Genomic DNA, 71,306 nt, shown 5'->3' with positions numbered 1-71,306 from the left:
CATATACTTTGGACGTGTTATCAGGAGGCATCAGCCCCTGGAGAAGGACATCACAGTTGGAAAAGTAGAGCGCCAGCCAAAAAGAGGAAGACCCTCAATGAAATGGATTGACACAGCAGCTACAAAAATGGGCTCAAGCATAACAAAGATCACGAGAATGGCACAGGACTGGGTAGTGCTTTGTTCTGTTGTACATAGGGTCGCTATGAGTCAGAACTGACTCAACAGCACCTAGCAACAACAACAAAGGTAACCACTCTTGTGACTTTTTAGTCATAGACCAGTTTTGCCTGGTTTTGAACTTCATAAGGAGGAATCATACAGTTTGTCCTTTTTTGTGTTTAACTTTTTTTTTGTTAAACAATTGTTTGTGAGATTCATCCCTCTAGTTACAAGTAGCAACATTATTATCTTTGCTGTACAATATTTCACTGTGTAATTGTACTATAATTTATTATCCATCCTATTGTTTTCAGTTTGGGGCTATTATAAAAAATGCCATTAAGTGCATTTTTGTACATGTTTCTTGGTAAAAAAAAAAAAACTAATTTATGTTGTGTATGTGGCTAGAAATGAAACTGTTGGATCATAGGGTATGTACCCGTTCAACTTTAGGAATATTGCAAAACAGTTTTCTTAAGTGGTTGTACCAATTTATACTCCCACAAGAAGCTTATGAGAGTGTTGGTATTGTCTGTCTTTTTCATTTTAGTCATTCTGGTGGGTGTGTGGTTTTAACTTTGCATTTCCCTATCCCTAATGAGGATCCCAGAAAACCTGGTGGCATAGTGGTTAAGTACTACAGCTGCTAACCAAAAGGTTGGCAGTTCGAATCCACCAGGTGCTCCTTAGAAACTCTATGGGGGCAGTTCCACCCTGTCCTATGGGGTTGTTATGAGTCAGATTTGACTAGGCGGCAATGGGTGTTTCTTTTTTTTTTTTAATGAGTATCCCTGGTGGCATGGTATTTAAGAGCTTGGCTGCTAACCAAAAAGTCAGCAGTTTGAATCCATGAGCCACTCCTTGGAAACCTATGGGGCAGTTCTGTTCTGTTCTGTTCTGTTCTGTTCTGTTCTGTTCTGTTCTGTTCTGTTCTGTAGGGTCACTATGAGTTGGAATTGACTCGAGGGCAATGGATTTATCCCTAATGAGACAATGGGCTTGGCTTTTTGTTTATGTGTAATGAAGTCTAGCTCCTTTCATACATTTATTGGCCATTTGGATATTCTCTTTTGTGAAGTTCTGGTTCAGGCTTTTGTCCATTTTTCTCTTGGTGATCTCTGGTTTTCTTATTGATTTGTCAGAATTCTTGATATTTTCTGGATGAGTCCTTTCTGAGGTTGTGTTTAATAACAACTCATACAGGTAGTGGTTCCAATAATAGAGAGTGTAAGGTAGCTATTTCTTGATTGAAAGAGGAAAAGACCCTAAATTAAGAGATATTTCAAAGGAAGAAACAAATGATTTGGTACAGCTTGACCACAGAGGATGAAGGAGAAGGTAGAGAATCATGCTAAGGTTTCAAGTCAAGAACTCCAAAAACAAACAAACAAACAAACAAAACAAACAAAAAACTTGTTGGCATCGAGTTGATTCCAACCCAAGAACAAGATTCATTAATTCATTCAATAAATTTGGCCTGTGCAAGCCTAAACACCTTGTTAAGTCACGGAATTTTCATCTCTGAACTCTTGGTTAGCTCTTTCCACAGCTTTTTCTTAGTTGTTCCACATTTTGTTCATGTAGGTGTTCCTCACTATTAATAGTTAATATTTCCTGAACATTTACTATGTTCCAGAGACCAGTCCAAGCACTTCACACTGACTGTCAGCAACTCTATGAGGAGGGTACTATTATTATCCTCTTTTTATGGAACATTTATATAACTTAGCTAAGGGCTACCAAGTTAACAAGAAGCAGGGCTGGATTCAAATCTAGATAGACTAGACAGCCTGCGCTCCCAGTGGCTTCTTCCCTGCTACACCTTACACTGGACCTCATGTTAGCCAAGGGTCTTATCTTCTTTACTCACATTAAATGCCATCCTTATCAAACATGTAACCCAAAATGATCTTCAGCAGTGAACTTGAAGAAGAAACAGATTGCAGAGGATTAAAAAGAAAAGAGGTAGAGAGTAAAGACAATGGTTTTTGAGTCAGAAGACCTGAGTTCAAGTTCTAGCTTTTTCTTTATCACTCTGTGGCTTTGGTCAAGTCACAAACAAAATTCACTCCCCGCAGTTGTAAAGAGGAAATAAAATTACTTGCCTTCTCTACATTAGAGTCTGCAAGGATGAGAAGTCACATGGACGAGAGTTATTTCTTTCAGTACATATTCATTTTGTTTACTTAATTAAGAAAATAATTGTTAAATTCCTGCTGGATGCCAGGCACTGTGCTAGGAGCTTAGTAAATGGAATAGTCCAAAGATACTTATTGCAAAAGTCATTAAGTCACCTTTGTTTTTAATTCATTCAATTACCCAACTAGAACTTACTGTGGGCCTATGATGCCCCAGGGACTGTGCTAGGCAAAGCCTCTGCTCTTATGGAACAGGTGTTTATACTGAATGGACGAATGAATGAATTGGCAAATGAATAGCACCTTGTATACAGCTCTTTGTCCCTGCTCCATTTCCCAGGCAAACTTCACCCAGATATTTCCTCTTACATCCATGCATTAAAGCTGTACATTTTAATATACGATTCTACTTGTGTTTGGCTATATTATTTATTATAACTCCTCCCTTTTCCAGCCTGTCAAATTTTCCATGTACAATTTCCATCTGGTTCTTATATTTAATTCCTCCTACCTGTTCAAGAGTCCCTGAGTACTTCCATTTTCTCTATGTAGTTGTTAGGTGCCACCGAGCCTGTTCTGACTCATAGTGACCCTCTGTATAAGAGAACAAAACTGCTCAGTTCTTCATCATTCTCAGAATCATTGCTAGGCTTGAGCCCATTGTTGCAGCCACTATATCAGTCCATCTCATTGAGGGTCTTTCTCTGTTTTGCTGACCCTTTACCAAGCACGATGTCATTCTCCAGGGACTGGTCCCTCCTGATAACATGTCCAAAATACATGAGATGAAGTCTTACCATCCTGGCTTTTAAAGAAACATTCTGGCTATACTTCTTCCTAGACAGATTTGTTCTTTCTTCTGGAAGTATATTCAGTATTCTTTGCCAACAGCATAATTCTGGGCATTAATTCTTCTTTGGTCTTCCTTATTCATTGTCCAGCTTTTGCATGCACTGAGGTGATTGAAAATACCATGGCTTGAGTCAGGTGCTCTTTAGTCCTCAGAGTGGCATCTTTGCTTTTTAACATTTGAAAGAGGTCTTTTACAGCAGATTTGTCTAACACAATACGTCGTTTGATTTCTCGACTGCTGTATCCATAGGTGTTGATTGTGGATAAAAGTGAAATAAAATTCTTGACAATTTCAGTATTTTCTGCTTTTATCATGATGTTGCTTATTGGTCCAGTTTTGAGGATTTTTGTTTTCCTTATGTTGAAGCGTAATCCATACTGAAGGCTGTAGTCTTTGCTCTTCATCAGTAAATGCTTCAAGTCCTCTTCACTTTCTGCAACAAAGTTGTATCATCTGCATATCACAGGTTGTTAATGAGCCTTTCTCCAATTCTGATGCCAACTTCTTCTTCATATAGTCCAGCTTCTTGGATTATATGCCTGCATACAGACTGAATAAGTATAGTCAAAGGACACAACCCTGACCCACTCCTTTCCTGATATTAAATCACACAGTATCCCCTTCTGTTTAAACAACTGTCTCTTGGTCTATGTACAGGGTCCTCAGGAACACAATTAAGTGTTCTGGAATTCCCATTCTTTGCAATGTTTTCCAAAATTCGTTATGATCCACATAGTCCAATACCTTTGCATGGTCAATAAAACACAGGTAAACATCTTCCTGGTATTCTCTGCTTTCAGCCAAGATTCATTTGACATCTACAATCATACTGCTTGTTCCATATCATCTTTTGAATCTGGCTTGAATTTCTGGCAGTTCCCAGTCAATGTACTCCTGTAACCGTTTTTGAATTATCTTTAGTAAAATTTCAACTGTGTGTGATATTAATGATGTTATTTGATAATTTCTACATTCTGTTGGATCACCTTTCTTTGTAATGGGCACATATATAGATCCCTTCCAGTCGATTGGCCAGGTAGCTGTTTTCCAAATTTCTTGGCATAGACAAGTGAGCAGCTCCAGTGCTGCATCCTTTTGGAAAAACATCTCAATTGGTACCCGTCAATTCCTGGAATCATGTTTTTTGCCATTCCCTTCAGTGCAGCTTGGACTTCTTCTTTCAGTACCATTTGATCTTGATCATATGCTACCTCCTGAAATGGTTGAACATCGACCAATTCTTTTCAGTACAGTGACTGTGTATTCCTTCCATTTTCTTTTCATGCTTCCAGCGTCATTCAGTATTTTGCCCATAGAATCCTTCAATACTGCAACTCGAGGCTTGAATTTTTTCTTCAGTTCTTTCAGCTTGAGAAATGCTGAGTGTTTCTTCTCCTTTGGCTTCTAACTCCTGTCTTTGCACGTTTCATTATAATACTTTGTCTTCTCGAGCCACCCTTTGAAATCTTGTGTTAAGCTCTTCTGCTTCATCATTTCTTCTATTTGCTTTAGTTAATTGATGTTCAAAGAGCAAGTTTCAGAGTCTCTTCTGACATATATTTTGACCTTTTCTTTCTTTCCTGTCTTTTTAATGACCTTTTGCTTTCTTCATGTATGATGTCCTTGATGTCATCCTACAACTCATCTGGTCTTCAGTCATTAGTGTTCAATGCATCAAATCTATTCTTGAGATGGTGTTATGGATTGAATTGTATACCCCCAAAATATTTGTCAACTTGGCTACGCCATGATTGGTCATCACGTGTGGTCATCCACCATTTTGTGATCTGATGTGATTATCCTACGTGTTGTAAATCCTGACCTCTGTGATGTCAGTGAGGCAGGATTAGAAGCAGTTATGTTAATGAGGAAGCACTCAATCTACAGGATTAGGTTGCATCTTGAGTTAATCTCTTTTAAGATATAAAAGTGAGAATCAAGCAGAGAGGCAGAGGACCTCACGTGACCAATAAAGAAGTGCTGGGAGCACAGCACATCCTTTGGACCTGGAATCTCTGCACTGAGAAGCTCCTTGACTAGGGGAAGATTGATGACAAGGACTTTCCCTCAGAAATGACAGAGAGAAAAATCATTCCCCAAGGGCTGGCACCCTGAATTCAGACTCATAGCCTCCTAGACAGGGAAAGAATAAATTTCTGTTTGTTAAAGCCAACCACTTGTGGTATTTCTGTTACAGCAACACTAGATAATTAAGACAGAGTTGTCTCTAAATTCAGGTGGGATATACTCAAGGTTGTACTTTGGCTCTTGTGAACTTGTTTTAATTTTCTTTAGCTTCAACTTGAACTTGTGTGGGAGCAATTGATGGTCTGTTCTACAGTTGGTCCCTGGTGTTGTTCTGACTGATGATATTGAGCTTTCCCACTATCTATTTCCACAAGATGTAGTTGATTTGATTCTTGTGTATTAGATTCGGTGGGGTCCATGTGTATAGACCGACCTTCATCTGTCAGTTTGTTGTACTATGACAGCTTGTGTGTTGCTGTGATGCTGGAAGCTATGCCACTGGTATTTCAAACACCAGCAGGGTCTTTCAGGGTGAACAGGTTTCAGCAAAGCTTCCAGGCTAAGACAGACTAGGAAGAAGGACTTGAAAATCTACTTCTAAAAAAATTGACCAGTGAAACCTTATGAATAGCATTGAAACAATGTCTGATTTAGTGTTGGAAGACGAGCCCCTCAGCTTGGAAGACACTCAAAATACAACTGGGGAAGAGCTGCTTCCTTAAAGTAGAGTCTCCCTTAATGATGTGAATGGAGTTGAGTTTTCAGGATCTTCTTTGTTGATGTGGCATGACTCAAAATGAGAAGAAACAGCTTCAAATACCCATTAATAATTGAAAAGTGGAATATATGAAGTATGAATCTAGGAAAACTGGAAGTCATCCAAAATGAAATGGAATGCATAAAAATTGATACCCTAGGCATTAGTGAGCTGAAATGAATTGGTATTGGCCATTTTGAATCAGACAATCATATGGTCTACTCTGCCTGAAATGATAAATTGAAGAGGAATGGCATTGCATGCATTGTCAAAAAGAACATTTCAAGAGCTGTCTTGAAGTATAATGCTGTCATTGATGGACTGATATCTATACGCCTGCATGGAAGACCAGTTAATATGACTGTTATTCAAATTTACCCACCAACAACTAAGGCCAAAGATGAAGAAACTGAAGATTTTTTTAATCAACTTTTGCAGTCTAAAATTGGTCAAACATGCAATCAAGATGTATTGACGACTGCTGATGATTGGAATGCAAAAGTTCGGAACAAAGAAGGATAAGTAGTTGGAAAATACGGTTTTGGTGTTAGAAACAATGCTGGAGATTGCATGATATAATTTTGCAAAACTTACTTTCTCTAAAGTCATGTTAATTAATTAATACCAGGAAAACTTAAATTACTATTCCCTATACAATATTTAGGTAAATCCTATGTTTTTTTCTCAAAAGCAAGCCCACTGCAGATTAACCCTAAGGCCATTCCAACACAATTATTATGCTATCTATTATTGTATCTTTTTTGTTATTATTAAAAGTGGGTTCAAGAACACCTTCTTGGCAAAATATTCCAACAGCAACAAAATAGTTATTTTTTAAAACAGAATGAAATATTATTAGCTTAGTTCATTTGGTTGCAATAATTTGGAAGTCATAACCAAACTGCATCTCTTTTAAAACATAATGCCTTTCAAACTTGCCACTGGTTCAAAATGACATCTTGACCAACTAACCCAAGTTACCATGCACACACACACCCTTTGAATTAACACAGTGACAAAAGAGAGAAGGAGCATTTTCACAGAATTAACCTCTGTGATGTTTTAAAACCTAATCATCTTAGAATTGGACCTGTTTCGTCATTCCTGTTTTCAAAGATTTAACAGAGCTGTGAAAACGTAAGAAATGTCTAGTTTACCTGGTCCACAGTTTTCCCATCAGAGGTTGAGCAGGTCCGGTAAAACTTCACTAAGATACCTAGAATTTTGAATTTGAATTTTTAAAATTAGATTTTCAAACAATATTAAATAATTTTTAACCTATGCAAAATGCTTTTGAGAAAAATTAATAATCCTAACTTTGGAGAACTGGGATAAGTTATTCATTGATATTTGTTGATTGAATATATCTTTGGATCTCTGGTGGTATAAGCAGATGTGACCTATGATTCTTTATACTTGTGTACTAGTCAAAATAATATGGGACAAGAATGGAATAGCCCTTTAAATCAATGACAGTAGATGGCAGACATTAGGAAGCAAATGTCAAATTTTGCTGTATGCACAAAACTAGTGTGAAATTTGCATAAATATTGTTTTCTTCTGTCTTTAAAATTGATTTCACTAGTTGGCACTATTACAGAAGAAAATACACTTGCTTATGTTATGACACATTCCCATTGTTACAGTCTTCCTTTTAAGATGAGATACAGTATTGATTCGTAAGCCTTAGCCCTCAGGAAGAGGAGAAAGGTAGCTGTGGTTGACAAGTGTCTTTGTAGTCAGAGCATAGCAGGGATGGGTAGGGTGGAGTGGGCATTGTAGGAAGTGGTCCTGGGTCTCTTCAGGGTCAGCTTTGGACAGAACTGTGAAGTAAATAAAGTTTATCTTTGGAAACCTTAATCTCTGGGTTTTGTTCTTTGCCAGGTACTTCTACTTCCTCCTCTCCTCTGAGCCTGGCAAGAAGTCCTTGCTTCCCATGTTTTCAGAAGATGAGTATCCCAACAGTCTGTCCATGCCAATCTGGTACTCATGCACACCTAGGTGAAAGTGATGATTAACAACTTACCACCTTATTTCTCCCATAAAGTAAATAGGAATTAAATATAATACATAAGACCTCAGTGGAGAAAATATTGAAACACTGCGAAAGGGTATAAAAGATAATCTTAAGTGGTAGAGAGATGGTCAGTGGTCTTGGAAGGAATGAATTCACATTATAAAGATATTAATTCTCTCCAAATTAATCTGTAAATTAAATGAGAACTCAGTCGTTAAGCTCTGGCAGGACCATATTAAAATATTTACTCTTGTTTTCATTTTGTAGCATATTTATGGTAAGTCATCAAACAGGAGAGACAAATGTTGTCTTTCTTTTATCCATTCTGTAAATTTCTATTTGATTCTTCTGCCAGCAGGCCCATTAATTAGGGGCATGTGTATATAGATTAAAAAAAATTATTATTTTTAATAGGTCTATATTATCTATAAGTCAATTTCTAAATTTTGCAAATCATAGAATTCTAGAACTTGCTGGCAACTTAGGTCATCTAGTCTCATTACCCCATTATCTCAAGATGGCCAGTGACAGAACCAGGGCTCTGTGAATATTTATTCATCACCTTCTGTATGCCAGGCATTCTTCTAGATGCTATTGTACAGAGTTCTGGGCAAAAATGGCTGTATCTCATGTAATAGGAAATTGGGTAAGGAAAAGCTTTCTCATATTTATTCAAGATCATGGGCAGCCCCAAAGAAACATTTGGAATAAAATGTTTTTATTTACTCTCTCTAACCTTCCCTTTTGCATCTTTCTCCTAAGGGCACTTTCCCAAAAGCCGTGTCTTCATGCCATCCTAACCCTTCGCTGTGGCACCTCACCTGTACCATCTCACAAAATGCTCAAGATTCTACAGTTATTCGCTTTCCTTTCCCCAGTTTCTCATCACCCCCAATCTTAACTAGTTGTGAGCAGAAAAATCTGATTAAACTAAGTTTCCCTAATTCACATTACTTCCACAGCAATAGATGAATTGTGTTTTGAAAGCAGGTTGCTTAATTGCTGAAAAGTACCTTTAATGACAAATTGATGGTTGTAGAAAGAAAATGAGCAAGTTTTGTAAGTGAGGAGAAGATGATCTTGGCCAGCCCTGTCTGGACCCTGTCTATGCTCAGGGTCAGCTGCACTAAAGGGTTTGTAACTTTTTCCAGTTTCTCTGTCGTCACTTCAGAACTGAGAGACTTATCTAAAATTTGCTTCCCTTCCTGTCTAGTTTTTAGGTATCATTTAGTATTCAATGTATTTTTAATAATTTAAAGTCGAATTTTTTCCCTTATATTGCCAAATTCTCCTTTTCCAAAGCCCATATGTTTAATAAAAACATTTATAAGATTGCTTGGAAATATGATTTTGAAACTTAACTCTTATCTTGTTCAGAATAAACACACACAATTTCAAGATAAGCTCATATCTACTGCACCCAACATGTTATTTTATTACAAAGCATTTGCATGTTAAAAAAATGGTGACCAGATTGTTCAAAATTTGTATTTCTAAGCTTAAATTGCTATTGATTATAATTCAGTATATAAAATTTTAAGATGCACTTGTATCTACCATAATTGCTATGATTGCTTAAGGAACAGCCAAATGGGAAGAAATCAGTGGTTAGATTAGGCAACATCATTATTTTTAAAACTTAAGTCCAGGTTTAGGATTAAGCATGCTAAAATAGTTGAGATATAATTATTTTTTATAATGGAATTACCTCCAAGATGCCATTACATTAAAGCACAGGATATAGGACCTAGGTCCTTTCACTCGGATCACCTCTAATGAGATAAAAATCTAAGAAGCTGGTAGGAAAATGAGTCCATTACCAAAATGCTTACTCAGGTACTCCAGCAGATCAAACCTGGAATCTACTAAAACAAAGCAATTGTTTCTTTAAAAATCTGTAGGGTTTAGAAAATTTCTGGGATTTATCTGTGAAGGCACCCTCTGGGCTCTGACAGTGACGTCTTAGGGAAACACTCACCACGCAAGGTGGGAAGAATAGGAGGTGGTGTTTTGTGGGCTCCTATGGTGGTTAGGTAGTTCTCAGAAGACAATACTGGAAATTAGCTTATTGCTGATGTCATGATTTTCACGATAATAAAAAAGAAAAAATTAGTGTCCTCAGGGCTATAAAAGCAGCAGCTTTTACCCTTCACATCACAAGAGGAACCATCGTAACAGGTAAATGTTTCAAGCAAACTTGGTATAATTGGTTTGTTTGGCATGATACTTCTTGACTAATTTCTTTTCCCTCATGCTATCTCTGCCTCTTTTTCTCTTGATACCAGGTTCTCTTGCTGTGATCGTCAATTGCTGGAGTTTGAGTTGTGTACATGGCTACCCTGCAGAAATCTGTGAGCACTTCCCTTATGAGGACTTTGGCCGCTGGCTGCCTCCTGCTCATTGCCCTGTTGGTACAGGAAGGGGCAGCCGTGCCCATCAGTTCTCACTGCAGACTTGACAAGGCCAACTTCCAGCAGCCCTATATCACCAACCGCACCTTCATGCTGGCTAAGGAGGTACTTGTCTCAATCTTTCTTTCTCGTTTTATTTACTTGGAACCTAAATAGTTTGTACAATTTTCTTCAGAGCATTTCTTAGGCCTTCAAATTCCCAGCACTTGTACCTACTTGTACACCAGAGACAGTTTTTAAATGTCCCTTATCGACTCTTTCGAGCCCTGGTGGTACAGAAGTTAAGAGCTTGGCTGACAATCAAAAGGTTGGCAGATCAAATCCACTGCCAGCTTCTTGGAAACCCTATGGGGCAGTTCTAATCTGTCCTATAAGATTGCTATGAGTTGGCATTGACTAGATGGCAACAGGTTTTTCTTTATTATAGGCTCTTTGAAGAGCCAATTTTATCAGAGGACCTTTTTTTTTTTTGGCCTTTAGGATATATAACACTGAGTTTTACTCAAAGAGGAGCCATTTGGTAGCCCACGTAATGATTTCTTTTTTGCTTCTTTCCTTGGTACATTCTATTAAACTCATGCAGACATCGGAATTCTTTCTTTGGTCTTCATGGGATTGCTCTGGGGAGAGGGGCTGGGATACATCTCTACTTACAGACTTCTCTCTGTTTCCTCAGTGTCCAGCTACTTAGTCTTTCCTTCTTTTCCAGGCCAGTTTGGCAGATAACAACACTGATGTTCGTCTCATTGGGGAGAAACTGTTTCATGGAATCCATGTAAGCCTAGTCAAGAGGAGCTGGGCAGGGTGCCAGTCATGGTTACTTAAAGGGTGGTGATGATGGTTTGGGTCTTCTAGATTTCTGCCTTTTGTGACCCCTGCTGTTTATCTTTGGCTCTGCAGATGAGTGAGCGCTGCTATCTGATGAAGCAGGTGCTGAACTTCACCCTGGTAGAAGTGCTGCTTCCACAGTCTGATAGATTCCAGCCCTATATGCAGGAGGTGGTGTCCTTCCTGGACAGACTGAGCAACAAGCTAAGCCAATGTGTAAGTTCTCCTCTCAGCCCAAGTCCCTCCATTCCTAGCTGCTTTCCTTACTTCTCTCCTTCCATTTAAAGCCCCCTTCTCCACCTTAGCCCCCAATGTTCCCCTCCTCCTCTCCTGTCCCCTCTACTCCCATGATGTTGGCAGTAAGAGGTGCTTCAGCAACACCATTGCCAAAAGTTATTTGGAATAAGAGAGTGTTTGTTTGTTTGTGCTTTGAATCACATTTTTGAGTTTATGGTGGTGAACAGGGTCTAAAAATACAAGTACATGGAATCTTCACTTCTGCCTAGAAAATAGGAACTGGGGTTATGTGTGATGAGGAAAGTGTTGGGAGCTTTAAGGCAAAAAGCCTAGACGAGGAGATTGACTGAGTTGAAGTTGTTGGGGTTGGGGGGGGGCTGAAGGGGGGATGGGAAACAAAAAGAAAGTGAAAAAGAGGAATGTGAGAAGTTTTAATGTTCAGGGTGGGTGTGCAGAGACTGCTGCCCCTTTTGATGTCATGGGAAGTGACAGAGTTAGAGGTGTGTGAACTTGATTCATCTGAACAGGTAACACTCTGAGCAAAGTTTTGAGTGGAATGGGCCCCTAGTATTTGTCATAGAAGGGCTACTGTTCATGCATAATATTTACATACTTTTCTGGTCTGAGGGCACCTTTTTTGATGATGTACAATTTGGGTTTTATTCCTGAGAGAATTTGCATTAACCACAACTTTTTCCACAAACTTAAACCTCAGCAGGATTTCCTAAAGTTGAAGAGAGGTCCCATGTAAGGGAAGTCACTGGATTTTGGCGTCCAAGGGAATTCAAGAGCCTGGGAAATCCAGGTCACTGGTGAAATCTAGGTCACTGTGGGCAAAATTACTAGAAGCCCCAATACTGGGTGAATTTTAACATGCCTCAGATAGAGAGGCTGAGGTTCATTAAGCTTCAACATGACCACATTAAAATAGTTACTCTTGTTTTCATTTTGTAGCATATTCAAGGCAATGACCAGCACATCCAGAGAAACGTGCAAAAGCTGAAGGGCACAGTGAAAAAGGTACTACTGATAACTATTAATGCTAAGTGCTTAAATAGGAGAGGCAAATGTTTTTCTTTCTCTGTTCCACTTTGTGATTTCTGTTTGATTCTTCTACCAGCAGGGTGATTATTTAGGTGCATATGTATAGATATATATGTGTGTATACATCGATAAATCGATTTCTAAAGTTTTCAAACCATAGAATTCTAGAACTTGCTGGGAACTTAGGTCATCTAGTCTCATTACCTCATGGTCTCAAACAACCACTGACAGAGCTGGTGTAGAACACAGGTGTCCTGAACTCCAGACCAGCACTTTTCCCAGCAGCAATACATACTTAGTTTTAGTATTATTAATTCTTAGGGGAATTTCAGTTTCCTATTGACTCATGTAGTGTGAGAAAAACTTGTTTAGCAGTAGAAATGTACCTGAGGCAAATATATTTTGAAGTGGTTTATAAAATCATTAATTTGGTGATTTAGAATTTGGAGAAATAAACTTAGGAGAGCAATAACAAAAGAGCTGGACTTGCAGATAGGGAAAATTTCTGGAATGGTTGGTACTCACATTTAATTGTTCTAATATGATACCCAGTAGCTATGGATTTCTGTTTACAAAGTTTTAAATACATTGAAAACATTAGCAAAGATTTGTTTATTTTATTGAAAAGGAAATCTGAATTTGAAATCATTTTTCCTCCTCTTTCCTCCTCCTCTTTCTTTCTGGCTTCTTCCCTCCTTCCCTCAACAAATCTCTAATGAGCATCTATCTATCATGGGCCAGTGTAGGTTTCTATAGTGAATTATACTCTTGGGTGGTCTAGTTGGGGATAAGACTCAACATCAAAAGACTCAAGCTAACTGTTGTGACTCACTCAAAATCCAGAGGAATGGTTAAACCAGTTGCCTTCTAGTTGATATTGATTCATGGTGACCCTACATGTGTGTCAGAGTAGAACTATGTTCCATAGGGCTTTAGGTGGCTCCTTTTTCAGAAGCAGATCTCTGGGCCTTTCTTCCCAGATGCCTCTGGGTGGACATGAACTTCGAACCTTTTCATTTAAGTATGTTAACCATTTGCAACACTCAGGGACTCTGAGGAATGATAAGTAGCTGAGAAAGTGCACTTGTAAGCAGGTGCAATTAAACTTTCAGAATATACATGCTCTAGTTGATGGAATTTTCAGTAGCACACTTAACCTCATTTCCTTCTTTTTTTGATCTTGATATGTGTGTGTGTACATATATTTTAATTTCTTCCCAAGTCTAATTTCGTGAATGTAAATATTTGTCCCTTTGGTAATTGAAAGCTTTGCAGTTTTTCATTATGAAGAACAATTGTTATAGAACTGTTACTTAGATGCAGAGGGCTGAATATTAGCATGTCATACCGGAGAAGTGTTTTGTACCTTTTGGTTAAATACATTCCCGAGATCGGCATACTTTATTATCTTTATATAAGTGAAGTGAGAAAAATCTAGTAGTGATCTGTATGGGAAAACAGAGATTTTAAAAGCTTTAATCCATTTTACAGAGAATCAACTCCCATATTTGCCATGTGGAAGAGTGATTGTGCTTTTTTTCTGTAGAAAGCACATGCAAGAGAAAAAAAATTATTTAAAGAAAGCTCACCTGGTCTGGAGTGGGAGGGGCAGTCCTGGGAGGTATTAGTTCCCCATCACTGGAGACAACAGGGAGCCAGGCTGCAGCAGAGTGTATGAGAGCAGGGCTAGGTGAGCTTCAAAACTCTTCATGGTCTCGGGAGTTTGAGACAGAAAAAGTATCCTTTGGCACTATGTCAAAGGAAGCAGGGGAAAGTGGGGTGATGGAAGAAAGGAAGGATAGAAAGGAGAACAAAGAATAGAGGACACGGTGACTTATGATTTTTCTTGAAATAATCTAGAATAGATTTAATAGATGATTTTCAGTGGAGGATGCTTTGAGTTTGCATTTGGTTTCTCTGCCCCCTTGCATTTGAGAGCCTCATCTGCATACTACTCGAAAGGGGGAAAAAGGGGCTGGGTGTTAGGACCTGTATTTGACTTTCTATTAATTAAATCAACTGGAAAGGACTCATTTGGTATTTTTCCCATAAAAGTGAAACCTTTTTTGTTTGTTTGTCAAGAAGGTGAAGAACAAAAAAAGCTAAAGCTGGTAAATATGTGATTTTGTTTAGGCTGTTTGAGCTGAGTTGTTATAAATACTGGTCATAGACGGCTGTGGGACTACGACACAGGGCAAGGCACATGAATGGCATTCAGGACCCCCAAGTCCCAGCATAACTGATATGCTTGCTTTGGCAAGGAAAGGGGTGACCAAGCCTCTGGCCAGGTTTTAAACATCTTCATTCATGTGCAGTGCAGTTGTGATGATGCCTGCTGGTGCCTACTCAGTTCCAATAAACACAGTTTTAAGGTCTTTGGCAAGTCCTATGTTACTCTTGTTAAAAGAACATCCTCATCATAGCCTTTTTGAAAAAGCTAAATAAAGCTTGATTTGTGTCTCCAGCAACCTCACTCTGATTTGTTCCTCTATGGAAAACATGGTGGAAATGCTCAAACTTTTGTGTTCTTATTTCACAGCTTGGAGAGAGTGGAGAGATCAAAGCAATTGGAGAATTGGGTTTGCTGTTCATGGCCCTGAGGAATGCCTGTGTTTGACTAGAGCAAAGCTGGAAAATGAATACCTAACCCTTCTTGCCTGTTAGAAAGAACAATAAGATGATCTTTTTTTTTTTTTTCTTTCTTTTACCTAAAGGAAAATGGGAAGTCACACTTGACCATCATGGGTGGATTCCAAATGAACCCCTGCTTAGCTTAAAAAGGAAAAAATGTCCCTTGTGTATGTCTGACTAGAAAGTGGACCTTTTAAGCATAAATAGATTTATTGATAGCATTTTATTGCAACTGGTGTCTTACACAGAGAAAATATTGTATTTTTTAAGTAACTATCTATTCCCACAAAAAAGATTGCTTCCTGTTCCTTTGGGGGGCGGGGGGGAGAAAAGAACCCTTAAATAACTTTGTGCTTCCATATAACAAATACTTTGTATTTATTGATTTATTTATTGTTATAAGCATACATTTTATTTATATGAATTTATTTATAGAAGTGTATATTTCTAATTGATTTTAAGACTATTATTAATATTTATGATAATAATTATGTAATATGTGTATTTGACCTCAATAAATACTTTGATTTCCTAAATCTTTTGGCTTTCTGGTTTTTTCCCTTCAAAATTATCAGCATCATCATCATCTAATCATTCCCATTTACTAACTGGGCCAAGAACCGCATATAAATGACTTTTTTCTTCACTATAAGCCAATGAGGTGGGAATTCCTATTATTCCCATTTTGAAGATGAGAAAATTGAATCAGAGACACTTTGTTTAACCATATGTATTGACCTTTATTGAACCAGGTCTTTCTGATTTCAAGAGTTTTTGCTGTATTGCCTATACGGGTTTATTAAGTTGATTCAGCACGTAACTCTGAAACTGAAAAAGGTAAGTAAGAAACTGAAAAGCACCCATCTGCATTATTAGCAGTTTGTAGAAAAAAGAAAGGGGTGATATAATTCAGAAGAAATACATGCAGCCTGTATTGCCGTAGATGAGCTGCTTCAGTTCTAGTTAGCCTAATAGTGGGGGCATTCTCCATTGTTCCCTTAAGTCAGGCAATAAGATAATGGAGAGCTGTTGTTAAGAGCTATGGCTGGTAACCAAAATAGTTGGTAGTTGGAATCCACCAGCTCCTCCTTGGAAACCCTAGGGTGCAGTTCCACTCTGTCCAACAGGGTCCTATGAGGCGGAATCAACTCGATGGCCATGGGTTTGATTTTTTAATGTATTTTATGGGTCTTCTCTAATAGTGCAGCTTAGCACTGATAGAGAAGTCTTGTGGGTAGAAGATGGGCATGATATTGTGAAACACGTTGAGAGAGATAAAGTTGTACATCTTTAATATTTGTGCAGTGGTACAGAGTAGAGAGAGCAGAGGTAAAGATAAAGGTTGGACTAGTCTTACCCAGGAGAAGTGGGCAGATGAAGAGTGGCACTGAAGAGTGGTTCCTTGGGGGAAAGGGCTTCAAGAGATCGTGTAGGTCTTTTTATACACAGTGTAAGTCAGTGGTCAGCTGTCTAAAGTGTTTCCTTTTCCAAACAATCAGAAGCCACGGGTTTATTTTACAGGCTACTCCCCAGTTGTTCGTCCAGTTGCCAATCACCACTCACTGTAGGGTTTCAAAGACTGTTAAGTTTCTGTTTGTCAAGGGGTAGGTCAAGTCTGGTGGTGCGATAATCACACTGATGAGCACACATCACCTAAGATGCACTTTCACTGGTAGATAAAGTGGAGTTAATACCTCTGAATATGAGCCCCAAATGCTGAATGCTCAAAGTGATTACTTTTTAACACTTGAAAGAGATCTTGCAGCATATTTGCCCCATGCAATATGTCACCTGATTTCTTGACTGTTGCATCCATAGGTGTTGAATGTGGATCAAAGTAAAATGAAGTCCTTGCCAATTTCAAACTTTTCTGCCTTTATCATGATGTTGCTTATCGGTCCAGTTGTGAGAATTTTTCTTGTCTTTTTGTTGAGGTGTAATCCATACTGAAGGCTGTAGCCTGATCTTTCTTCAGTAAGTGTGTCAAGTTCTCTTTGCTTTCAGCAAGCAAGGTTGTACCATCTGCATATTACAAGTTGGTAATGAGTCTTCCTCCAATTCTGATGCTGCCTTCTTCTTCATATTGGCCAGTTTCTTGGATTATATGTTCAGCGTTCATCTTGAAAAGAAAAGATACAACGTGACCCACATATTTCTGATTTTAAACCACCCAATATCCCTTCTTCTGTTTGAAAAACTGTCTCTTGGCCTATGTATAAGGTCTTTATGAGCACAGTTAATTATTCTGAAATTCCCATTCTTCGAAATGTTTTCCATAATTCGTTATAATCCACACAATCCAATACCCTTTGCATAGTCATTAAAACACAGGTAAACATCTTCCTGGTATTCTCTGCTTTCAGCCAAAATCCATCTGACATCAGCAATGATATCCCTTGTTCCGTGTCTTCTTCTGAATGTGGCTTGAGTTTCTGGCAGTTCCCTGTCAATATATTTCTGCAATCATTTTTGAATTTTCTTCAGCAAAATCTTACTTGTATGTGATATTAATGATGTTGTTTGAAAGTTTCCACATTTTGTTGGATTGCTTTTCTTTGGAATGGGACACATATAGATCCCTTCCAGTAGATTGGTCAGGAAGCTCTTTTCAAAATTTCTTGGCATAGACAAGCGAGCACTTCCAGAGCTGCATCTGTTTGTTTAAACATCTCAATTGGTTTTCCTTCAATTTCTAGAGCTTTGTTTTTTGTCCTTCAGTGCAACTTGGATTTCTTCCTTCTGTACCATTGGTTCTTGACCATAAGCTACCCCCTGAAATGGTTAAATGTTGACCAGTTCTTTTTGGTACAGTGACTCTATATTTCTTCCAACTTCTTTTGATGCTTCCTCTGTTGTTCAGTATTTTACCCACAGAATTCTTCACCACTGCAATGTGAGGCTTGAACCTGAAAGGTTAAGAAATGATGAACGTGTCCTTCCCTTTGGGTTTTCTAACTCCAGTCTTTGCACATTCCACTATAATACTTTGTCTTTTTAAGGTAGTCTTAGAAATCTTCTGTTAAGCTCTCTTACTTCATCTGTATTTCCTTTTGCTTTAGCTTCTCTACTTTCAAGAGCAAGTTTCATAGTATCTTCTGATCTGCATTTTGGTTTTTTTTATTTCTTTCTCATGTTTTCAAGGATCTTTTTCTTTCTTCAGCTATGATTTCCTGGATGTCATCCCACAACTTTTCTGGTCTTCGATCAGTAGTGTTTCATGCATCAAATATTTCCTTGAGATTTTGTTATGGATTCAATTGTGTCCCCCAGAAATGTGTGTCAACTTGGCTAGGGCATGGTTCCCCATATTGGGTGGTCATCCACCATTTTGTGATCTGATGTGATTATCCTATGTGTTGTACATCCTGACCTCTACGATGTTAACGATGTAGGATTAGAGGCAGTTATGTTAATGAAGCAGGACTCAATCTACAGGATTAGGTTGTATATTGAGTCAATCTCTTCTGAGACATAAAAATGAGAATTGAGCAGACAGGCGGTAGAGCTCATGCTAGCAGAAAAAAGTGCCAGTAGCAGAGCACATCTTTTGGACCTAGAGTATCTGCACTAAGAAGCTCCTAGACTAGGGGAAGATTGATGATAAGGGCTTTCTCCCAGAAATGGCAGAGAGTGAAATTATTCCCTCAAGCTGAACCCTGAATTTGGACTTCTAGCCTCCTAGAGTGTGAAAGAATTAATTTCTGTTTGTTAAATCCATCAATTTGTGGTATTTCTGTTATAGTAGGACTAGATAACTAAGAATTGTCTCTAAATTAAGTGCAATATACTCACAATCATACTTTGGCTCTCATGGACTTGTTTTAATTTTCTTCAGCTGCAACTTGAACTTGCATGTGAGCAATTGATTGTCTGTTCCACAGTAGGCCCTATCCTTGTTCTGACAGATGATATTAAGCTTCTTCATTGTTTATTTCCACAGGTGTAGCTGATTTAATTCCTGTGTATTCCATCCAGTGGGATCCACGTGTATAGACCACCATACACATACAAGGAAGACTAATTAATATGAGTTTTATTCAAATTTATTCACCAACCATGCGAAAGATGAAGTAATTGAAGTTTTTTTTTTTTTACCAACTTCTGCAGTCTGAAATTGATCAAACATGCAATCAAGATGCATTGATAATTACTGGTAATTGGAATGCAGAAGTTGGGAACAAAGAAAAAGGGTAAGTAGCTGGAAAATATGACCTAGGTGATAGAAATGAAGCTGGAGATCACATAATAGAATTTTGCAAGACCTACTTTCTCTAAAGGCGTATTAATTAATATTCCAAAAAAAAACAAAAAACAAAAAAACCCAAAGCCAGTCCCATCAAGCTGATTCCAATTCATAGGGACCCTATAGGACAGAGTAGAACTGCCCCACTACACCACCAGGGTTTCCTAGTTAATATTAGCAAATTTTAAATTCCAATTCCCTTATCAATATTTAGGTATATTCTGTGATTTTTCTCAAAAGCAAGCCCAATTTGGATTAATCCTAAGGCCATTGTTACTCAATTATTATGCTATTACTGTATCTTTATTATTATTATTATTAAAAGTGGGTTCAAGAACCCCTTCTTCAAAAAATTTTTTTTAATTGTACTTTAGATGTAGGTGTACAAAGGAAACTAGTTTCTCATTAATCAATTAATATGGACGTTGTTTTGTGACATTGGTTGCCAACCTCATGACATGTCAACATTTTCACCCTCTTGACCCTGGGCTCTCCATTACCAGCTCTCCTGTCCTCTCCTGTCCTCTCGTCCCGTCCCTGGGCTGGTGTGCCCATTTAGTCTCATTTTTTTTTTTTTTTTTACTGGCCTGTATAATCTTTGGCTGAATGGTGAACCTCAGGAATGACATCATTACTGAGCTAAAAGGGTGTCTGGGGGTCATACTCCCCAGATTTCTCCAGTCTCTGTCAGATCAGTAAGTCTGGTATTTGTGCGTGTGTGTGTGAGTTAGAATTTTGTTCTACATTTTCCTCCAGCTGTCTCTGAGACCCTCTATTGTGATCCCTGTCAGAGCAGTCAGTGGTGGTAGCTGAGCATCCTCTAGTTGTGCTGAACTCAGTCTGGTGAAGGCTGTAGAACTTGTGGTCCGTTAGTCCCTTGGACTAATCGTCCCCCTTGAATGTTTGGTTTTCTTAATTCTCCCTTGCTCCAGAGGGGCTGAGACCAGTGGAGTACCTTAGGTGTCTGCTCAGAAGCTTTTAAGATCCCAGATGCCACTCGCCAAAGTAGAATGTAGCACATTTTCTTTATAAACTATGTTATGCCAGTTGAGCTAGATGTTCCCTGAAATCATGGTTCCCACAGCCCTCAGCCTAGTAATTTGGTCCCTCAGGGAATTTGGATGTGTTTATGGAGCTTCCACCACCTTGCCTTGGGCAAATTGTGCTGGCTCCCCCAGTATTGTGTACCATCTTACTCTTCACCAAATTTACCACTTATCTATTGTCTGTTCAGTGTTTTTCCCTTCCATCCCTCACCTCCCTCGAAACCATCAAAGTTTGTTTCTTTTTGTGTGTAAACCTTTTCATGGGTTTTTATGATAGTGGTCTCATACAATATTTGCCCTTTTGTGCTTGAGTTATTTCACTCAGCATAATGCCCTCCAGATTCATCCATGTCGTGAGATGCTTCTCAGGCCGATCATTGTTCTTTATCATTATGTAGCATTCCATTGTGTGTACGTACCATAATTTGTTTATGCATCCACCTGTTGTTGGGATCCTAGGTTGTTTCCATCTTGTTGCTACTGTGAACAATGCTGCAATGAACATAGGTGTGCACGTGTTTATTCACGTGAAGGCTCTTATTTCTCTAGGATTATTCTCAGGAGTGGGATTGCTGTATCATATCATATTTTTATTTCTAGCATTTTAAGGAAGAGCCATATTGTTTTCCATAATGGTTATATCACCACGCCTTCCTGCCAGAAGTGTGTAAGAGTTGCAATCTCGCTGCAGCCCCTTCAACATTTGTTATTTTCTGTTTTTTTGATTCATGCCAATAAGGTTGGGGTGAGATGATATTCCAAAGTCTTAGGCTGGGTTCTTTAGAGAAGAAAAACCAGTAAAGCATATATATATATATATATATATATATATATATATGTAGAGATTTATATCAAAGAAACAGTTCATGTGATTGTAGAGTCTGGAACGTCCCAAGTCTGTGAATCAAGGTAGAGGCTTCTCCTGATTCATGTAACCACATGGGCTGGAGAACCCAAGATTGGCAGGTCAGAGAGCAGGGCCCTTGCTCACAGGCTGTGAAGATCAATGAACCTCAGGATAGGCAGGTAAACTGCTAGCTCAAGAACTGGAGGTCAAATGAAAAAGAGGCAGCTGCAGGATCCAGAGAGGGCAAAAGCCAGAATGCCCACTTATATTTGGATGCAGGCTACATAGCAAGGAAACTCCCTTTCAGCTGATTGACTGCTCACAGCAGATCCCATCATGGGGGTGATCTCAACCAAACACTAAGATTCATGGCCCAGCCAAGTTGACACATAATCTTAATCTTTCCCATCACATTCATTGTGGTTTTGATTTACATTTCTCTAATGGCTGGTGATTGCACACATTTCCTCATGTATCTGTTAGCCACTTGAATGTCTTCTTTGGTGAAGTATCTATTCATATCCTTTGCTTGTTTTTTAATTGGATTATTTGACTTTCTGTTGTAGAGGTGTTGGATTTTCCTGTAGATTTTAGAGAATAGACTTTTGTCAATTTTTTTTTTCCCCTAGTCTGTAGGCTCTTGTTTTCCTCTTTTGGTGAATTCGTTTGATGAACATAAGTGTTTAAATTTTTAGAAGATCCCAGTTATCTAGCATATGTTGTGGTGTTTGTGTATTTTTAGTTATGGTTTATATCCTGTTAATGCCTTGTATTAGGGTATCTAGCATTGATCCTAATTTTCTTCTATGATATTTACAATTTTTGGTTTTGTATTTAGGTTTTTGATTCATTTTGAATCAGTTTTTGTGTGTGGTGTGAGGTATAGGTCCCGTTTCATTTTTTTGGAGATGGACATCCTATTTTGCCTGTACCATTTGTTTCAAAGAGTGTTTTACCCCCATTTAATGGACTTTGTGTCTTTGTCAAAGATCAGGTGACCGTAGGTGGATGCATTTACATCTGTGTTCACAATCCTGTTCTATTGGTCAATGCCTGTCATTATTCCAGTACAAAGCTCTTTTGACTACTGCAGCTGTACAGTAGGTTCTGAGGTCAGGTAGTGTGAGTCCTCCTAATTTATTCAATAGTGCTTTATTTATCCTGGACATCTTCCCTTTCCACACAAAGTTAATGAAAGGTTTTTCCATGTGTTTAAAGTTTGCTGTTGGGATTTGGATCGGGTTTGTCTTGTATTTGTAGATTGCTTTGGCTAGAATTGACAATTTCACAAAGTTTAGTCCACCTATCCATGAACATGGTATGTTTTTCCATTTATGTAGGTCTCTTTTGGTTTCTTGTAGTAGTGTTTTGTAGTTTTCTTTGTATAGTCTTTTACATCCCTGGTTAGATTTATTCTTAAGTATTTTATTTACTTTTTTAGGGACTTTTATAAATGGTATTGTTTTCCTGATTTCCTTTCCACAGTTCTCTTTATTGGCGTATAGGAATCCAACTGATATTTGTATGTTTATCTTGTATCCTGCTACTCTGTTGAATCTTTCTATTAGCTCCAGTAGTTTTCTCATGGAGTCTTCTGGATTTTCTATGTATAGTATCATCTTCCACAAATAGGGACAGTTTTACTTCTTCCTTACCAGTTTGGTGCCTTTATTTCTTTTTCTTGCTTTGTTGCTCTATGTAGGACTTCCAGCACACTGTTAAGTAAGAGTGGTGATAAAGGGCATCCTTGTCTTGTTCTTGTTCTTGTTCTCAGGGGGAACGTTTTCAGCCTCTCTCCATTAAGAATGATGTTTGTTGCCTGTTGGTTTTGTGCGGATGCCCTTTATTATGTTGAGAAATTTTCCTTCTATACCTATTTTATCGAGAGTTTTTATCAGGAATGGATGTTGCACTTTGTAGAATGCCTTTGTGGGTCAATTGAGATGACCATGTGATTCTTTCATTAATGTGGTAGAGTACATTGATTGATTTTCTAATCTTGAACCATTCTTGCATACCTGATGTGAATCCCAGTTGGTCTAGGTGTATTATTTTTTTGATGTGATGCTAAAATCTATTGGCTAGAATTTTGTTGGAGCCCTGGTTGCATAGTGGTTAAGAGCTCAGCTATTAACCAAAAAGTTGGCAGTTCGAATCCACTAGCCACTCCTTGGAAACCCTATGGGTCAGCTCTACTCTGTCCTACAGGATCGTATGAGTAGGAACTGACTCAACAGCACATAAGAACAACAATATCTCTCATGAACAGAGATGCGAGAATTTTTGTCTCTCTATTCATGAGAGATATTGGTCTGTAATTTTTTTGTGTGTGTGTGTGATATCTTTGCCTGGTTTTGTTATCAGTGTTATGCTGGCTTCATAGAATGAATTTGGAAGTGTCCCTTCTATTTCTATGTTCTGAAATAGTTTGAATAGTACCTATGTGAGGTCTTCTGTGAATGTTTAGTAGCATTCTCCAGTGATGCCATCTGGGCCAGGGCTTTTTTTTTTGTTGGAAGTTTTTTAATTACCTTTTATACCTCTTCTCTTGTTATATGTTTGTTCAGATTTTCAAGTTTAGTTTGTGTTATTTTGGATAGGTAGTGTGTTTCTAGAAATTTTTCCATTTCCTCTAGGTTTTCAAATTTTTTGGAGTATAGTTTTTCATAGTACTCTGTTATGATCCTTTTTATTTCAGTTGGTTCTCTTGTAATGCCCACCATTTTATTTCTTCTTTGGGGTTTTTGAGTCCACTCCTGTTTTTCTTTTGTCAATTTGGTCAATGTCTTTTTGATCCTTTTGAAGGATCAGCTTTTGGTTTTGTTGATTCTTTCTATTGTTTTTCTATTCTCTATTTCATTTATTTCTGCTCTGATCTTTACTATTTCCTTTCTTCTAGTGGCTGTGGGCTTCTTTTGCTGTTCACTTTCTATTTGTTTGAGTTGTGTACCTAATATTTTGATTTTGTCATTTTCTTCTTTTTTGTTGTGTGCACCTATTGCTACAAATTGACCTCTGAGCACCGCCTTTGCTGTGTCCCAAAGGTTTTGGTATGATGTGTTTTCATTCTAGGAATTCTTTCATTTTACTTTTGATTTCTTCTATTACCCAGTGGTTTTCCAGCAGGGTGTTATTCAGTTTCCATATATTTGATTTTTTTCTCTTGTTCTTCCTGTTGTTAGCTTCTATTTTATGGTGTTGTGACTAGAGAAGATACTTTGTATTATCTAAATTCTTTTGGTTTTCTTGAGGGTTACTTTGTGGCCTAAGATGTGGTCTATTCTGGAGAATGTTCCATGTGTGTTGAAAAAGAATGTGTACTTGGCAGCTGTTGGGTGGTAAGTTCTATATATATCTATGAGCTCATGTTGGCTGATTGTGGCCTTTAGCTCTTCTGTATCTTTGTTGAGTTTCTTTCTAGGTGTCCTGTCCTTTTTCAAGAGTGGTGTATTGAAGCCTTCTACTATTAATGTAGAACTATCAATTTCTTTTTTTGGGTGCTGTTAGAGTTTGTTTTTTGTATTTTGGATTCCAATCATTTTGTGTGTAGATATTTATTATGGTTATGTCTTCATGGTGGATTGTCCCTTTAATCATTATATAATGGCCTTCTTTGTCTTTAATGGTGTATTTTGTTTTAAAGTCGATTTTATCTGAGATTAGCTGTTTGCTTGATGTATTTTTCCATCTTATGATTTTTAGTAAATTTTCATCTTCATTTCTAACGTGTGTCTCTTGTAGAGTGCATACCGATGGGTCCTTTTTTAAAAAAATCCATTCTGTCATGCTGCGTCTCTTTATGGGTGCATTTAAGCCACTTATGTTCAGTGGGATTATTGATAGGTGTGAGTTTATTGGTGTCATTTTGTAGTGCTTATTTTCTGTGGTGCTGACTTTTCTTTTTTTTTTCTTACTCTTCTGTACTGAATCTTTGTTTGTTTGTGCCCCTCTTGCTGGGTGGCACAGCAGGGCTTGTCAGGATGGGGCAGGGGCAGGGGCAGTGCAGGGCCTCTGTAGGAAAGCAAAGGACAAGGAAAAGGGGAAAGGTAAAGAAAAATGAAAAATATGGTGCTGTGGAAGTTGGCTGGTGGTGGCAGCACAAACCTGGGAAGGCAATGTGCCAGAGGCTTTACAGCCGATTGGCACAGCACAGCCCACCAAGAAGTTGGGGGTGGCACATGGAACTGGGTTGATGGGAGAAAGGAAAGGAAGGAAGGGAAAGAGAGAGAAGAAACAATAATAATAATAAAAAGAAACAGTAAATAAAATGGCAGTGATGGGGGATGGTAATTGTCAACATTGCAGATCCGGTACAGTCATGTGCAGTGACTCTTATACCAAGCTGTGCAGCATGCCCTTCCAGAAGTGGTGGAGGTGGCATATAGTGCTGGGTGGATGGGAGAAAGGAAGGGATGGAAAGGAGGGAGAAGAGAAGAAACAGGAAAAGAAGAAGAAAAGAAAAACAAAAAGAAGCAAAAAAAAAAAAAAAAAAGAGGAAACAAGCCAAAAAAAAAATCACAGCCCATCAGGAAAAGGAGGGGATAGCATAGGGGGCTAGCTGGGTGGGAGAAACAAAAGGAAGGAAGGGATAGAGAGAAAAGCAAAAAAAAAAAAAAAAAAAAAAGGCCAAAAGAACAAACAAACCAGAAAGAAAGAAAAAGAACAGGCAAAAAAAAAAAAAAACTGAAGAAATCACAGCCCAACAGAAAGGGGAGGGGAAGCACACAGGGCTAGCTGGGTGGGAGAAAAAAAGGAAGGAAAGAAGAGAGATAAAAGCAACAACAACAAAAAAGCCAAAAACAAAGAAACAAACAAAAAACCCACACACACGTGTGAACACACACACACACAATAAATATATAAAAAATTATAAAAAGGGACAAAGCAACAAATCCCCAAAACGACAACCTGTTCAAGAAGGGGATTGGATGGGACGTGGAGCTAGCTGGGCAGGAGAAAGAAAAAGAAGGAAGAGAGAGAGAAAAACATAAACATCAAAAAAAAAAAGAATAAACAAACCAAAAATCACAGCCCGCTAAGAAAGTGAGGCGATGGCACATGGGACTACCTGGGCAGGGGAAAGGAAAGGAAGGAAGAGTGTGAGAAGCAACAATGACAAAAAAAACCCAAAAAAGCAAAAGCAAAAACAAACAAACAAAAAATATCAAAAATACAAGCCAAAAAATGAAAAAATGGCGATGGTGGGAGCAGGGTAGGCCCTGGCAGCAGTGAGCTATAGTGCCTCAACAAGCAACTGTGGACTGCTGGCAAGCAGTGGGGGCAGCATAGAGGGAAGAAGGATAGGGAGTGGGAAAAGGTATATCCCTGGTTACCAGGTTCTCTGTCTCCTGCTAGGAGCTCTGTGGAGTAGCCTTCCAGTACACCCTGTCCACAGTCCTTGGTGGCTCAGGTCCAAGAAGGCAAATCTGGGCAGCAGTGAGCTGATATCTCTCTGGCTGAGGAACCATGGCCCATGGGCAAGAGGTGGAGGCCTCGTACAGGGAAGAAGGGGGTGGTGTGGGAAAGCCTGTATCACCCCCGGTTACCGAGTACTCTGTCTCAAGATGGGAGCTCCGTGAAGATGACTTCCCATACTTCCTGACTGAATTCTTTGGCAGCCGTAGCCCAAGATGGTGAATCTGGCCATGTTAGCTAGTATGGGACTCCATTCTGCAGCTCCCCTCCTTCTCTGTTCTCTGTCAGTTTATTTCATTCTGTGCTGGACGGAGTTTATTCCTTCATTTGGTACTTAGGGTTCCAGGATTGATGTTTGTATCTGTTTTACTTAGTTTTTTGGGTCTTCACTGCAGAGGGACGGCATGGTGCTTCTGTCTATAGTGCCATGATGGCTCTGCCTCCTAGAACCACTTTTTGGTAAAATATTCCAACAGCAACAAAAGTTATTTTTTTAAACAGAATGAAATATTATTAGCTTAGTTCATTTCGTTGCAATAATTTGGAAGTCATAACCTAATTGCATGTCTTTTAAAACGTGCGTTTCAAACTTGCCATGGATTCAAACTGACATCTTGACCAACTAACCCAAATTAGTAATGCTTCCCCTAACTTAAAGCCACACACAGGCTTTGAATTAGCACAGTGACAAAGGAGAAAAGGAGCATTTTCTCAGGGTTAACTTTGTGATGTTTTAAAACCAAATCAGCTCAGAAATGGAACTGTTTCATCATTCATATTTTCAAAGGTTCAACAGAGTTGTGAGAATATAAGAAACGTCTAGTTTACCTGGTCCACAATTTTCCTATCAAGAGGTTGAGCAGGTCTGGTAAAACTTCACCAAGATACCTGGAGTTCTGAAAATGAATTTTTAAAATTAGGTTTTTAATAATATTAAATAATACTTAAATTAAGCAAAATGCATTTGAGAAAAGTAATAATCCTAACATTGATTTGAGAATTGGGATAAATTATTCATTGGTATTAGTTAATTAACTACATCTTTGGATCTCTGGTGGTACAAGCAGATGTGACTTAGGATTCTTTATACTTATGTACTAGTCAAAATAATACAGGACAAGAATGGAATAGCCCCTTAAATCAATGACAGTAGATGGCAGACATTAGGAAGCAAATGTCAAATTTTGCTGTATGCAAAAGACTGGTGATAAATTTGCACAAATATGTTTTTTTTTCTGCCTTTAAAATTGATTTCACTACTTGGCACTACTAGAGCAGAAAATACACTTGTTTATATTATGGCACATTCCCATGGGTATAGCCCTCCCTTTAAGATGAGATGCAGTATCGATTCATAAGCTTTAGCCCTCAGGAAGAAGAGAAAGGTGGCTGGGGTTGACAAGTTTCTTTGTAGTCAGAGCATAGCAGGGACGGGTAGGGTGGAGCGGGCATTGTAGGAAGTGGTCCTGGGTCTCTTCAGGGTCAGCTTTGGACAGAACTGTGAAGTAAATAAAATTTATCTTTGGAAACCTTAATCTCTGGGTTTTGTTCTTTGCCAGGTACTTCTACTTCCTCCTCTCCTCTGAGCCTGGCAAGAAGTCCTTGCTTCCCATGTTTTCAGAAGATGAGTATCCCAACAGTCTGTCCATGCCAATCTGGTACTCATGCACACCTAGGTGAAAGTGATGATTAACAACTTACCACCTTATTTCTCCCATAAAGTAAATAGGAATTAAATATAATACATAAGACCTCAGTGGAGAAAATATTGAAACACTGCCAAAGGGTATAAAAGATAATCTTAAGTGGTAGAGAGATGGTCAGTGGTCTTGGAAGGAATGAGTTCACATTATCAAGATATTAATTCTCCTGAAATTAATCTGTAAATTAAATGAAAACTCAATCATTATGCTTCAGCTTGGCCACATTGAAATATTTACTCTTGTTTTCATTTTGTAGCATATTTATGTTAATTCACTAAATATGAGAGACAAATGTTGTCCACTCTTTGATTTTCTGTAATTTCTATTTGATTCTTCTACCAGCAGGCTGATTATTTAGGCACATGTGTATATAGATGAATCTATGTATGTATAAATCAACTTCTCAATTTTGAAAATCATGATTCTAGAACTTGTTGGGATCTTAGGTCATCTAGTCTCATTACCCTGTGATCTCAAGATGGCCAGTGACAGAACCAGGGCTCTGTGAATATTTATTCATCACCTTCTGTATGCCAGACATTCACCTAGGTGCTACTGTACAGGGTTCTGGGCAAAAACAGGCATATTGGGTAATAAGAAATTGGGTAAAGAAAAGCTTTCTCACCTTTATGAACGGCCCCAAACAAACATTTGGAATAAATGGATTATTTACTCTCTCAGCTTCCTTTTTTTATCCTTCTCCTAAGACCACTTTCCCAAACGCTGTGTCCTCACACCATCCTAACCCTTCACGGTGGCCCCTCACCTGAGTTTGTACCATCTCACAAAGTGCTCAGCATTCTACAACTATTCATTTCCTTTCTCCCAGTTCCCTAACACTCCCGATCTTAACTAGTTGTGAAGGGAAAAATCTGATTAAACTAAATTTCACTAATTCACACTCCTTTCCTCAGCAATAGATGAATCGTGTTTTGAAAACAGATTGCTTAATTACTGAAAAGTATTCAAATGAAATATAGATTGTTGTGGAAAGAAAATGAGTAAGATTTGTAAGTGAGGAGATGACCTTGGGTAGGGGAACAATCAAGTTGGCCTACCTTGTCTGGGCGTCTGTGCTGAGGGTCAGCTTCACTAAAGGTTTTAACTTTTTCCAATTTCTCTTCTGTCACTTTAGAACTGGGAGACTTATCTAAAATTTGCCTCGCTTGCCATCGAGTAATGTATTCTTAATAATTTAAAATCAACTTTTGTTCCTTGTATTGCCAGATTCTTTTCTTCTTAAATCCATTAGCATAATAAAAACATTTATGTGATTGTTTGGAAACATGATTCTGAAATTTGTGTGTTATTTAGAATAACCACAGAAAATTTCAAAATAAGCTCATATCTGCTGAATCCACCATATTCTTTTATTAAAGAATTTGCATGTTAAAAAGTGGTGATTAGATTGTTCAGAATTTATTCCTAAACTTGAAATTGATTATAATGCAATGAATAAAATTTTAAGATGGACTTGTGTCTACCATAATTGCTATGATTGCTTAAGAGAAAGTCCCAATATGGGAAGAAAACAGTGACTAGAATAGGCAACACTTTTATTTTTAAAACGTAAGTCCTTCTTTAGGGTTAAGCATGCTAAAATAGTTGCCATATATATATAATTCTGTTTTAAAATGGAATTACCTCCAAGATGCCTTTACTTTAAAGCAGAAGATATAGGACATAGGTCTCTTATTTCTGATTACCTCTAGTCAGATAAAAATCTGAGAAACTGGTAAGAAAATGAGTCCATGACCAAAATGCTTACTCAGTTACTCTAGATGTTCAAAGACTATTGTACTAAACCTGGAATGTACTAAGACAAAGCAATAGTTTTCTTTGAAAAATCTGTAGGGTTTAGAAAATTTCTGGGATTTATCTGTGAAAATACCCCCTGGGCCCTTGTAAGTGACGTCTTAGGGAAACACTCTCGTCGCAAGGTGGGAAGAACAGGAGGTGGTGTTTTGTGGGCTCCTGCGGTGGTTAGGTAGTTCTCAGAAGACAATACTGGAAATTAGCTTATTGTTGATGTCATGTTTTTCACACACAGAAAAAAAAAATTAGTGTCCTGGGGGCTATAAAAGCAACAACTTTTACCAGGTCACATCACAAGAAGAATCATCGAAACAGGTAAATGTTTCAGCAAACTCAGAATAATTGTTTTGTTTGATGTGATACTTCTTAACTAATTTTTTTCCCTCATATTTTCTCTGCCTCTTATTCTCTTGATACCAGGTTCTCCTACCCTGATCGCCAATTGCTGGAGTTTGTGTTGCCTACATGGCCACCGTGCAGAAGTGTGTGAGCACTTCCCTTATGGGGACTCTGGCTGCCGGCTGCCTCCTGCTCATTGCCCTCTTGGTGCAGGAAGGGGCAGCTGTGCCCATCAGTTCCCACTGCAGACTTGACAAGGCCAACTTCCAGCAGCCCTACATCACCAACCGCACCTTCATGCTGGCCAAGGAGGTACTTGTCTCAGTCTCTCTTTCTCATTTTATTTACTTGGAACCTATATAGTTTGTAAAATTTTCTTCAGAGCATTTCTAAGACTTTCAAATACCCAATACTTATACCCACTGGTGGACCAGAGATAGTTTTCCATGTCCTTTTACATAGTCTTTGGAGCCCTGACAGTGCAGTGGTTAAGAGCTTGGCTACTAACCTAAAATTTGGCAGTTGGAATCTACCAGGTGCTCTTTGGAAATGCTATGTGGTAGTTCTGCTCTATCCTGTAGGATCTTTATGAGTCTGAAACAACACGACAGCAATGGGTTTTGCTGCTTATAGACTCTTTGGAGAGCTGGTTTTACTAGAGGACCTTTAGTTTTGGCCTTTGGGGCACATAACATTGAGTTTTACTGAAAGAGGAGCCATTTGGTAGCCCATCTAACGATTTCTTTTTTGCTTCACTCCTTGTTGCATTCTATTAAACTCATGCAGACATCTGAATTCCTTTTTGGTCTTCATGGGATTGCTCTGGGGGGAGGGGCTGGGGCACATCTCTACTTACAGACTTCTCTCTGTCTCCTCAGTGTCCAGCTACTTAGTCTTTCCTTCTTTTCCAGGCCAGTTTGGCAGATAACAACACTGATGTTCGTCTCATTGGGGAGAAACTGTTTCACGGAGTCCATGTAAGCCTAGTCAAGAGGAGCTGGGCAGGGTGCCTGCCATGGTTACTTAAAGGGTGGTGATGATGGTTTGGGTCTTCTGGATTTCTGTCTTTTGTGACCCCTGCTGTTTATCTTTGGCTCTGCAGATGAGTGAGCGCTGCTATCTGATGAAGCAGGTGCTGAACTTCACCCTGGTAGAAGTGCTGCTTCCACAGTCTGATAGATTCCAGCCCTATATGCAGGAGGTGGTGTCCTTCCTGGACAGACTGAGCAACAAGCTAAGCCAATGTGTAAGTTCTCCTCTCAGCTCAAGTCCCTCCATTCCTAGCTGCTTTCCTTACTTCTCTCCTTCTTCCATTTGAAGCCCCCTTCTCCACCTTAACCTCTACTCTTCCCCCCCCTCCTTTCCTGTCCCCTCTGCTCCCATGATATTGGCAGTAAGAGGTGCTTCAGCAACACCCTTGCCAAAAGTCATTTGGAATAAAAGAATGTTTATTTGCTTTTGCTTTGAGTCACATTTTGAGTTTATGGTGATGAACAGGGTCTAAAACACCAAGTGCTTGGAATCTTCACTTTTCCCTTGAAAATAGTGACTCAGGTTATGTGCGATGAGGAAAGTGTTGGGAGCGTTAAGGCAAAAAGCCTAGGCAAGAAAATGGACCCCCTGAGTTGAAGTTGTTGGGGAAAAGGGATAGGAAAAAAAAGAAAGTGAAAAAGAGGAAAATGAGAAATTTTCATGCTTGGGGTGGGCGTGCAGAGACCACTGCCCCTTTTGATGTCATGGAAATGACAGAGTCAGAGGTGTGTGAACTTGATTCATCTGAACACATAACACTCTGAGAAAAGTTTTGAGTGATGTTTGTGTCCTTTTGTTGTTCTGAGGACATATTTTTTGATGAGATATAGTTCTAATTTTATTCCCGAGAGACTTTGCATAAGCCCCTCAACTTTTTCAACAAACTGAAACCTCAGTAGGATTTCCTAAGGTTGAAGAGAGGTCCCATGTAAGGGAAGTCACTAAATTTTGGTGTCCAAGGGAATTCAAGAGCCTGGGAAATCCAGGTCACTGGTGAAATCTAGGTCACTGTGGGCAAAATTACTAAAAACTTTATTCCCAGGTGAATCGTAACATGCTTCTGAGAGACTGAGGTTCATTAAGCTTCAACATGACCACATTAAAACAGTTACTCTTGTTTTTATTTTGTAGCATATTCAGGGTAATGACCAGCACATCCAGACAAACGTGCAAAAGCTGAAGGACACAGTGAAAAAGGTACTACTGGTAACTATTAATGCTAAGTCCTTAAATAGGAGAAACAAATGTTGTCTTTCTTTTTTCCACTCTGTGATTTCTGTTTGATTCTTCCAGCAGCAGGTTGATTATTTAGTCATATAAATATGTGTGTCCCTAAATCTATAAATCAATTTCTAAATTTTTCAAATCTTAGAATTCTAGAACTTATTGGGAACTTAGGTCATCTAGTCTCATGACCTCATGATCTCAAGATGGCCAGTGACAGAGCCAGGGCTAGAACACAGGTGTCCTGAATTCCAGTCCAGCACTTTTCCCAGCAGCAACACATACTTAGTTTTCATATTATCACTTCTCAGAGGAATTCCAGTTTCCTATTGACTCATGTACGGTGAGAAAAACTTGTTCAGAAGTAGAAAAGTGATTGAGACAGATTTATTTTGGAGTGATTTTTAAAAAACATTAGTTCGATGATTTAAAATTTGGAGAAATAAACTTAGAAAAGCAATAATTAAAGAGTTGGTCCTGCATATAGGGAAAATTTCTGGAATGGCTGATACTCACATTTAATTATTCCAGTATAACACCTAATAGCTATTGGTTTTTGTTTATAAGCGAGAATGAAAACCATGCTGATTTTTTTAATAGAGTTTTAAATAGAGTGAAAACATTAGCAAAGATTGATTGATTGATTTTATTGAAAGGAAGTCTGAATTGGAAGTCATTTTTTCTTCTTCTTTGTTTCTCTTTTTTCTGGTTTTCTCCCTCCTTCCCTCAACAAATCTCTAATGAGCATCTATCTATCATGGACCAATGTACATTTCTGTAGTGAATGATACTCTTGGGTGGTCTAGTTGTGCATAAGACTTAACATCAGAAGACTGAAGCTAACTGTTGTGACTCACACAAAATCCAGAGGAATGGTTAACCCAGTTACCTTCTAGTCAATCCAGATTCATGGCGACAGCACATGTGTGTCAGAGTAGAACTGTGCTCCACTCGCTGATTTTTCAGAAGCAGATCTCCAGTCCTTTCTTCTCAGATGCTTCTGGGTGGACATGAACCTCCAACCTTTCATTTAAGTGTGTTAACCATTCCTACCACTCAGGGACTCTGAGGAATTATAAGTAGCAAAGAAAGTGATGCTCTTGGGAGCAGGTGTAGTTATACTCTCAGAAATATGCAGGGGGTAGTTGATGAGATTTTCAATATCAAACTTAACCTCATTTCTCTGTTTTTTTTGATCTTGATATCTACCTACCTACCTACCTATCTGTCTGTCTGTCTATCTATCTATCTATGAAAACCCTGCTGACATAAAGTTATGGCAAGAGTTAACAGGTGCTAACCAAAAAGTCAGCAATTCGAATCCACCAGGCGCTCCTTGGAAACATTATGGGGCAGTTCTACTCTGTCCCACAGGGTCGATATGGGTAGGAATCGACTTGCCAGCAATGGGGTTTAATATATATATATTTTAATTTCTTCCCAATTATAATGTCATGAACGTAATTATTTTTTCCTTTGGTAATTGAAGGCTTTGCAGTTTTTCATTATGAAGAACAATTGTTACAGAGCTATTACTTAGATGCAGATGACTGAATACTAGTATGCCATGGCCAGGAAGCATTTTGGACTTTTTGCTTAAAAATATCCCTGATGTCAGCATATTTTGTTGCCTTTATAAAAGCGAAGTAAGAGAAATCTGATGGTGATGTGTATGGGAAAACAGATTTTAAAACCGTTAGTCCATTTTACAGAGAATCGACGCCCACATTTGCCCTGTGGAAGAGTGATTATACTTTTTTTCTGTAGCGCCAGGAAGCACATGCAAGAGAAAAAAAATTATTCAAAGAAAGCTCACCTGGTCTGGAGTGGGAGGGGCAGTCCTGGGAGGTATTAGTTCCCCATCACTGGAGACAACAGGGAGCCAGGCTGCAGCAGAGTGTATGAGAGCAGGGCTAGGTGAGCTTCAAAACTCTTCATGGTCTCGGGAGTTTGAGACAGAAAAAGTATCCTTTGGCACTATGTCAAAGGAAGCAGGGGAAAGTGGGGTGATGGAAGAAAGGAAGGATAGAAAGGAGAACAAAGAATAGAGGACACGGTGACTTATGATTTTTCTTGAAATAATCTAGAATAGATTTAATGGATGATCTTCAGTGGAGGATGCTTTGAGTTTGCATTTGGTTTCTCTGCCCCCTTGCATTTGAGAGCCTCATCTGCATACTACTTGGAAGGAGGAGAAAGGGGCTGGGTGTTAGGACCTGTATTTGACTTTCTATTAATTAATCAACTGGAAAGGACTCATTTGGTATTTTTCCCATAAAAGTGAAACCTTTTTTGTTTGTTTGTCAAGAAGGTGAAGAACAAAAAAAGCTAAAGCTGGTAAATATGTGATTTTGTTTAGGCTATTTGAGCTGAGTTGTTATAAATACTGGTCATAGACGGCTGTGGGACTATGACACAGGGCAAGGCACATGAATGGCATTCAGGATCCCCAAGTCCCAGCATAACTGATATGCTTACTTTGGCAAGGAAAGGGGTGACCAAGCCTCTGGCCAGGTTTTAAACATCTTCATTCATGTGCAGTGCAGTTGTGATGATGCCTGCTGGTGCCTACTCAGTTCCAATAAACACAGTTTTAAGGTCTTTGGCAAGTCCTATGATACTCTTGTTAAAAGAACATCCTCATCATAGTCTTTTTGAAAAAGCTAAATAAAGCTTGATTTGTGTCTCCAGCAACCTCACTCTGATTTGTTCCTCTATGGAAAACATGGTGAAAATGCTCAAACTTTTGTGTTCTTATTTCACAGCTTGGAGAGAGTGGAGAGATCAAAGCAATTGGAGAACTGGGTTTGCTGTTCATGGCCCTGAGGAATGCCTGTGTTTGACTAGAGCAAAGCTGGAAAATGAATACCTAACCCTTCTCGCCTGTTAGAAAGAACAATAAGATGATCTTTTTTTTTTTTTCTTTCTTTTACCTAAAGGAAAATGGGAAGTCACACTTGACCATCATGGGTGGATTCCAAATGAACCCCTGCTTAGCTTAAAAAGGAAAAAATGTCCCTTGTGTATGTCTGACTAGAAAGTGGACCTTTTAAGCATAAATAGATTTATTGATAGCATTTTATTGCAACTGGTGTCTTACACAGAGAAAATATTGTATTTTTTAAGTAACTATCTATTCCCACAAAAAAGATTGCTTCCTGTTCCTTTGGGGGGCGGGGGGGAGAAAAGAACCCTTAAATAACTTTGTGCTTCCATATAACAAATACTTTGTATTTATTGATTTATTTATTGTTATAAGCATACATTTTATTTATATGAATTTATTTATAGAAATGTATTATATTCCTACTTGATTTTAAGACTATTATTAATATTTATGATAATAATTATGTAATATGTGTATTTGACCTCAATAAATAATTTGATTTCCTAAATCTTGTGGCTTTCTGGTTTTTTCCCTTCAAAATTATCATCATCATCATCATCATCTAACCATTCTCATTTACTAACTGGGCCAAGAACCGCATATAAATGACTTTTTTCTTCACTATAAGCCAATGAGGTGGGAATTACTATTATTCCCATTTTGAAGATGAGAAAATTGAATCAGAGACACTTTGTTTAACCATATATATTGACCTTTATTGAACCAGGTCTTTCTGATTTCAAGAGTTTTTGTTGTATTGCCTAAACAGTTTTATTAAGTTGATTCAGCACGTAACTCTGAAACTGAAAAAGGTAAGAAACTGAAAAGCACCCATCTGCATTATTAGCAGTTTGTAGATAAAAGAAAGGGGTGATATAATTCAGAAGGAAATCAGGCAGCTTCTATTGTTGTCGATGAACGGTTTTGTTCTAGTTAGCCTAGTAGTGGGGGCATTCTCCATCATTTCCTTAAGTCAGGCAATAAGAGAATGCGGAGCTGTGGTTAAGACCTATGGCTGCTAACCAAAATAGTCAGTAGTTGGAATCCACCTGCTCCTCCATGGAACCCTAGGGGGCAGTTCTACTCTGTCCAGTAGGGTCCTATGAGGCGGAATCAACTCGATGGCCATGGATTTGGTTTTTGAATGTATTTTAGGTGTCTTCTGTAATAGTGGAGCTTAGCACTGATAGAGAAGTCTTGTGGGTGGAAGATTGGCACGATATTATGAAACATGTTGAGAGGGATAAAGTTGTATATCTTTAGTATTTGTGCAGTGGTACAGAGTAGAGAGAGCAGAGGTAAAGATAAAAGTTGGACTAGTTCTACCAAGGAGAAGTGGGCAGATGAAGAGTGGAACTGAAGAGTGGTTCCTTGGGGGAAACGGCTTCAAGAAATTGTGTAGATCCGTTTATAGACAGTGAATATAAGTGGTCAGCTGTCTAAAGTGTTTCCTTCTCCAAACAATCAGAAACCATGGGTTTATTTTAGAAGCTACTCCCCAATTGTTCGTCCAGTTGCCAATCACCACTCACTGTAGGGTTTCAAAGACTGTTAAGTTTCTGTTTGTCAAGGAATAGGTCAAGTCTGGTGGTGAGATAATCACATTGATGAACACTCATCGCCTGAGATACAGTTTCACTGGTAGATAAAGTGGAGTTAATACCTCTGGATATGAGCCCCAAATGCTGAATGCTCAAAGTGATTACTTTTTAACACTTGAAAGAGATCTTGCAGCATATTTGCCCCATGCAATATGTCACCTGATTTCTTGACTGTTGCAACCATAGGTGTAGAATGTGGATCAAAGTAAAATGAAATCCTTGCCAATTTCAAACTTTTCTGCCTTTATCATGATGTTGCTTATCGGTCCAGTTGTGAGAATTTTTCTTTTCTTTTTGTTGAGGTGTAATCCATACTGAAGGCTGTAGCCTCTGATTTTTCCTCAGTAAGTGTGTCAAGTTCTCTTTACTTTCAGCAAGCAAGGTTGTACCATCTGCATATCACAAGTTGGTAATGAGTCTTCTTCCAATTCTGATGCTGCCTTCTTCATAATAGCCAGTTTCTTGGACTATATGTTCAGCATTCATCTTGAAAAGAAAAGATACAACCCTGACCCACACATTTCTGATTTTAAACCACCCAATATCCCTTCTTCTGATTGAAAAACTGTCTCTTGGTCTATGTATAAGTTCCTCATGAGCACAATTAAGTGTTCTGAGATTTCCATTCTTCGAAATGTTTTCCATAATTTGTTATAACCTACACAGCCCAATACATTTGCATAGTCATTAAAACGCTGGTAAATATCTTCCTCGTGTTCTCTGCTTTCAGCCAAAATCCATCTGACATCAGCAATGATATCCCTTGTTCCATGTGCTCTCCTGAATGTGGTTTGAGTTTCTGGCAGTTCTCTGTCAATATATTTCTGCAATTGTTTTTGAATTATCTTCAGCAAAATCTTACTTGTATGTGGTATTAATGATGTTGTTTGAAAATTTCCACATTTTGTGGATTGCTTTTCTTTGGAATGGACACAATTATAGATCCCTTCCAGTAGATTGGCCAGGCAGCTCTTTTCAAAATTTCTTGCCATGTACAAGCAAGTGCTTTCAGCGCTGCATCTGTTTGTTTAAACATCTCAATTGGTATTCTGTCAATTTCTAGGGCTTTGTTTTTTGCCCTTCCTTCAGTGCAACTTGGATTTCTCCCTTCAGTACCGTTGGTTCTTGACCGTATGCTACCCCCTGCAATAGTTGAATGTTGACCAATTCTTTTTGGTAGAGTGACTCTGTGTATTCCTTCCAACTTCTTTTGATGCTTCCTGTGTCGTTCAGTATTTTACTCATAGAATCTTTCACTAGTGCAATGTGAGGCTTGAGTTTTTTCTTTAGTTCTTTCAGGTTGAGAAATGATGAACATTTCCTTCCCTTTGGGTTTTCTAACTCCAGCCTTTGCACATTTCATTTTAATACTTTGTCTTTTTGAGGTGGTCTTTGAAATTTTCTGTTAAGCTCTCTTACTTCATTATTTCCATTTGCTTTAGCTACTGTACTTTCAAGAGCAAGTTTCATAGTCTCTTCTGATTTCCATTTTGGTGTTTTTCTTTCTTGCCCATGTTTTCAATGACCTTTTTCTTTCTTCACCTATGATTTCCTGGATGTCATCCCACAACTTTTCTGTTCTTTGATCAGTAGTGTTTGGTGGGTCAAATCTATTCTTGAGATTGTGTTATGGATTCAATTGTGTCCCCAGAAATGTGTATCAACTTGGCTAGGCCATGATTCCCAGTATTGGGTGGTCAGTCATTCACCATTTGTGATCTGATATGATTATCCTATGTGTTGTACATCCCGACCTCTACGATGTTAATGAGGTAGGATTAGAGGCAGTTATGTTAATGAAGCAGGACTCAATCTACAGGATTAGGTTGTATCTTGAGTCAATCTCTTCTGAGATATAAAAATGAGAATAAAGCAGACAGGTGGTAGACCTCATGCTAGCAGAAAAAAGTGGCAGGAGCAGAGCACATCTTTTGGACCTGGAGTATCTGCACTAAGAAGCTCCTAGACCGGGGGAAGATTGATGATAAGGACTTTCCCCCAGAAATGACAGAGAATGACAGTATTCCCTGGGAGCTGCACCCTGAATTCAGACTTCTAGCTTCCTAGAGTGTGAAAGTCTAAATTTCTGTTTGTTAAATCCATCAATTCGTGGTATTTCTGTTATAGTAGCACTAGGTAAATAAGAATTGTCTCTAAACTAAGTGCAATATACTCACAGTCATACTTTGGCTCTTGTGGACTTGTTTTAATTGTCTTCAACTGCAACTTGAACTTGCATGTGAGCAATTGATGGTCTGTTCCACAGTCAGCCTCAGCCTTGTTCTGACGGATGATATTGAGCTTCTCCATTGTTTATTCCCACAGGTGTAGTTGATTTAATTCCTGTGTATTCCATCCAGTGAGGTCCACATGTATAGACCACCACACACATACAAGGAAGAGTAGTTAATGTGAATTTTATTCAAATTTATTCACCAACCACTAATGCGAAAGATGAAGTAATTGAAGTTTTTTTTTTTTTTTTTTTTTACCAACTTCTGCAGTCTGAAATTGATCAAACATGCAATCAAGATGCATTGATAATTGCTGGCAATTGGAATGCAAAAGTTGGGAACAAAGAAAAAGGATAAGTAGCTGGAAAATACGACCTTGGTGATAGAAATGAAGCTGGAGATCACATAATAGAATTTTGCAAGACCTACTTTCTCTAAAGGCATATTAATTAATATTCCCCCCAAAAACCAAACCCGTTGCCATCAAGTTGATTCTGACTCATAGGGACCCTATAGGACAGAGTAGAACTGCCCCACTACACCACCAGGGTTTCCTAGTTAATATTAGCAAATTTTAAATTCCAATTCCCTTATCAATATTTAGGTATATTCTGTGATTTTTCTCAAAAGCAAGCCCACTTTGGATTAATCCTAAGGCCACTGTTACTCAATTGTTATGCTATTACTGTATCTTTATTATTATTATTATTAAAAGTGGGTTCAAGAACGCCTTCTTTAAAAAAAAAATTTTTTATTGTACTGTAGATGAAGGTGTACAGAGCAAACTAGTTTCTCATTAATCAATTAATATGCATGTTATTTTGTGACATTGGTTACCAACCTCATGACATGTCAACATTTTCACCCTCTTGACCCTGGGCTCTCCATTACCAGCTCTTCTCTTCCCTCCTGTTCTCTTGTCCACCCCCTGGGCTGGCGTGCCCATTTAGTCTCATTTTTTTTTTTTTTTTTTAACTGGCCTGTCTAATCTTTGGCTGAATGGCAAGCCTCAGGAATAACATCATTACTGAGCTAAAAATGTGTCTGGGGGTCATACTCCCCAGATTTCTCTAGTCTATGTCAGATCAGTAAGTCTGGTATTTGTGTGTGTAAGTTAGAATTTTGTTCTACATTTTCCTCCAGCTGTCTCTGAGACCCTCTATTGTGATCCCTGTCAGAGCAGTCACTGGTGGTAGCCAAGCACCCTCTAGTTGTGCTGGACTCAGTCTGGTGGAGGCTGTAGTATTTGTGGTCCATTAGTCCCTTGGACTAATCTTTCCTCTTGCCTCTTTGGTTTTTTCTTTTCTTCTTTTTTTTTTTTTTTTAATTATTATTATTGTGCTTTAAGTGAAAGTTTACAAATCAATCAGCCTCTCACACAAAAACTTACATACACCTTGCTATATACTCCCAACTGCTCTCCCCCTGATGAGACATCCTGCTCCCTCCCTCCACTCTCTCTTTTCGTGTCTATTCCACCAGCTTCTAACCCCCTCTACCTTTTCATCTCCCCTCCAGGCAGGAGATGCCAACCTAGTCTCAAGTGTCCATCTGATCCTAGATGCTCACTCCTCACTGGCATCTCTCTCCATGGGTCTTTGGTTTTCTTAATTATCTGTTGCTCCAGACAGGGTGAGACCAGTGGAGTATCTTTGGTGTCTGCTCACAAGCTTTTAAGATCCCCGGCACTACTCGCCAAAGTAGAATGTAGAACGTTATCTTTATAAACTATGGTATGCCAATTGAGCTAGATGTTCCCTGAAACCATGATCCTCACAGCCCTCATCCTAGTAATCTGGTCCCTCAAGGAGTTTGGATGTGTTTATGGAGCTTCTATGACCTTCCCTTGGACAAATTGTGCTGGCTTCCCCAGTATTGTGTACTGTCTTACTCTTCACCAAATTTACCACTTATCTATTATCTATTTAGTCTTTGTTTTTCCCTCCCATCCCTCCCCTCCTTCAAAACGATCAAAGTTTGTTTCTTTTTGTGTGTAAACCTTTTCATGGGTTTTTATGATAGTGGCTTCATACAATATTTGTCCTTTTGTGCTTGACTTATTTCACTCAACATAATGCCCGCCAGATTCATCCATGTTGTGAGTTGCGTCACAGATCAATCAGTGTTCTTTATCATTGTGTAGCATTCCATTGTGTGTATGTACCATAGTTTGTTTATGCATTCATCTGTTGATGGGCACCTAGGTTGTTTCCATCTTTTTGCTACTGTGAACAATGCTGCAGTGGTCATAGGTGTGCATATGTATATTCGTGTGAAGGCTCTTATTTCTCTTGGATTGTTCTCAGGAATGGGATTGCCGTGTCTTATGGTATTTTTATTTCTAGCATTTTAAGAAAGAGCCATACTGTTTTCCAAAATGGTTGTATCATCATGCCTTCCTTCCAGAAGTGCCCAAGAGTTCCAATCTCCCTGCAGCCTCTCCAGCATTTGTTATTTTCTGGTTTTTTTTTTTTTTTTTTTGATTCATGCCAATAAGGTTGGGGTGAGTTGGTATCTCGATGTCTTAGGATGGGTTCTCTAGAGAAGCAAAACCAGTAAAGTGTATATATATATATATATATATATATATATATATATATATATAGATTTATATCAAGGAAACAGCTCATGCAATTGTAGAGTCTGGAACATCCCAAGTCCGTGAATCAGGGTAGAGGCTTTTCCTGATTCATGTAGCCAGATGGGCTGGCAAACCCAAGATTGGCAAGTCTATGAATCCCAAGATGCTGGCAAGACTAAAAGGCTTCTCCTGGTTCAAGTAGCCTCAAGGGCTGGTGAACCAAAGATTGGTAGGTTGGAGAGCAGAACTCTTGCTCACAGGCTGTGAAGATCAATGAATCCCAAGATAGGCACGTAAGCTTCTAGCTCAAGTCCCAAGAACTAGGGTCAGATGAAGAAAAGGCAGCTGTAGGATCCAGAGAGGGCAAAATGTTGTCAATAAATCTCTCTATGCTTGGAAGGTCCACTTTCTAGTCAGATGTGCACAAGTGACATTTTTTTCCTTTTAAGCTAAGCAGGGGTTCATTTGGATTCCACTCGTGATGATCGAGTTTGACTTCCCATTTTCCTTTAGGTTAAAAAAAAAAGTGTGCATCTTATTGTTGTTTCTAACAGGCAACAAGTGCTAGTTACTCATTTTCCAGCTTTGCTCTGGTCAAACACAGGCATTCCTCAGGGCCATGAACAGCAAACCCAGTTCTCCAATTGCTTTGATCTCTCCAATCTCTCCAAGCTGTGAAAAAAGAACACAAAAGTGAGAATTTTCACCATGTTTTCCAAGAGGAACAAACTAGAGTGAGATGGCATGATTAGGTTGCCGGAGACACAAATCAAGCTTTATTTAGCTTTTTCAAAAAGACTATGATAAGGATGTTCTTTTAGCAAGAGTATCATAGGACTTGCCAAAGACCTTAAAACTGTGTTTATTGGAACTGAGCAGGCACCAGCAGGCATCATCACAATTGAATGAAGCTGTTTAAAACCTGGCAAGACGGTTGCCCACCCTTTTCTTATGAAAGTAAGCATATCAAAGTTATGCTGGGATTTGGGGATCCTGAATGCCACCCATACGGCTTGCCCTGTGTCATAGTCCCACAGCCGTCTATGACCAGTTATTTATAACTGGTCAAACAGCCTAAACAAAATCACATATTTACCAGCTTTAACTTTATTTGTTCTTTACCTTCTTGACAAACAAACAAAAAGGGTTTCACTTTTATGGAAAAAATACCAAATGAGTCCTTTCCAGTTGATTAATTAATAGAAAGTCAAATACAGGTCCTAACACCCAGCCCCTTTCTCCTCCTTCCAAGTAGTATGCAGATGAGGCTCTCAAATGCAAGGGGGCAGAGAAACCAAATGCAAACTCAAAGCATCCTCCACTGAAGATCATCCATTAAATCTATTCTAGATTATTTCAAGAAAAATCATAAGTCACCGTGTCCTCTATTCTTTGTTCTCCTTTCTATCCTTCCTTTCTTCCATCACCCCACTTTCCCCTGCTTCCTTTGACATAGTGCCAAAGGATACTTTTTCTGTCTCAAACTCCCGAGACCATGAAGAGTTTTGAAGCTCACCTAGCCCTGCTCTCATACACTCTGCTGCAGCCTGGCTCCCTGTTGTCTCCAGTGATGGGGAACTAATACCTCCCAGGACTGCCCCTCCCACTCCAGACCAGGTGAGCTTTCCCTGAATAACTTTCCTCTCTGGCATGTGCTTTCTGGGGCTACAGTGGGCAAATGTGGGAGTTGTTTCTCTGTAAAATGGATTAATGTTTTAAAATCTCTGTTTCCCCATACAGATGACCATCGGATTTTCCACACTTCACTTTTATTAAGACAACAAAATATGGTGACATTGGGGATATTTTTAAGCAAAAACATCCAAAACACTTCTTGGCCATGGCATACTAATATTCAGTCATCTGCATCTAAGTAGTAGTTCTACAACAATTGTTTTTCACTGTGAAAAACTGCAAAGACTTCAATTATCAAGCAAAAAAATAATTACATTCATGAAATTATACTTGGGATGAAATTTATATATATATATAAAAAAAACCCCATTGCCATCAAGTCAAATCAGACTCATATTGACCCTATGGGACAGAGCAGAACTGCCACATAGGGTTTCCTAGGAGCACCTGGTGGATTTGAACTGCTGACTTTTTGGTTAGCAGCCATAATTCTTAACCACTATGTCACGAGGGTTTCAATAGCTAGATAAGTAGGTAGGTAGGTAGGTAGATATCAAAAGCAAAAAAACAGAGAAAGGAGGTTAAGTTTGATATTGAAAATTTCATCAACTACAGCCTGCATATTTCTGAGAGTTTAATTGCACCTGCTTGCAAGAGCATCACTTTCTCAGCTCCTTATCATTCCTCAGAGTCCGAGTGGTACAAATTGTTAATGCGCTTAAATGAAAGGTTGGAGGTTCATGACCACCCAGAGGCATCTGAGAGGAAAGAACTGAAAATCCAACATCCATTTATATAGGAACATAGGCATAGAGACGCTATGAGTAGGAATCGACTCAAGGGCACCGGGTTACTGGGTTAGGCTACATAGCAAGGAAGCTCTCTCTCAACTGATTGGCCACTCACAGCAGATCCCATAATTGGGGTGATTACATCCAAACACTAAGATTCACGGCCCAGCCAAGTTGACACACAATCTTTACCATCACACTCATTGTGGTTTTGATTTGCATTTTTCTAATGGCTGTTGGGGAAAGCTGGTGGCGTAGTGGGTAAGTGCTACCGCTGCTAACCAAAAGGTTGGCATTTCAAATCTACCAGGCGCTCCTTGGAAACTCTATGGGGCAGTTGTACTCTGTCCTATAGGGTCACTATGAGTGGGAATCGACTCGACAGCAACTGGTTTGGTTTGGTTGGTTTTAATGGCTGTTGATCGCACATCTGTATCTGTCAGCCACTTCAATGTCTTCTTTGGTGAAGCGTCTGTTCACTTCCTTTGCTCATTTTTTAATTGGATTATTTGACTTTTTGTTGTAGAGGTGTTGGATTTTCCTGTAGATTTTAGAGAATAGACTTTTGCCAAATTTTTCATAGCTGATTTTTTTTCACCTAGTCTGTAGGTTCTCTTTTTCCTCTTTTGGTGAATTCGTTTGATGAGCATAAATGTTTAATTTTTAGAAGATCCCAGTTATCTAGCGTATGTTGTGGTGTTTGTGTATTTTTAGTTATGGTTTATATCCTGTTAATGCCTTGTATTAGGGCATCTAGCATTGATCCTAATTTTCTTCTATGATATTTACAATTTTTGGTTTTGTATTTAGGTTTTTGATTCATTTTGAATCAGTTTTTGTGTATAGTGTGAGGTATAGGTCCCGTTTCACTTTTTTGGAGATGGACATCCTATTTTGCCTGTACCATTTGTTTCAAAGAGTGTCTTACCCCCATTTAATGGACTTTGTGTCTTTGTCAAAGATCAGGTGACCGTAGGTGGATGCATTTACATCTGTGTTCACAATCCTGTTCTATTGGTCAATGCCTGTCATTATTCCAGTACACAGCTGTTTTGACTACTGCAGCTGTACAGTAGGTTCTGAGGTCAGGTAGTGTGAGTCCTCCTAATTTATTCAATAGTGCTTTATTTATCCTGGACATCTTCCCTTTCCACACAAAGTTAATGAAAGGTTTTTCCATGTGTTTAAAGTTAGCTGTTGGGATTTGGATCAGGATTGCCTTGTATATGTAGATTGCTTTGGCTAGAATTGACAATTTCACAAAGTTTAGTCCACCTATCCATGAATATGGTATGTTTTTCCATTTATGTAGGTCTCTTTTGGTTTCTTGTAGTAGTGTTTTGTAGTTTTCTTTGTATAGTCTTTTACATCCCTGGTTAGATTTATTCCTAAGTATTTTATTTACTTTTTTAGGGACTTTTATAAATGGTATTGTTTTCCTGATTTCCTTTCCACAGTTCTCTTTATTCGTGTATAGGAATCCAACGGATATTTGTCTGTTCTTGTATCCCGCTACTCTGCTGAATCTTCCTATTAGTTCCAGTAGTTTTCCATGGAGTCTTCTGGATTTTCTATGTATAGTATCATATCTTCCACAAACAGGGACAGTTTTACTTCTTCCTTACCAGTTTGGTGCCTTTATTCCTTATTCTTGCCTTATTGCTCTAAGACTTCCGGCACATTGTTAAATAGGAGTGGTGATAAAGGGCATCCTTGTCTTGTTCTTGTTCTCAGAGGGAACATTTTCAGCCTCTCTCCATTGAGAATGATGTTGCCTGTTGGTTTTGTGTGGATGCCCTTTATTATGTTGAGGAATTTTCCTTCTACACCTATTTTATCAAAAGATTTTATCAGGAATGGATGTTGGACTTTGCTGAATGATTTTCTGGGTCAATTGAGATGATCATGTGATTCTTTCATTTATGTGGCAGAGTACATTGATTGATTTTCTAATCTTGAATCATTCTTGCATACCCATTATGAGTCTTAGTTGGTCTAGGTGTGTTTTTTTTTTTTTTTTTTGATGTGATGCTGAAATCTATTGGCTAGAATTTTGTTGGAGCCCTGGTTGCGTAGTGGTTAAGAGGTTGGGTGTTAACCAAAAGGTTGGTAGTTCGAATCCACTAGCCACTCCTTGGAAACCCTATGGGTCAGTTCTACTCTGTTTTACAGGATTGTTAGGAGTAGAAACCGGCTCGAGAGCACCTAACAACAACAGCATCTCTCATGAATAGAGATGCAAGAATTTTTGCCTCTCTATTCATGAGGGATATTGGTCTGTAATTTTCTCTTTTTGTGGTATCTTTGCCTGAGTTTGTCATCAGGGTTATGTTGGCTTCATAGAATTAATTTGGAAGTACCCCTTCCATTTCTATGTTCTGAAATAGTCTGAATAGTACTGATGTGAGGTCTTCTCTGAAGGTTTGGTAGCATTCTTCAGTGATGCCATCTGGGCCAGGGTTTTTTTTTTGTTGTTTGAAGTTTTTTAATTACCTTTTCAGTCCCTTATTATAGGTGTGTTCAGGCTTTCAAATTTAGTTTGCGTTATTTTGGATAGGTAGTGCGTTTCTAGAAATTTTTCCACTTCCTCTAGGTTTTGAAATTTGTTGGAGTATAGTTTTTCATAGTACTGTTATGATCCTTTTTATTTCAGTAGGGTCTGTTGTAATGCCCACCATTTTATTTCTTATTTGGGTTATTTGAGTCCCCTCCTGTTTTTCTTTTGTCAATTTGGTCAATGTTTTCTTGATCTTTTCAAAGAACCAACTTTTGGTTTTGTTGATTCTTTCTATTGTTTTTCTATTTCATTTATTTCTGCTCTGATCTTTACTATTTCCTTTCTTCTAGTGGCTGTGGGCTTCTTTTGCTGTTGGCTTTCTATTTGTTTGAGCTGTGTACCTGAAATTTTGATTTTGTCATTTTCTTCTTTTTTGATGTGTGCATGTATTGCTATAAAATGACCTATGAGCACTCCCTTTGCTGTGTCCTGAAGGTTTTGGTATGATGTGTTTTCATTTTAGGAATTCTTTTATTTGACTTTTGATTTCTTCTGTTACCCAGTGGTTTTCCAGGGTGTTATTCAGTTCCCATATATTTGATTTTTTTTCCTTGTTCTTGCTGTTGTTAGCTTCTACTTTATGGCATTGTGACTACAGAAGATACTTTGTATTAAACTCTTTTTGGTTTTCTTGAGGGTTGCTTTGTGTCCTGAGATGTGGTCTATTCTGGAGAACATTCCATGTGTGTTGGAAAAGAATATGTACTTGGCAGCTGTTGGGTGGCGAGTTCTATATATGTCTATGAGTTCACGTTGGCTGATTGTGGCCTTTAGATCTTCTGTATCTTTGTTGAGTTTCTTTCTAGATGTCCTGTCCTTTTCCAAGAGTGGTGTGTTGAAGCCTTCTACTATTAATGTAGAACTATCAATTTCTTTTTTTGGGTGCTGTTAGAGTTTGTTTTTTGTATTCTGGATTCCAATCATTTTGTGTGTAGATATTTATTATGGTTATGTCTTCATGGTGGATTGTCCCTTTAATCATTATATAATGGCCTTCTTTGTCTTTAATGGTGGATTTTGTTTTAAAGTTGATTTTATCTGAGATTAGTATCGCCACTCCTGCTCTTTTGTGGTGCTCTTTGCCTGATATATTTTTCCATCCTATGATTTTTAGTAAATTTATATCTTCATTTCTAATACATGTCTCTTGTAAACTGTATATTGATGGGTCCTTTTTTTTTTTTTTTTTTTTTAACCATTCTGTCATGCTGTGTCTCTTTATGGGTGCATTTAAGCCATTTATTTTCAGTGGGATTATTGATAGATGTGAGTTTATTGGTGTCATTTTGTAGTGCTTTTTTCCTGTGGTGCTGACTTTTCTTTCTTTTTCTTACTCGCCTGTACTGAATCTTTTGTTTGTTTGTGCCCTTCTTGCTGGATGGCAAAGCAGGATTCTTCAGGATGGGGCAGGGGCAGTGCAGGGCTTATGTAGGAAAGCAAAGGAAAAGGAGAAGGGGAAAGATAAAGAAAAATAAAAAATATGGTGCTGTGGAAGTTGGCTGGTGGTGGTGGCACAAACCTGGGGAGGCCATGTGCCAGAGGCTCTCCAGCTGATTGGCAGAGCAGAGCCCACCAAAAAGTTGGGGGTGGCACATCGAGCTGGGTTGATGGGAGAAAGGAAAGGAAGGAAGAGAAAGAGAGAGAAGAAACAATAAACAAACAAGAAATAAAATGGCACTGAGGGAGCCAGTTAGTGACAGCATTGCAGACCTGAAGAGATCATGTGCAGTGACTCTTCTACTGAGCTGTGCAGAGTGGTCTGTCTAGAAGGGGTGGAGTTGATGCACAGTGCTGGATGGGTGGGAAAAAGGAAGGGATGGAAAGGAGGGAGAGAGAAGAAAGAGAAAAAAAAGAAGAAAAAGAAAAAGAGACTACCAAAAAAAAAAAAAAAAGCAAACAAAAAGAATTACAGCCAGTCAGGAAGGGGAGCAGATAGCACAGGGCTCTAGCTGGGTGGGAGAAAGAAAAGGAAGGAAGGAATAGAGAGAAAAGCAACAAAAAGGCCAACAAACAAACAACAACAAGACCAAAAAAAGAACAGGGAAATAAACCAAGGAAATCACAGCCCATCAGAAAGGGGAGGGGATGGCACACAGGGATAGCTGGGTGGGAGAAAAAAAAAGAAGGAAGGGAGAGAGATAAAAGCAAGAACAACCACAAAAAGCCAAAAAACCCAGACAAATAAACAAACAAAAAAACCCACACACATGAACGAACACACACACAAAATAAATAAATAAATAATTATAAAAAGGAACAAAGCAAACAAAACAAAAACTCACAACCCGTTAAGAAGGGGAGTGGATGGCACATGGGGGTAGCTGGGCAGGAGAAAGAAAAAGAAGGCAGGCTGAGAGAAAAACATCAAAAAAAAGCTTTTTTTTTTTTTTTAAAAAAAAAGAACAAAGCAAACAACCAAAAATCAGAGCCTGTAAAGAATCTGAGAGGATTGCATGTGGGACTACCTGGGCAGGGGAAAAAAAAGGAAGGAAGGGAGTGAGAAGCAACAAAAACAAAGCCAAAAAAACAAAAACAAACAAGCAAAAAATATCAAAAATACAAACCAAAAAAAAAAAAAAATGAAAAAATGGTGCTGCTGGGAGCAGGGTAGACCCTGGCAGCAGTGAGCTACTATGTCTCAACAAGCAACTGTGGACTGTTGGCAAGCAGCTGGGCAGCATAAAAGGAAGAAGGGTAGGGAGTGGGAAAAGGTATATCCCTGGTTACCAGGTTCTCTGTCTCCTGCTACGAGCTCTGTGGAGTAGCCTTCCAGTACACCCTGTCCACAGTCCTTGGTGGCTCAGGTCCAAGATGGCGAATCTGGGCAGTAGTGAGCTGATCTCTCTCTCTGGCTGAGGAACCATGGCCCATGGGCAAGAGGTGGAGGCCTCGTACAGGGAAGAAGGGTGGTGGGGCAGGAAAGCCTGTATTCCTGGTTACCGAGTACTCTGTCGCAAGTTGGGAGCTCTGTGAAGTTGACTTCCCATACTCCCTGATTGAGTTCTTTTGCAGCTGTAGCCCAAGATGGTGAACCTGGCCATGTTAGCTGGTATGGGACTCCACTCCGTAGCTCTCCTCCTTCTCTGTTCTCAGTTTCCTTTTTCGTTCTGTGCTTGACCGAGCTTATTCCTTCATTTGGTACTTAGGGTTCCAGAGTTGACATTTGTATCTGTTTTAGTTTTTTTGGTCTTTGCTGCAGAGGGATGGCATGGTGCTTCTGTCTATAGCACCATGTTGGTTCTGCCTTCAAGAACCCCTTCTTGGTAAAACATCCCAACAGCAACAAAGTAATTATTTTTTTAAACAGAATGAAATATTATTAGCTTAGTTCATTTCGTTGCAATAATTTGGAAGTCATAACCTAATCGCATGTCTTTTAAAACATAACGCATTTCAAACTTGCCATGGATTCAAACCGACATCTTGACCAACTAACCCAAATTAGTAATGCTTCCCCTAACTTAAAGCCACACACAGGCTTTGAATTAGCACAGTGACAAAGGAGAAAAGGAGCATTTTCGCAGATGTAACTCTGAGATGTTTTAAAACCAGATCAGCTCAGAAATGGAACTGTTTCATCATTCGTATTTTAAAAGGTTCAACAGAATTGTGAGAATATAAAAAATATCTGGTTTATCTGGTACACAATTTTGCTATCAAGAGGTTGAGCAGGTCTGGTAAAACTTCTCCAAGATACCTGGAGTTTTGAATATGAATTTTTAAAATTCAGTTTTTAAATAATTTTAAATAATATGTAACCTCAGCAAAATGCACTTGAGAAAAATTAATAATCTTAATATTGATTTGAGAATTGGGATAAACTATTCATTGGTATCAGTTAATTAACTACATCTTTGGATCTCTGGTGGTACAAGCAGATGTGACTTAGGATTCTTTATACTTATGTACTAGTCAAAATAATACAGGACAAGAATGGAATAGCCCCTTAAATCAATGACAGTAGATGGCAGACATTAGGAAGCAAACGTCAAATTTTGCTGTAAGCACAAGACTGGTGATAAATTTGCAGAAATATACATTGTTTTCTGTCTTTAAAATTGATTTCACTACTTGACACTACTAGAGCAGAAAATACACTTGTTTATATTATGGCACATTCCCATGGGTATAGCCCTCCCTTTAAGATGAGATGCAGTATCGATTCATAAGCTTTAGCCCTCAGGAAGAAGAAAAAGGTGGCTGGGGTTGACAAGTGTCTTTGTGGGCAGGGCATAGCAGGGACGGGTAGGGTGGAGCGGGCATTGTAGGAAGTGGTCCTGGGTCTCTTCAGGGTCAGCTTTGGGCAGAACTGTGAAGTATATAAAGTTTATCTTTGGAAACCTTAGTCTCTGGGTTTTGTTCTTTGCCAGGTACTTCTACTTCCTCCTCTCCTCTGAGCCTGGCAAGAAGTCCTTGCTTCCCATGTTTTCAGAAGATGAGTGTCCCAACAGTCTGTCCATGCCAATCTGGTACTCATGCACACCTAGGTGAAAGTGATGATTAACAACTTACCACCTTATTTCTCCCATAAAGTAAATAGGAATTAAATATAATACATAAGACCTCAGTGGAGAAAATATTGAAACACTGCCAAAGGGTATAAAAGGTAATCTTAAGTGGTAGAGAGATGGTCAATGGTCTTGGAAGGAATGAGTTCACATTATCAAGATATTAATTCTCCTGGAATTAATCTGAAAATTAAACGAAAACTCAATCATTGTGTACCATCTCACAAAGAGCTCAAAATTCTACAACTATTCATTTCCTTTCTCCCAGTTCCTTAACACTCCCAATCTTAACTAGTTTTGAAAAGAAAAATCTGATTAAACTAAATTTCCCTAATTCACATTCCTTTCCCCAGCAATAGATGAATTGTATTTTGAAAGTAGATTGCTTAATTACTGAAACGTACTCTAATGATGTATAGATTGTTGTGGAAAGAAAATGAGTAAGTTTTGTAAGTGAGGAGAAGATGACCTTGGGTAGGGGAACAATCAAGTTGGCCTACCTTGTCTGGGCGTCTGTGCTGAGGGTCAGCTTCACTAAAGGTTTTAACTTTTTCCAATTTCTCTTCTGTCACTTTAGAACTGGGAGACTTATCTAAAATTTGCTTCCCCTCCTATCTAGTTTTTAGGTATCATTTAGGATTCAATGTATTCTCCATAATTTAAAGTTAACTTTTGTTCCTTGTATTGCCAGATTCTCTCTTCTGAAATCCATTAGCATAATAAAAACATTTATGTGATTGTTTGGAAATATGATTTTGAAACTTGTGTGTTATTTAGAATAAGCACAGAAAATTTCAAAATAAGCTCATATCTTCTGAATCCACCATATTCTTTTATTAATGATGTTTGCAAGCAAAAAAATGGTGATCAGATTGTTCAGAATTTATTTCTAAACCTAAATTGAAATTGATTATAATGCAATGAATAAAATTTTAAGATGGACTTGTGTCTACCATAATTGCTATGATTGCTTAAGAGAAAGTCCCAATATGGGAAGAAAACAGTGACTAGAATAGGCAACACTTTTATTTTTAAAATGTAATCCTTGTTTAGGGTTAAGCATGCTAAAATAGTTGCCATATATATATAATTCTGTTTTAAAATGGAATTACCTCCAAGATGCCTTTACTTTAAAGCAGAGGATATAGGACATAGGTCTTTTATTTCTGATTACCTCTAGTCAGATAAAAATCTGAGAAACTGGTAAGAAAATGAGTCCATGACCAAGATGCTTACTCAGTTACTCTAGATGTTCAAAGACTATTGTACTAAACCTGGAATGTACTAAGACAAAGCAATAGTTTTCTTTGAAAAATCTGTAGGGTTTAGAAAATTTCTGGGATTTATCTGTGAAAATACCCCCTGGGCCCTTGTAAGTGACGTCTTAGGGAAACACTCTTGTCGCAAGGTGGGAAGAATAGGAGGTGGTGTTTTGTGGGCTCCTGTGGTGGTTAGGTAGTTCTCAGAAGACAATAGTGGAAATTAGCTTATTGCTGATGTCATGTATTTCACACACAGAAAAAAAAAAATTAGTGTCCTGGGGGCTATAAAAGCAGCAACTTTTACCGGCCATATCACAAGAAGAATCATCGAAATAGGTAAATGTTTCAGCAAACTCGGAATAATTGTTTTGTTTGATGTGATACTTCTTGGCTAATTTTTTTTCCCTCACTCCTTCACTCCTTGGTACATTTTATTAAGCTCATGCCTCTTATTCCCTTGATACCAGGCTCTCCTGCCCTGATCGCCAATTGCTGGAGTTTGAGTTGTCTACAATGGCCACCGTGCAGAAGTCTGTGATTGCTTCCTTTATGGGGACTCTGGCTGCCGGCTGCCTCCTGCTCATTGCCCTCTTGGTACAGGAAGGGGCAGCTGTGCCCATCAGTTCCCACTGCAGACTTGACAAGGCCAACTTCCAGCAGTCCTACATCACCAACCGCACCTTCATGCTGGCCAAGGAGGTACTTGTCTCAGTCTCTCTTTCTCATTTTATTTACTTGGAACCTAAATAGTTTGTAAAATTTTCTTCAGAGCATTTCTAAGACTTTCAAATACCCAATACTTATACCCACTGGTGGACCAGAGATAGTTTTTCACGTCCTTTTACATAGTCTTTGGAGCCCTGACAGTGCAGTGGTTAAGAGCTTGGCTACTAACCTAAAATTTGGCAGTTGGAATCTACCAGGTGCTCTTTGGAAATGCTATGTGGTAGTTCTGCTCTATCCTGTAGGATCTTTATGAGTCTGAAACAACACGACAGCAATGGGTTTTGCTGCTTATAGACTCTTTGGAGAGCTGGTTTTACTAGAGGACCTTTAGTTTTGGCCTTTAGGGCACATAACATTGAGTTTTACTGAAAGAGGAGCCATTTGGTAGCCCATCTAACGATTTCTTTTTTGCTTCACTCCTTGTTGCATTCTATTAAACTCATGCAGACATCTGAATTCCTTTTTGGTCTTCATGGGATTGCTCTGGGGGGAGGGGCTGGGGCACATCTCTACTTACAGACTTCTCTCTGTCTCCTCAGTGTCCAGCTACTTAGTCTTTCCTTCTTTTCCAGGCCAGTTTGGCAGATAACAACACTGATGTTCGTCTCATTGGGGAGAAACTGTTTCACGGAGTCCATGTAAGCATAGTCAAGAGGAGCTGGGCAGGGTGCCTGCCATGGTTACTTAAAGGGTGGTGATGATGGTTTGGGTCTTCTGGATTTCTGTCTTTTGTGACCCCTGCTGTTTATCTTTGGTTCTGCAGATGAGTGAGCGCTGCTATCTGATGAAGCAGGTGCTGAACTTCACCCTGGTAGAAGTGCTGCTTCCACAGTCTGATAGATTCCAGCCCTATATGCAGGAGGTGGTGTCCTTCCTGGACAGACTGAGCAACAAGCTAAGCCAATGTGTAAGTTCTCCTCTCAGCCCAAGTCCCCCCATTCCTAGCTGCTTTCCTTACTTCTCTTCTTCTTCCATTTAAAGCCCCCTTCTCCACCTTTTTGTTGTTTTTTTTTCTCCACCTTAACCTCTACTCTTCCCCTCCTCCTCTCCTGTCCCCTCTACTCCCATGATATTGGCAGTAAGAGGTGCTTCAGCAACACCCTTGCCAAAAGTCATTTGGAATAAGAGAATGTTTGTTTGTTTTTGCTTTGAGTCACATTTTGAGTTTATGGTGATGAACAGGGTCTAAAAAAAAAGGTGTTTGGAATCTTCACTTTTCCTTTGAAAATAGTGACTCAGGTTATATGTGATGAGGAAAGTGTTGGGAGCTTTAAGGGAAAAAGCCTAGATGAGGAAATTGACCCATGGAGTTGAAGTTGTTGGGGGAGAGGGATAGGAAACAAAAAGAAAGTGAAAAAGAGGAACGTGCGAAGTTTTAATGTTCAGGGCGGGCATGCAGAGACCGCTGCTGCTTTTGATGTCCTGGGAAGTGACAGAGTCAGAGGTATGTGAATTTGATTCCTCTGAACACATAACACTCTGAGAAAAGTTTTGAGTGACGTTTATGTCCTTTTCTTGTTCTGAGGACATATTTTTTGATGGGATGCAGTTTGGGTTTTATTCCCTAAAGAATTTATTCAAACCCCTCAACTTTTTCAACAAAATGATATCTCAGTAGGATTTCCTAAGGTTGAAGAGAGGTCCCATGTAAGAGAAGTCACTAAATTTTGGAGTCCAAGGGAATTCAAGAGCCTGGGAAATCCAGGTCACTGGTGAAATCTAGGTCACTGTGGGCAAAATTACTAGAAGCTTCAATACTGGGTGTATTTTAACACACCTCAGATAGAGAGGCTGAGGTTTATTAAGCTTCAACATGACCACATTAAAATAGTTACTCTTGTTTTCATTTTGTAGCATATTCAGGGTAATGACCAGCACATCCAGACAAACGTGCAAAAGCTGAAGGACACAGTGAAAAAGGTACTACTGATAACTATTAATGCTAAGTCCTTAAATAGGAGAGGCAAATGTTGTCTTTCTTTTTTCCACTCTGTGATTTCTGTTTGATTCTTCTACCAGCAGGTTGATTATTTAGTCATGTATATATGTGTGTCAGATCTAAAAATCAATTTCTAAATTTTTCAAATTATAGAATTCTAGAACTTGTTGGGAACTTAGGTCATCTAGTCTCATGACCTCACGGTCTCAAGATGGCCAGTGACAGAGCCAGGGCTAGAACACAGGTGTCCTGAATTCCAGACCAACACTCTTCCCAGCAGCAACACATACTTAGTTTTCATATTACTAATTCTCAGGAGAATTCCAGTTTCCTATTAACTCATGTAATGTGAGAAAAACTTGCTCAAAAGTAGAGAAGTGACTGAGACAAATTTATTTTGGAGTGATTTTTAAAAAACATTAATTTGATGATTTAAAATTAGAAGAAATAAACTTAAAAGAGCAAAAATTAAAGAGTTGGTCTTGCACATACGGAAAATTTCGGGAATGGTTGACACTCACTTTTAATTATTGTAATATAACACCTAATAGCTATTGGTTTTTGTTTATTAGCGAGAATGAAAACAATGCTGATTTTTTTCATAGAGTTTTAAATAGAGGGAAATATTAGCAAAGATTGATTGATTGATTTTATTGAAAAGGAAATCTGAATTGGAATCATTTTTTCTTCCTCTTTCCCTCCCTTTTTTTCTGGTTTCCTCCCTCCTTCCCTCCACAAATCTCTAGTGAGCATCCATCTATCATGGACCAATGTACATTTCTCTAGTGAATGATACTCCTGGGTGGTCTAGTTGAGGATAAGACTCAACATTAGAAAACTCAAGCTAACTGTTATGACTCACACAAAATCCAGAGGAGTGATTAAACCTTCTAGATGATCATGATTCATGGCGACCCCATATGTGTGTCAGAGCAGAACTGCGCTCCATAGGACTTTAGATGGCTGATTTTTCAGAAGCAGATTTTCAGTTCTTTCCTCTCAGATGCCTCTGGGTGGTCATGAACCTCCAACCTTTCATTTAAGCGCATTAACAATTTGTACCACTCGGACTCTGAGGAATGATAAGGAGCTGAGAAAGTGATGCTCTTGCAAGCAGGTGCAATTAAACTCTCAGAAATATGCAGGCTGTAGTTGATGAAATTTTCAATATCAAACTTAACCTCCTTTCTCTGTTTTTTTGCTTTTGATATCTACCTACCTACCTACCTACTTATCTAGCTATTGAAACCCTCGTGACATAGTGGTTAAGAATTATGGCTGCTAACCAAAAAGTCAGCAGTTCAAATCCACCAGGTGCTCCTAGGAAACCCTATGTGGCAGTTCTGCTCTGTCCCATAGGGTCAATATGAGTCTGATTTGACTTGATGGCAATGGGGTTTTTTATATATATATATATAAATTTCATCCCAAGTATAATTTCATGAATGTAATTATTTTTTTGCTTGATAATTGAAGTCTTTGCAGTTTTTCACAGTGAAAAACAATTGTTGTAGAACTACTACTTAGATGCAGATGACTGAATATTAGTATGCCATGGCCAAGAAGTGTTTTGGATGTTTTTGCTTAAAAATATCCCCAATGTCACCATATTTTGTTGTCTTAATAAAAGTGAAGTGTGGAAAATCCGATGGTCATCTGTATGGGGAAACAGAGATTTTAAAACATTAATCCATTTTACAGAGAAACAACTCCCACATTTGCCCACTGTAGCCCCAGAAAGCACATGCCAGAGAGGAAAGTTATTCAGGGAAAGCTCACCTGGTCTGGAGTGGGAGGGGCAGTCCTGGGAGGTATTAGTTCCCCATCACTGGAGACAACAGGGAGCCAGGCTGCAGCAGAGTGTATGAGAGCAGGGCTAGGTGAGCTTCAAAACTCTTCATGGTCTCGGGAGTTTGAGACAGAAAAAGTATCCTTTGGCACTATGTCAAAGGAAGCAGGGGAAAGTGGGGTGATGGAAGAAAGGAAGGATAGAAAGGAGAACAAAGAATAGAGGACACGGTGACTTATGATTTTTCTTGAAATAATCTAGAATAGATTTAATGGATGATCTTCAGTGGAGGATGCTTTGAGTTTGCATTTGGTTTCTCTGCCCCCTTGCATTTGAGAGCCTCATCTGCATACTACTTGGAAGGAGGAGAAAGGGGCTGGGTGTTAGGACCTGTATTTGACTTTCTATTAATTAATCAACTGGAAAGGACTCATTTGGTATTTTTTCCATAAAAGTGAAACCCTTTTTGTTTGTTTGTCAAGAAGGTAAAGAACAAATAAAGTTAAAGCTGGTAAATATGTGATTTTGTTTAGGCTGTTTGACCAGTTATAAATAACTGGTCATAGACGGCTGTGGGACTATGACACAGGGCAAGCCGTATGGGTGGCATTCAGGATCCCCAAATCCCAGCATAACTTTGATATGCTTACTTTCATAAGAAAAGGGTGGGCAACCGTCTTGCCAGGTTTTAAACAGCTTCATTCAATTGTGATGATGCCTGCTGGTGCCTGCTCAGTTCCAATAAACACAGTTTTAAGGTCTTTGGCAAGTCCTATGATACTCTTGCTAAAAGAACATCCTTATCATAGTCTTTTTGAAAAAGCTAAATAAAGCTTGATTTGTGTCTCCGGCAACCTAATCATGCCATCTCACTCTAGTTTGTTCCTCTTGGAAAACATGGTGAAAATTCTCACTTTTGTGTTCTTTTTTCACAGCTTGGAGAGATTGGAGAGATCAAAGCAATTGGAGAACTGGGTTTGCTGTTCATGGCCCTGAGGAATGCCTGTGTTTGACCAGAGCAAAGCTGGAAAATGAGTAACTAGCACTTGTTGCCTGTTAGAAACAACAATAAGATGCACACTTTTTTTTTTAACCTAAAGGAAAATGGGAAGTCAAACTCGATCATCACGAGTGGAATCCAAATGAACCCCTGCTTAGCTTAAAAGGAAAAAAATGTCACTTGTGCACATCTGACTAGAAAGTGGACCTTCCAAGCATAGAGAGATTTATTGACAACATTTTATTTTAACTGGTGTCTTCCACACAGAAAATATTTTATTTTAAGCAATTATCTATTCCCACAAACAAGGTTGCTTCCCATTCCTTTTGGGTGAGTGGGGGGGGACCCTTAAATAACTTCATGCTTCCATATAATGAATACTTTATATTTATTTATTTATTGTTATAAGTATACATCTTATTTATGCCATTTTGTTAATATGAATTTATTTATAGAAATATATATTACTACTTGATTTTAAGGCTATTATTAATATTTATGACAATGATTGTGGAGATAAGCTTATCTGACCTCAATAAATACTTTGATTTCCTAAATCTTGAGGCTTTGTGATTTTTCTCCCTTCAAAATTATTATCATTATCATCGTCATCATCATGTAATTATTCCAATTTGCTAACTGGGCCAACAACCTTATATAAATGACTTTTTTCTTCACTATGAGCAAATGAGGTAGGTGTTACTATTATCCCCACTTTGAAGATGAGAAAACTGAATCAGAGACACATTATTAAGCCATACTTTGTTGGCCCTTATTGAACCAGGTCTTTCTGATTTCAAGGCTCTTTGCTGTATTGCCTATACAGGTTTATTAAGTTGATTCAGCATGTAACTCTGAAACTGAAAAAGGTAAGTAAGAAATTGAAAAGAGCCCATCTGCATTATTAGCAGTTTGTAGGTAAAAGAGAGGGGTGACATAATTCCGAAGAAATACATGCAGCCTCTATTGCTGTAGATGAACTTCTTCAGTTCTAGTTAGCCTAATAGTGGGGGCATTCTCCATTTTTCCTCTAAGTCGGGCAATAAGATAATGGGGAGCTGTGGTTAAGAGCTATGGCTGCTCACCAAAAAAAGTCGGTAGTTGGAATCCACCAGTTCCTCCTTGGAAACCCTAGGGGACAGTTCTGCTATAGCGTCCTATGAGTCAGAGCGAACTGAACAGCAATGGGTTTGGTTTTTGACCGTGTTTTGAGGTCTTCTGTAATAGTGGAGCTTAGCGCCAATAGAGAAGTCTTGTGGGTGGAAGATGGGCATGGTACTATGAAACACATTGAGAGAGACAAAGTTGTACATCTTTATTATTTGTACAGTGGTACAGAGTAGAAAGAGCAGAGGTAAAGATAAGGGTTGGACTAGTCCTACCAAGGAGAAGTGGGCAAATGAAGAGTGGTTCCTTGGGGGAAAGGGCTTCAAGAGATCGTGTAGGTCTTTTTACAGACAGTGAAAGTCAGTGGACAGCTGTTTAAAGTGTTCCCTTTTCCAAACAATCAGAAACCATGGGCTTATCTTACAGGCTACTCCCCAGTTGCTTGTCCAGTTGCCACTCACCACTCACCATAGGGTTTCTAAGACTGTTAAGTTTCTGCTTGCCAAGGATTAGGCCAAGCCCGGTGGTGAGATAATTTCTTTGATGAGCACACATCGCCTAAGAAGCAGATTCATTCGTGGATAAAGTGCAGTCAATACCTCTGGATATAAGCCCCAAATGCTGAATGCTTAAAATCCTTGAGGCTATATCTTTGCTTTTTAACACTTGAAAGAGGTCTTTTGTGGCAATATGTCAGCTGATTTCTTGACCGCTGCATTCATAGGTATTGACTGTGAAACAAAATAAAATGAAATCCTTGACAATTTCAATCTTTTCTCCATTTATCATGATGTTGCTTATTGGTCCAGTTGTGAGGATTGTTTTCTTTATGTTGAGATGTAATCCATACTGAAGGCTGTGGTCATTGATCTTCATCAGTAAGTGCCCCAAGTCCTCTTTGCTTTCAGTAAGCAAGTTGTGTCATCCACACATCACAGGTTTAATGAGTCTTCCTCCAATCCTGATGCTGCCTTCTTCTTCATATATTCTGACTTCTTGGGTTATATGCTCAGCATGCAGATTGAATAAGTATGGTAAAAGGATACAACCCTGAGACACTCCCTTCCTGATTTTAAATCACACAGTATCCCCTTCTTCTGTTTGAACAACTGTCACTGAGTCTATGTACAGTGCCCTTGTGAGCACAATTAAGTGTTTCTGGAATTCCCATTCTTTGCAATGTTTTCCCTTATTTGTTATGAACCACAAGTCCAGTAGCTTTGCATTGTCAATACGACACAGGTAAACATTTTCCTGGTATCCTCTGCTTTCAGCCAAGATCCATCTGACATCAGCAATGATATCCCTTGTTCCATGTCCTCTTCTGAATCTAGCTTGAGTTTCTGGTAATTCCCTGTCAAGGTACGGCTGCAACTGTTTTTGAATTACCTTTAGCAAAATTTTACTTCTGTGTGATATTAACGATGCTGTTTGATAATTTCCACATTCTGTTGGGTCATCTTTTTTTTGAATGGGCGCATACATAGATCTCTTCCAGTTGATTGGCCAGGTAGCTGTCTTCCAAATTTCTTGGCATAGACAAGTGAGCACTTCCAGTGCTGTATCTGCTTATTGAAACATTTCAATTGGTATTCTGTCAGTTTCTGGAGCCTTGTATTTCACCATTCCCTGCAGTCCACCTTGGACTTTTTCCTTCTGTACCATTGGTTCTTGATCATATGCTATGTCCTGAAATGGTTGAATGTTGACCAATTCTTTTTAGTACAGTGACTTTTTGTATTCCTTGTATCTTCTTTTGATGCTTCCTGTGTCATTGAGTATTTTGCCCATAGAATCCTTCAATATTACAACTAAAGGCTTGAATTTTTTTCTTCAGTTCTTTCAGCTTGAGAAATGCTGAGTGCATTCTTCCTTTTGGTTTTCTAATTCTAGTCTTTGTACATTTCATTATAATACTTGCTTTTTCTTCTTGAGCAAATCTTTGAAATCTTTTCAAGTCTTTTACTTCATCATGACTTTCATTTGCTTTAGCTGCTAGATGTTCAAGAGCAAGTTTCAGAGCCTCGTCTGATATACAGTTTAGTTTTTTTTTAATTTCTTTCCGATCTTTTAAATGACCTTTTGCTTTCTTCATGTATGATGTCCTGGATGTCATTCCACAACTTGTCTGATCTTCAGTCATTAGCAGTCAATGTGTCAAATCTGTTCTTGAGGTTATGTTATGGATTTAAATGTATCCCAAAATATGTGTCAACTTGGCTTAGGCCATGACTCCCAGTATTGTGCGGTCATCCAGCATTTTGTGAACAGATGTGATTATCCTATCTGTTGTAAATCCTGTCTTCTATGATGTTAATGAGATAGGACTCAATCTACAGGATTAGGTTGCATCTTGAGTCAATCTCTTTTGAAATGTAAAAGTGAAAATCAAGCAGAAAGGAGGGGGACCTCATGCCACCAATAAAGAAGTGCCAGGAGAGCAGTACATCTTTTGAATCTGGTGTCTCTGCACTAAGAAGCTTCTAGATCAGGAGAAGAGAGATGACAAGGAATTTACCCTAGAAATGGCAGAGAGAGGAATCATTCTCTGGGAGATGGCACTGTCCCTGCATTTGGGCTTCTAGTCTCCTATACTGTGAAAGAATAAATTTGTTAAAGCCATTAATTTGTGGTATTTCTGTTATAGCATTATTGGGTAACTAAGACAGAATTGTCTCTAAATTCAGGTTTGATATACTCTGTGTTGTACTTTCGCTCTCATGGACTTGTTTTAATTTTCTTCAGCTTCAACTTGAACTTGCATGGCAGCAATTGATGGTCTGTTCCACAGGTGGACCCAGCCTTGCTCTGACTGATGGGTCTGAGCTTCTCCATTTTCTGTTCCCACAGAGGTAGTCAATTTGATTCCTGTGTAATCCATTTGATGGGGTCCACACATGTATAGGCCACCACTCATCTGTCAGTTTGTTGTACTGTGATGGCTTTCATGTTGCTATGATGATGGAAGCTATGCCACTGGTATTTCAAGCACTAGCAGCATCATCCATGGTAGACAGGTTTCAGCAGAGCTTCCAGACTAAGACAGGCTAGGAAGGAGGACCTGGCAGTCTACTTCTAAAAAAAATCGGCCGGTGAAAACCTTATGAATAGCATTGAAACAATGTCTGATTTAGTGCTGGAAGATGATCCCTTCTGGTTGGAAGACACTCAAAATACAACTGGGGAGCAGCTGCTTCTTTAAAGTAGAGTATTCCTTAATAACACGGATGGAGTTAAGCTTTCAGGACCTTCATTTGCTGATGTGGCATGACTTAAAATGAGAAGAAACAGCTTCAAAAGTCCATTAATAATTGGAACATGGAGTAGGAAAATTGAAAGTCATCAAAAAATAAAATGGAAAGTATAATGATCAATATCCTAGGCATTCGTGAGCTGAAAAGGAATGGTATTGGCCATTTTGAATCAGGCAAGCATATTATCTACTCTGCCTGGAATGACAAAATGAAGAGGAATGGCATCACAAGCATCATTAAAAAGTACATTTCAAGATCTATCCTGAAGTACAACGCGCTGCTGTCAGTGGTAGGATAATATCCATATACTTTCAAGGAAGATCAGTTAATATGACTATTAGGCAAATTTACTCACTACCATGGATTGAATTATGTTCCCCCCCAAAAGTGTGTATCATTTGTGCTGGGCCATGATTCCCAGTGTTGTGTTGTTGTCCTCCATTTTGTGACTGCAATTTTATGTTGAGAGGATTAGGATGGGATTGTAACACCACCCTCACTTAGGTCACCTCCCTGATCCAGTGTAAAGGGAGTTTCCCTGGGATGTGGCCTGTACCACCTTTTATTTCTCAAGAGATAAAAGGAAAGGGAAGCAGAGAGTAGGGACCTCATACCACCAAAAAAGCAGCACTGAGAGCAGAGTGCGTCCTTTGGACCTGGGGCCCCTGCACCTGAGAAGCTCCTTGACCAGGGGAAGATTGATGACAAGGAATATTCCTCCAAGAGCTGACAGACAAAGCCTTCCCCTGGAGCTGACACCCTGAATTTGGACTTGTAACCTACTAAACTATGAGAGGATAAATTTCTCTTTGTTAATGCCATCCACCTGTGGTATTTCTGTTAGAGTGGCATTAGATAACTAAGACACTTACCAATCACTAATGCTAAAGATAAAGTAATTGAAGGTTTTTTTTTTAACTTCTTCAGTCTGAAATTGATCCAATACGCAGTCAAGATGCATTGATAATTACTGGTGATTGGAATGCAAAATTGGGAACAAAGAAGGAGGATAAGCAGTTGGCAATAATGGCCTTGGCGATAGAAATGACACTGGAGATCCATCGTAGAATTTTGCAAGGCCTACTTTTTTTACTTTCTCTAAAGGCATATTAATTAATTAATCAGCAAACTTTAAATTCCAATTCCCTAATCAATATTTAGGTACACTGTATTTTTTTTCAAATGCAAGCCCACTTGGGATTAATTCTAAGACCATTCCATCACAATTATTATGTTATTACTGTATCTTTTTTATTATTATTAAAAGTGGCTTCAAGAATCCCTTCTTTTTAAAAAATTTTTTTTTATTGTACTTAGATGAAGGGTTACAGAGCAAACTAGTTTCTCACTAAACAATTAATACAAATATTGTTTTGTGACATTGGTTGCCAACCGCATGGCATGTCAACACCCTCCCACTCTGCACCCTGGGCTCTCCATTACCAGCTTTTCTGTCCCCTCATGCCCTCTTGTCCTTGCCCCTGGGCTAGTGTGCTCATTTAGTCTAGTTTTGTTCTATGGGCCTGTCTCATCTCTGGCTGAAAATTGAACCTCAAGAGTGACCCTATTACTGAGCTCTAAGGGTGTCTTGGAGTCATATTCTCAGGGTTTCTCTAGTATCTGTCAGACCGGTAAGTCTGGTCGTGTGTGTGTGTGTGTGAGTGTGTGTGTGTGTGTGTGTGAATTAGAATTTTGTTCTACATTTTCCTCCAGCTATGTCTGAGACTCTCTATTGTGATCCCTGTTACAGCAGTCAGTGATGATAGCTGGGCACCCTGTAATTATGCTGGACTCACTCTGGTGGAGGCAATGGTACTTGTAGTCCATTAGTCCTTTGGACTAATCTTTCCCTTGTGTCTTTAGTTTTATGCATTTATGCATTCTCCCTTCCTCAGATGGGGTCAGACCAGTGGAGTACCTTAGATGGCTATTCACAATCTTTTAAGAACCTAGATACTACCAACCAAAGTAGAATGTAGATCATTTCCTTCATAAACTGTGTTATGCCAATTGAGCTAGATGTTCCTGGAGACCATGATCCCCACAGTCCTCGGCCCTGTAATTGGGTCCCCCAGGGAGTTTGGATGTGTGTATGGAGCTTCCATAACCTTGCCTTGTACAGGTTGTGCTGGCTTCCCCAGTATCATCTATTGTCGTACCCATCACCAAAGTTATCACTTATGTATGTCTATTTAATTTTTTTCTACCCCACCCTTCCTTTCCCTAGTAACCATCGAAGACTGTTTCTTTTTGTGTGTAAACCTTTTCATGAGTTTTTATTGTAGTAGTCTCATACAATATTTGTCCTTTTGTGCTTGACTTATTTCACTCAGCATAATGCCCTCCAGATTCATCCATGTTGTGAGATGCTTCCCAGATTGATCATTTTTCTTTATGGTTGAGTAGTATTCCATTGTGTATATGTACAATAGTTTGTTTATCCATTCATCTATTGATGGGCTTCTAGGTTGTTTCCATCTTTTTGTTATTATGAACAATGCTGCAGTGAACATGGGTTTGCTCGTGTCTATTCATGTATTATATTCCTAGGAGTGAGATTGCTGGATCATATGATATTTCTATTTCTAGCTTTTTAAGGAAGCATCATATTGTTTTCCAAAATGACCGTGTCATTTTGCCTTCCACTGGCAGTGCATAAGAGTTCCAATCTCCTCACAGCCTTACCAACATTTGTTATTTTCTGTTTTTTTGATTCATGCCAAGAATTTTAAGATGAGATGGTATCTCATTGTGGTGTTGATTTGCATTTGTCTAATGGCTAGTGATCTTGAGCATTTCCTCATGTATATATGATAGCCTCTTGAATGTCTTCTTTAGTGAAGTGCCTATTCATATCCTTTGAGTATTTTTTGATTGGATTATTTGTCTTTTTGTTGTAGAGTGTTGGATTTTTCCTGTAGATTTTAGAGATTAGAACTTTGTTGGATATTTCATAGCCAGATTTTTTTCCCCCCCTGTAGGTTCTCTTTTTCCTCTTTTGGTGAAGTCTTTTGATGAGCATAGGTGTTTAATTTTTAGAAGATCCCAGTTATCTGGCTTATCTTCTGGAGTTTGTATATTGTTAATTATGGTTTGTATCCTGTTAATGCCACATATTAGGGCCTCTAGCCTTGTCTCCATTTTTTCTTCTCTGATTTTTATAGTTTTTGGTTTAGCCTTGTCTCTATTTTTTCTTCTCTGATTTTTATAGTTTTTGATTTTATATTTAGGTCTTTGATCCATTTCAAATTAGTTTTTTTTGTGTAAGGTCTGAGGTGTGGGTCCTGTTTCATTTTTTTGCAGGTGGACATCCTATTTTGCCCACACATTTTGTTTAAAATACTGTCCTTTCCCCATCTGATGGACTTTGTGTCTTTGTCAAAGATCAGGTGATGATAGGTGGATCAATTTGCATCTGGGTTCTTAATCCATTGGTCAGTTTGTCTGACATTGTTCCAATACCAAGCTGTTTTGACTATTGTAGTTGTATAGTAGGTTCTGAGGTCAGGTAGCATGAGTCTTCCTACTTTATTCTTTGTCTTTAATAGTGCTTTCCTTATCTGGGGACTCTTACCTTTCCACATAAAGTTAATGATTAGTGTTTTTCATTTCTTTAAAGAATGTTGTTGGTATTTGGATCAGGGTTGCATTGTATTTGGAGATTGCTTTGGGTAGAATTGACGTTTTCACAATGTTGAGTCTACCTATCCATGAGCATGGCATGTTTTTCCATTTATTTGGGTTTCTTTTAGTTTCTTGCTGTAGTGTTTTGTAGTTTTGGTTGTATAGGTCTTTTACATCCCTGGTTAGATTTACTCTTATTTTTTTTAGGGGTTGTTATGAATGACATTATTTTTCTGATTTCCTTTTAGAGGTTCTCTTTGTTGGTGTATAGGAATCCAAATTATTTTTGTGTATTTATCTTATATCCTGCCACTCTGCTGAATCTATTAGTTCCAGTAGTTTTCTTGTGGAGTCTTTTGTGTTTTCTACGTGTAGTATCATATCATCTGCAAGTAGAGACTGGTTTGTTTCTTCCTTGCCAATTTGGATGCCTTTTATTTCTTTTTTGCCTTATTGCTGTAGCTAGGACTTTCAGCACAATGTTAAATAGGAGAGGTGATAAAGGGTATCCTTGTCTTGTTCCTTTTCTCAAGGGGAATGTCTTCAGCCTCTCTCCATTAAGAATGATGTTGGCTGTTGGTTTTTGTATAGATGCCCTTTATTATGTTTACGAAATTCCCTTCTATACCTATTTTATTGTGAGTTTTCTTCAGAAATGGGTGTTGGACTTTGTTGAATGCCTTTTCTGCATTGATCGAGATTATCATGTGAATCTTTTCTTTTATTATATTTAGGTGGTGGATTATGTTGATTGATTTTCTAATTGTGAACCATCCTTGCACACCTGGTGTGAATCCCACTTGGTCGCGGTGTACTATTTTTTGATATGATGCTGAATTCTAAAGGCTAGAATTTTGTTGAGAGTTTTTGTATCTATACTCATGAAGGAAACCCTGGTGGAGTAGTGGTTAAGTGCTATGGCTGCTAACCAAAGGGTAGGCAGTTCTAATCCACCAGGTGTTCCTTGGAAACTCTATAGGGCAGTTCTACTTTCTCCTATAAGGTTGCTATGAGCCATAATTGACTCGACAGCAGCAGGTTTTACATTCATGAGAGATATTGGTCTGTAATTTTCTTTTTTTTGTAGTGTCTTTGCCTGGTTTTGGTATCAGGGTTATGGTGGCTTCACAGAATGAATTTGGAAGTATTCTGTCCATTTCTATGTTCTGAAATAGTTTGAGTAGGACTGCTGTAATCTCTTCTCTGTATGTTTGATAGAATTCTCTAGTGAAGCCAACCAGGGTAGAGCCTTTTTTTTTTGTTGTTGGGAGTTTTTTTTTAATTCCCTTTTAAACTTCTTCTCTTTTTATGGGTCTGCTCAGATTTTCAACTTCAGTTTATGTTATTTTGGATAGGTAGTGTGTTTCTAGAAGTTTTGCCATTTCTTCTAAGTTTTCAAATTTGTTAGAGTATAATTTTTCATACTACTCTGTTATGATCCTTTTTATTTCAGTTAGGTCTGTTGTAATGTCCCTCATTTCATTTTTTATTTGGGTTATTTGCATCCTCTCCTGTTTTTCTTTTGTCAGTTTGGCCAATGGTTTGTTGATTTTGTTGATCGTTTCAAAGAATGAACTTTTTGTTTTGTTGATTTTTTTCTGTTGTTTTTCTATTCTCTATTTCTTTATTTCTGCTCTAATCTTTGTTATTCCCTTACTTCTGGTGGCTGTGGGCTTCTTTTGCTCTTCTCTTTGTATTTGTTCAAGTTGTGTAGCTAATATTTTTTTATTTTATTCCTTTCTTCCTTTTTGATATGTGCATCTATTCTTATAAATTAACCTCTGAGCACTGCCTTTGCTGTGTCCCAAGGTTTTTGATATGATGTGTTTTCATTCTTGTTTGATTCTAGAAATTTTTTGATCCTGCCTTTGATTTCTTCTATTACCCAATGGTTTTTAAGCAAGGTGTTATTCAATTTCCATGTATTTTATGTTCTTCCCTTGTTCTTCCTATTATTAATTTCTACTTTGATGGCATTGTTATCTGAGAAGATACTTTGTATTATCTTAATGTTTTGGATTTTGTTGAGGGTTGCGTTGTGGCCTAAGATATTGTCTATTCTGGAGAATGTTCTATATACATTGGAAAAGAATATGTACTTTGCTGCTGTTGGGTACAGTGTTTTGTATATGTCTATCAGGCCAAGTAGGTTGATTGTGGCCTTTAGATCTTCCATATCTTTGTTGAGTTTCTTTCTGTCCTTTACTGAGAGTGGTGTGTTTATTGAGACTTTATGTTTTTCTTTTTTGACATGGAGGTTTGTTAGCTTTGTCTGTGTTACCTTTAAATTTGTCCCTATCTCCCTAAGCTTAATACAGTCTTTTATTACTTGATAGCATCTTGACTTACTCTCCATTTGAAAGTTTGTACCTAAACTGCTTATTCCCTCTTTTATTTTTCTGATTTTGTTATCATTTACACATTGACCTCTGCTGTTTCCTGTTGTAAATTTTTTAGTTTTGTTTTGTTTTTGAGAGCTCATCATTTAGGTTGGTATCTGCTGATGCTGTTATGTACTAGATTCAGGTTGTTGCCTGATGTTGTTGGTTCTCTAATCAAAGAACTATCTTTAATAATTCTTGTAAGTTTGGTTTGATTTTTATATATTTCCTTAATTTCTGTTTATCTGGAAATATCCTAATTTCATCGTCATATTTAAGCGAGATTTTTGTAGGATATATAACTCTTGGAAACCCTGGTGGCATAGTGGGTAAGTGCTATGGCTGCTAACCAAAAGGTCGGCAGTTTGAATCCGCCAGGCGCTCCTTGGAAACTCTGTGGAACAGTTCTACTCTATCCTATAGGGTCGCCATGAGTCAGAATGTACTTGATGTCACTGGGTTTGGTTTTGGTTTTGGTTATATAACTCTTGGTTGGCAGTTTTCTTTTTTCTTTCAAGATTTTATATATGTCATCCCATTACCTTCTTGCCTGCATGACTTCTGCTGAGTAACCAGAGTGTAGTCTTTCTTATCATTTCCCCTTTGTATGTGACTTTTGGTTTTTCTTGAGATGCTCTCAGGATTCTTTCTTTGTTTTCAGTCTTAGTAAGTGTGATTATGATATATGTCTTGGTGTTTTTCTTTTGGGTTCTATCCTATATGGGGTTGCTTGAGCTTCTTGGATAGTCCATTTTTCATCATTTGTGATATTAGGGTAGTTTTCTGTCAGCAAATCTTCAATGATCCTCTCTGTGTTTTCTGTTTTCTTCCCCTGTTGTGGAACTCCGATCACATGCAAATTTTTGCTTTTGATTGTATTCCATATAGTTCTCAGGTTTCCTTCATTTTTCTTTGACCTTTTCTCTGATTTTTCCTCAAATGAAGTGGTATCCAAGGATTTATCTTCAATTTCCCTAATGCTGTCTTCCAATGTTTCAAATTTGCTCCTAAAATCTTCTGTTGCACTGTCTATTTCTGTAGTTTCCTTTATCTTTTTGATTTCTAATTGCTGTTTTTGTATGATTTCTAGTTGTTTATTTATTTTGACATTTTGTTCCCTTATTATTTTCCTGATTTCTTTCATTGTTTTGTCTATGTTTTCCATGATTTTTTTGTTTTCCATCATTTTGTCTGTTTTTTTCCTCATTTTTATCTGCATTTTCCTTCACCTGTTCAAGAACCCTGAATATTAGAGTTCTGAATTCCCTACCAGGTAGTTCCAGTGCCTTTGCTTCTAGCAGGAGGTCATCTGCTGTTTTATTTTTGTCACCTTCTGGAGCCATCCGCTCACTTTTTAAAAAATAGGTTTTGATAATGTCTGCTGTCTCTGGGACATTCAGGAATTATTTTCTTCATTTATCGATTTTAGATTTGATTGTTTCATCCTGAGTTTTTTGTTTTATTTGGTTCTGTCTGCACAGGTAGTCTGGGTGGTTTTTTGTTGCTTGCTGGCCTGTGGGCACAATACTTATCATCACCTTGTCCAGGTTTTAGGGCTGGTCACTCAGCTATGGTGCATCAGGTCGGGTCCAGAGGAGGTTGAGGGGCAGGGATGGGTAGCTTGTAGCACAAACTGGGGGCAACGGGGTAGGGCTTGTGGACAGTGCTGTACATGGTTGGGGGGATCATGTCAGTACTGTTCAGGGTGAGGCATTTGATGCCTGGTGCAGATAGGTACAAGGGAAAGGAGAGCATGTGATGTGCAGAGCTAAGTGAGTGCATGAATGAAGAGAAAGAAGAGAGAGAAACAAAGACAAAAAAGGTAAAAAAAAAAAAGGAAAAAATGAAGTAAAAAGAAAAAAGTACATAAAATGACAGTGCTGTAGGATTCAGAGGATGAGGGTGGGTCAGACCCAACCAGACCATGTGCTGGTGACTCTCTAGTTGAGTGGCTTGGCCTGCCAAGACATGGTGTGGGTGATGAACAAGGCTAGGTGGGTGGGAGAAAGGAAAGGAAAGAGAGGAGAGAGAATAAACCAACAAACAAATAAAAAATATAAAAAAATAAAAACAACAACAACAAAAAATATGGTGTTGGGGGCACTGGCAATTGAGGGTCGGGAGTAATTGGGGTGGTGGTGAGCTGATGTCTCTCTCACTGGGTGGCATGGCATGGCCCATCAGAAAGGGGTAGGGGAAGTGCAGGGCCTATGTGGAAGGAAGAAAGAAAAGGAGAGGGGAAAGAGAAAGAAAAATAAAAAATATGGCACTGAAGGAGCTGACCTGTGGGGGAGATGCTGACACAGGGGGGCCATGTGCTAGAGGCTTTCCAGATAAGTGGTACAGCACAGCCCACCAAGAAGTTGGGGGTGGCACATGGGGTTGGGTGGATAAAGAAAAAGAAATTTTTTTTTTTTTAATAGGAGAAAGTAAAAGAGGGAAGGTAGAGAGAAGAAATAATAACAACAACAAAAAAGAAAACAAACAACCAAACAATAAATGAATAAGTAAAATGGCACTGAGTGAGCCTATTGTAGATCCAGGAAAGCCATAAGAAATGACTCTCTAACCAAGCTGTGTAGCATGGCCCCTCCAGAAGGGGTGGGGGGTGGTGCACAGGGCTGGGTGGGTGGAAGAATGGAAAGGAAAGAAAGGAGTGA

The 71,306-nt window shown here is 38.6% G+C and overlaps 3 protein-coding genes across 3 annotated transcripts; all 3 read left to right on the top strand.

Moving 5' to 3' along the window:
* The first annotated feature begins 10,285 nt into the window (after nt 1–10,285).
* LOC126075762 (interleukin-22-like) lies at nt 10,286–15,092 on the top strand. Its single transcript, XM_049883819.1, has 5 exons — nt 10,286–10,471; nt 11,076–11,141; nt 11,267–11,410; nt 12,386–12,451; nt 15,015–15,092. The coding sequence occupies exons 1-5, from the start codon at nt 10,286–10,288 to the stop codon at nt 15,090–15,092; spliced, it is 540 nt and encodes a 179-aa protein (XP_049739776.1).
* A 15,548-nt stretch (nt 15,093–30,640) lies between these two features.
* Nucleotides 30,641–35,613, top strand: LOC126075761 (interleukin-22). The gene is made up of 5 exons (XM_049883818.1): nt 30,641–30,826; nt 31,426–31,491; nt 31,617–31,760; nt 32,678–32,743; nt 35,536–35,613. Exons 1-5 carry the CDS (start codon nt 30,641–30,643, stop codon nt 35,611–35,613), a joined length of 540 nt encoding a protein of 179 aa, XP_049739775.1.
* Nucleotides 35,614–53,339: 17,726 nt separating this feature from the next.
* LOC126075760 (interleukin-22-like) lies at nt 53,340–58,293 on the top strand. Its single transcript, XM_049883817.1, has 5 exons — nt 53,340–53,525; nt 54,125–54,190; nt 54,316–54,459; nt 55,407–55,472; nt 58,216–58,293. The coding sequence occupies exons 1-5, from the start codon at nt 53,340–53,342 to the stop codon at nt 58,291–58,293; spliced, it is 540 nt and encodes a 179-aa protein (XP_049739774.1).
* Nucleotides 58,294–71,306: the final 13,013 nt, after the last annotated feature.

This window comes from Elephas maximus, chromosome 4 (genome assembly GCF_024166365.1).
Source record: "Elephas maximus indicus isolate mEleMax1 chromosome 4, mEleMax1 primary haplotype, whole genome shotgun sequence".
NCBI classification, from domain to species: domain Eukaryota; kingdom Metazoa; phylum Chordata; class Mammalia; order Proboscidea; family Elephantidae; genus Elephas; species Elephas maximus.
Note: the sequence above shows the minus strand (reverse complement) of the source record. Positions and strands in the feature narration are given on the sequence as shown.

What these genes read in the sequence shown, in the direction of transcription:
- LOC126075760 (XM_049883817.1), top strand. Translation starts at nt 53,340, where the DNA reads ATGGCCACCGTGCAGAAGTCTGTGATTGCTTCCTTTATGGGGACTCTG. An exon ending in CCTTCATGCTGGCCAAGGAG is followed by an intron (nt 53,526 to 54,124) that starts GTACTTGTCTCA and finishes CTTCTTTTCCAG; the next exon opens with GCCAGTTTGGCAGATAACAA. An exon ending in TGAAGGACACAGTGAAAAAG is followed by an intron (nt 55,473 to 58,215) that starts GTACTACTGATA and finishes CTTTTTTCACAG; the next exon opens with CTTGGAGAGATTGGAGAGAT.
- LOC126075762 (XM_049883819.1), top strand. Translation starts at nt 10,286, where the DNA reads ATGGCTACCCTGCAGAAATCTGTGAGCACTTCCCTTATGAGGACTTTG. An exon ending in CCTTCATGCTGGCTAAGGAG is followed by an intron (nt 10,472 to 11,075) that starts GTACTTGTCTCA and finishes CTTCTTTTCCAG; the next exon opens with GCCAGTTTGGCAGATAACAA. An exon ending in TGAAGGGCACAGTGAAAAAG is followed by an intron (nt 12,452 to 15,014) that starts GTACTACTGATA and finishes CTTATTTCACAG; the next exon opens with CTTGGAGAGAGTGGAGAGAT.
- LOC126075761 (XM_049883818.1), top strand. Translation starts at nt 30,641, where the DNA reads ATGGCCACCGTGCAGAAGTGTGTGAGCACTTCCCTTATGGGGACTCTG. An exon ending in CCTTCATGCTGGCCAAGGAG is followed by an intron (nt 30,827 to 31,425) that starts GTACTTGTCTCA and finishes CTTCTTTTCCAG; the next exon opens with GCCAGTTTGGCAGATAACAA. An exon ending in GCAACAAGCTAAGCCAATGT is followed by an intron (nt 31,761 to 32,677) that starts GTAAGTTCTCCT and finishes TTTATTTTGTAG; the next exon opens with CATATTCAGGGTAATGACCA.